Raw genomic sequence first — 71,703 nt, forward strand, 5'->3', positions numbered from 1 at the left:
TCTGGTCAATGAACCAGACTGGGGACATAGGAGGCTGCCTGTTTCACCCAAGAAGACAATGAAATTATTTTGGATTTGACTCTGGGAAATCCCACTTTGGGTCTTCTTAGTCTCATGGTAAAGTGCAGGGTTGGTTCATGTCCACTCATATTGTCCACTAATGGTTGAGCAACAAGAAATAGAATTTTCCTTTAGCTGGAAAGAGATTCTAGCTAACTATACAATTTGTATTTTGGATTTGTATTTTATCTTCTCCTACTAGACTAAGTAGCTTGAGAACAGAATTCTCAGCCTTGCCCTCTGTATTTCCTCACTGTATCCAATAAACATGCCCATAATAGATGTCCAGTAAACAGAGATCTTGGGAGTTGATGAAATACTGAGGCCAGGCTGCCAGGCCACACTGTACTACTGCCCTGTGATGTCGTCCATAAACCCCATCACTTCAATTCAAGGCTGCCTTCTCCCACTGGCAGCCTCCTTCACACACTCATTCCAAAACAGGAACAAGACAGACCACCTGCAGTATGTGAAATTTTATTCTTCATAAAGTGCTTGAAACATGAAGAACAAGCTCTTTATAAACAGGAGTTACAACTAGGAAGACAAAACAGCAAAGCAGAATGGTTCCTGCTTCCTGACCACTCCATGGCAGCTCTTCTCCATCTTGTGGCCAGAACAAAACATCAAACAGAACCCTGGGCTTCAATTCAAACCTTCTTCTAAAGACAACCCTGTCCTGAGCATGTGAGAGGCCCAACATCAAGGATGAGTGGAAGATCAGAACTGGAGTTGGGATCACCTAGCGCCCAGAGGAATACCTAGTAGGGGAGTGACACCTCCACCCCCAATAGACCCCCCAAAAATGACTGAAAATCTGGGCACCTGTGGATACTTTTCTCAGCTATGCTGAATGGGTCTTAAAGATGTCAACCCTGCAGGGGCTTTCCCCCATGTATGGGGTTCCTCTCCATCCTGGCAAAAGACTGACATCACCCACAGAGCACCTCTCCTGTGAGATCTTCTAAGTGAGCCCACAGGCCCTCTCATGAAGAAGAGAGCCCCGGAAGGGCTCCTGCCTCTTCACTGGGCCTAAAGCACCCTCCTTTGGCATCTTCTCACCTCCCACCCTTTGCGAATGCAGGGTGCGCAAGCCACTGAAGGGTCCCTGCAGATGTCGTGGGGGAAGCCTGCTGTGCTTTCCACAAGCAAACCAGGGGCTGAGCCAAAGGGCAGATACTTCATTTCAAAGTGCACTGCAGCCAAGCCAGGCAAGGTACTGGGGCTGAAGGGACAGGCCAGGACAGGCGCTTAAGAGGACAGGTGGGAGGGCAACGAAGGCTTTGCTCTGAGTGCAGGTGTCCCCTAAGGCACAGCATGCTCTCCCACTTCCAGAGCAGCCAACTCTGCTCAGTTGAGTCCTGACAGAATGAGAGGGAGCAGGGCAGCCCCAGGCCTGCTCCCACCAGAAGTTTTTATCCTAAGATTGGCCAAAGGGGTCAAGGGAGATGGGAAAGATGGCAGGAAGGCTGAGGGGGCAGCAGCACTTGGCCACACTCTTAGCTGAGATTAACTCTGGGAGGGGACGAGCACAGAACAGGGCTGCCCCCAGCTCCTCTTCCCCTTCCCAGGACTCTGACAGAGCCACCCCCATGTGCTCAACAAGAGGGGGATGCCACCCAGAGGGAGAGGTCTACACCCAGCGGCTCTTGACCCCACCCACAAAAGGCACATTTTGTTTCCAAAAGTTCAAACCCTGCAGCAGCACAGAGTTTTGGCATCTGGACAGGCAATAAGAACAGATGTGGAGGCTTGATTCTCAAAACAAAAAGCAGCCCAAAGCCCAGACCTGGATGGGTCCACAAATCTGAGGTGGGTGAGAACCTGAAAAGCAAGGAGCTCTCTCCTGACCCAGTACTACCTCCACAGTCAACCATGACACTCAGTGGAAAGGTTCAAAGCAGGGCAAGGAACAGCCTGGAGAGCACACAGCACCACCTCCATCCACACTGCACCCGTGATGCAAGCAGCTCCAAACAGAAATGGACTCAGGACGTGGCAGACTAGACCAGGCCACACAGGCTACCTGCTCTAGGGGACAGGCATGGGGCAGAAGAGTAGGCACACTGGCTGCCCACAACTTACAAACAGGCAACTTGGTCCCTGTCTCAGTCCCAGCAATACTAGGATCCCCTCTTAGGGGCTAAAAGGAAATGAACAGGATGAGGCATTGGCCATGGGAAGGAATGGCTGACCATCCTTGGAGGATAATAAAGCCTGTGCTACAGCAGTCTGGTCCCAGACACATCGAACTGCAGCTCCCTCTGCTCCATCTTGAGGGCTAACTTCCCTATTCCAATTTCTTGGAGCCCCAAAAGCTAAGGGGTATGAAAATAGGCAGGTGGGAAAGACCAAGGGCTCCCAGAGACACATGGTTGTAATGGAACCTAAGGCTCTAATGGGAGTCCCAGGGCTCCCTTCCAGCAGCCCCAGTAGAGGCAGAAGGGGAAGGGAACAGGGAGTGACCAGGAAGACAGGCTGCAGCCTGTCCCAGATGAGGATGTGTTCAGCAGGAGAGAGGGAGGGCGGGCAGGCAGGTGGTCACAACCCATCTGGGTAGCAGGTCCTCGCCAACCCTACGGGGGTGGGGACAAGGGAGGCTACTTGGGGGGCCCAGGGGGAATCTGCAGCAGTGTGGGCGAGGTCTCCATGATCCGCACCAGCAGCCGGTCAATGTAGCTCTCCAGCTCCTGCACATGCTCGTCCCGCTGGCTCAGCTCCCGCTCCCGCTGCAGGAGCAGGCCGATGAGCTCGTCGTGTGTCAGATGGTAGTACTTGGCTGACTGGTCCAGTACAGCAGAGTCCTGAGGCCAGACAGAATGAGAGTGAGCAGAGCAGCCCCTGGCCTACTGCCCACCTACAGCCCAGTCACCCCACCACAGACCCCAGAGCTAACTGCCTCCATGCCAGAGGCGGGCTAACCAACTTCAGGGCTGTGATATGGAGGACCCGGCCTGCTCACTCTCCCATCCTCCCGATGCTCTGGGCCTCTCCACTGCACCACGTTCTGTCAGATTGTCCCTGGCACCTGGGTCTCACCTTCAACCTCTTGGTGTCCACGGTCTGACCAAGCTGGGGCGCTGGAGCCACAGGCTGAATGCCACCAGATGTGACCGTTTTGAGCTTCTCCAGCCCACTGCTCAGAGCTGTGCTCAGACTGGAGCGGGACTGCTTCCTGTCAGAAACGCCCTCTGCAGGGACAGCACTGAGGGGCTTCACGGGGTGGGGACTGCAAAGACAGACAGGAGATGGATTATGGGGGGAGAAGGGTGGCACAGGCAAGGTGGGGCCGCCACCTCTGCAGAGCTCCAGGTCTGCTACACAGTTGAGGTCTCTCGGGCAGTGGTGCCTGCATGCCTCAATCTGCATCCCACCACATGCCACCTCCCCACTTCATTCCCCCATGACCTGATGACCTGGTTCTTTGGCAGAGACAGCAGAGGCCACCCTACAAATTTCTGCACTGAATTGGGAACTTGCCAGGGACACCCACCGCCAGCCATTTTCCCTCCTTCCTCTTCTATACTTTCTCTAGGGGGGTAGCTAACCCTCCCAGTTTCCCCAGGACTGTGGGGATCCCCAGGACATGAGACTTTCAAAGCTAAGACCAGGGAAGACCTGGCAAACTGCAGTACTTGGCCCCCATCATCACACGTGCATCCAGTTAGGCTAGTGAGCACCCCTTGACCTTGTACTTGCTTGCTCACTCTCAGTCATCGCCACTTTCCTCTCACCCAAACCTCTCCAGAGCACGGACACCACATTCTCTATTTAATTTCTTACCTCTTGTTGACTCCTCAGCCCCACCAGCCCAGCACAGGTGAACCTGCTGTCCTGGTGGGCCTGGCATCTCCCCTCCCTGCCTCTCTGGAGTCCACACCTGCCCTTCTCCCTCTTGCCCCACGCCCTTCACCTGGTGTTCTGGCCTGAGAGACTCATCTCAGGCTGAACTACTGTTCTGCCCCTGGCCTCTCTCCTTTCCCCCGACCCAGCCTCCCACTCCCATCTCCAGCCCAGACCTCACTTTCAAGCTCTAGATCAGTGCAAGCAGGCTGGCTCCCTTGCTCCCTCACACCTGCCATTTCCTCTGTGCTCCCAAGCAGAGAGCCTCCCAGGCCCAGTCAAAAACCTGGGCGTCCCTCTGACTTGTCCCCTTCAGCCTCAGCCTTCATCAATCAAGCCCTGCCACCTTCCTCCCTACTCTCAAGCACTCTCCTCCTCTTCAAGTCAGGGCTAGCCACGCCCCTCCTCCAGCCACAGCTAACTCAGGTCCACCAAGCAAATCTCCCACCTCCTGCGGCTCCCCACTCTGCAGCAGGATAACGATCTCACTTTCTGATACTTAGAAACCCTTTAATGGCTCCCATCAAAGTAAGAAAACAATTTGGCCCTGCCCTTTCCTCATGCAATAGAAAGAGTGCTGTCCATGTTAAGGCCTTCACGAAAGCTAGTCCTGTACCTGGAACACTGCCCTTTCCTCCCACTGGTCTATTACTACTCCCGTTTCAAAGCAGCGCAAAACCACCTCCTCCAGGAAGGCTTCCTGATTCCCTCAGGCTAAGATGACCCTCTTCTGGGATCCCGCAGCACTCTGCACTTGCAACAGTTATATACACTATAAGCGTCAGGTCCTCAACTCAGCCAACCTGCCCTTGGGGAACCTCTTACAAATTTATGCTCATTCTACAGAGGCTTTAGGCCATTCAGAAGTAGGAAGTGAAATGGTCCAAAGACCCAGAGAGGCAGCTGTTACTTGGGTTAGTACTACAGATGCAGTCACATGGTATCAGAAGAGTGGCCAAGTGCCCGCAGCAGGGCAGAGTAGGGAAAAGACCAGATTCTTAACTGCCACCTAGGAATCCACACTAGAAACGGGTGGGAAAGCAACTCTAAGGGGGCCACCTCCAGGTGGTGCAGGAATGGATGACCAGTGCAGCAAAAAAGCACCCTGAATGAGTGGGGAGCCAGAGGCCTGGGCTCCAGTCCAACTGCCCCACATCTGAAGGATCTTGGGCCCTGCAGCTCTCATCTGAGAAATGGGGTTAGCTCTAGTTGACCCATCCACTTCACGATGCAAAAGCACAGACGTGAAGCCAACTCTGAAAAGAACAAAACTTTCAAAAAGTGGCAAGTATAATTAAAGGTTGTGCTGGAGGCTGGGGACCAGCTGACAATGCTGTTGTGATCAGGAAGCAAAGAAGCTGCAAGCACCAGCTCCCTTGCCTGCTCCCCCTATCACAGGGGGTCCAGCACTGCCCACAGCTGGAGGAGAAAGATGGGGCATCCAGACTCCCTCCCACCCACTTCTCAAGTTCCAGCAGTTGCCCCCAAGGCTTCCCTTCCTGGGATCTGTCTTCCCCATTGGACTGGGAATTCCTTGGGTCTGACATAGAGCAGATGCTCAGGGAACTCAAGTGACTAATGGGCAATGAGCAAATGAGAGATGGAGCAGGGAGGAGGCCTCCTGGAACAGAGGCCAGTGATGGAGCCCAACCTACTCCCCACACCCCACATTCTGCTTCTCAGAAGCAGCAGCCCCTCTGCTCACCCCTCATTTGCTTATGCCTCCTAGACGCTCATGTTGCCCTGGACTTGGAAGCCAGCTGAGTCACACTCACCAATCCCAATCCTGAGCCTCCAGTGTCCTCATCAGCCCACACCTGCAACCCCAACCACCCAAGGCCCAGTAACTGGAGTCACACAGGCCTCTGCTAACCACTCAGCAGTCCTAGGCACATGGGAACCACCCCTGCAAGGCAGGAAACTGACAAAGGGCAAGCACACACTTTCCCCAACTTTGTTCCTCACTCCCTCCTCATCAGTGCTGTCCCTCAAGTCCCTGGCTTGTGGGGCCACCCTGAATGTATGAGGCCCCATGATGGAGGCAGCTTCAGAGCTGGTACCACAAAGAGCTTATGATTCACAGCCTCCACCATCCTGCCTGGGGTAGAGGACAACCTGGCCTGCCCTTAGCACGGAGGAGGCTGGGTTGTGAACACCTCCACCCACTGCCCTGCTGGGCCCCCTCCCTGTTCCTCCTGTTGGGAGGTGGACACTCACCTGGCACTGGGCTGTAGCTCCTCAGCTGGTCGTGTCTCCAAGGGCAGAAGCACAAGCAGGGAGGCTGGGGTGGCTGCAGCGTGGTCCTCCCCTTCAGGGACAGGGGAGCCTCCAGGGAGGGAGGGCTCAAAGGGACTGGGGGGTGAGGCTGGCTCCCCCAGGGGTGGGGAGGTAGAGGTCAGGGGCCAGGCTCCAGGCAGGGGAGCGCACAGAGGGCCAGGACCCACATGGCGATGACTAGCCCAGGGCGGGAGAGGGGGCGGAGGAAAGGCAGGCTCTGGGGGTGTGGGCAGCTCTTCTGGACCAGAGTGGATGGAAGACTCCCTGGACCCTGGTGGGGATGTAGATGGGAGGCTAGGGGGATCTCGGCTCTCCTGAGACAAGAAGGGGCTCAAGGCATCCTCTGAGGCCCACAGATCAGCCTGCTGGGGGGTGACTGACAAAGGCCCAGGCCTCTCTTTTATTGGCCCTGGGCTCTGGGCTTCAGAGACTTCTCCTCTGTCTGGAGTCCCCAAAATCTGCTGACTCGGCAGTGCCGAGCTTAATGAGTTACAGGGTATGGGGACATGACCCTCAGGGCAGCTGGTGGAGACAGACAGGCAGGCCCCAGACCTAGAGGAGCTGGCATCCTCTACTAGCTCTTCCAGACCTGGCTCACCTAGCAGGGTCCCAGAAGATCTGCTGTCAGACTCCTCTGAGTCAGGTTTCCTGCCCTCCTCCTTGGTATCCATGGGACCAACAATCAATGCATTTGGGGTAGAGTCTTCTCCTCCTGCCCCTGCCCCCAAGTTACTTAATCCCACTGTAGTCTTCTCTTCTTGTTGCTGTTCCTCCTCCTCCTCCTCCTCCTCGTCCACCTGGGAATTTGAGGGTGTGAAGAGGCGTGGTGGCTTGGGAGGCGGTGGGCTGGACCTGAGCTCCTCCTCCTCTGACTCCCACTCAGGTTTAGGCTCTGGCTCCAACTCCAGCTCCAGTTGGGGAGACCCCTTGGTCCCCTTTGGTATGACATTTCTTGGTGACTCTGGTTGCACCCGGGGAGATGGTAACACATCAGACTCTGCTTGCAGGACTGTTGAGGCCACCTCAGTTGCAGGAGAAATAGTAACCACATCCCAAGGCCAGGAGTCATCAACTGTATTTAGCTCTTGGAAAAGCTGATTTTCGCCTCTGGGGGCCTCCTCGTCCTGGCCCTCCGGGGTGTCATCTGAACCTGGTAGCCTCTCCCAAACACTGATCACTTCTGGAGAGCTGAAAAGAGATGTCCCACTGTCTGCTGGACTCTGTCCAGCTCCCGCTTCTGGGTCCGGTAGCTCCCTGTCTGGTGCTGAGGTCAAGGCTCTCAGTTGCGGCTGGGCTGATGCAGAGGGCAGGCCAGCCCCGGCTGACCTGAGGGGCCCTGGGTCAGATGCACTTGTGCTCTGCTGGTCCAGTTCAGAGTCCAAAGGAGCCCTGGGCTCCAGCCACATGCTGCTCCCACCTCTTCCTCCCCCAGGGTCTCCCTGGGGCTCAGCTGCCTTCACTGTCATGGCCCTGGGGCCTAGGGCCTGCAGCCCAGTCACCTCCAGCCCCTCTCCTTCAGGGGCCAGGATCTCGCTCCTGGCCTCCAGATGCAGCCTGCCAGCAGCAAAGATGTTGAAGGTGTCGTCCCACTCAGGCAGGGCTTTCCCAAGGGAGGCCAGGGGGGCGGGGCTGGCCCTCGAGGCACTGGGGAGAGAGGGAGCAGGTGAAGGAGAGTTTAGTGCTATGTCGGCTACGAGCTCCTCGAAGAAGGGGTTGCTCTGCAAGGAGGTGAGGAACGGGTTGGTGACACCCAAGAATCCAGATGGGGTGGCTTCGGGGGTGATGGTGGCGATGGCAGCAGTGGCAGCAGCGGGGGAGGCGGCTGCAAAAAGGTTAGTGCTTAGCATGGGAGCAGCAGTGGGAGCAGGAGTGGGGGGGGCCGGAGCCCAGGGGGAGCAGGGGAAGTGGTGAGGAGCAGCTGGGTCAGGTTCTACCTGAGGAGACACGTCCAGGCTGTGGAGGGAGACAAAACCATGAGCCTCCTGGTTAATGCTGAGACTAGAAAAGGCCCTGCCGAGTACCACACCCCCACCCCTGCCTCAAGACCAGGTGCCACAGCACTACTTGGGCTAGGGGACAGAAGAAAGATCCCAATATGTAACTTTATTAGGCACCACCCAAGGAGAAGGGTGTTGGGACACAGTTAACTTAATCCTCACACAGACCCCCATCTTACAGGCAGGATCCAAACCTAAACCAAGTGTTCTCTCCTCTGTCCCATGCTGAAGAATCTACCCTTTATCAAATTTACACTTAAAAAATGTCTCCAAGTCCCTGGCAGCTCTTTCAGTACTGAGAGCAAAGACACCAGCCAGCTTGGAGTGGAGAGAGAACAGAGCAAGGCCAGCCTGGGAACGTGGCTGAACAGGGCCAGCAACAAGAGAACCAAGCAGGACCTGGAATTTGGGCTCCTGAAACAAACTGGTCTGCACCGATTCCTCACAGAGGAGGTAACCATGGGACTGTCATCGGCCATGACAAGGTGACAATCAAAGAGAACTATCGGCCCCTCTCATTTCTTTGAGGGCAACCTAACCCACCATGGAGGACAGACTCTTGCTGAGGACACCTGCTGTTAGGTATCCACAAGCTTACCCTGCCATGGTGCCCCCTTATGAAGAGTGGGAAAGTGATGGCCGCAGCAACTCTATGTCTCTGGGTCCCCACACAGATCCCCGGCCACCCTGGGGGAGGGGGCAGGATGGAGCAGGGACAGGGCAGGTCCTCTTAGGAAACCCGTTCCTTAACAATAGACTTACAGTTACAAAGACACTGGAGACCACAAGTACCCCCCTCCCCCCCCACAGGCCTTCCAGAAGCACACTGCACTTCAGCCAACCTATGAGCAAAGCCAGTTCCACACTCTAAACTTAGAGCTTTTGCCTCCCCAGGACACAGACTGGAGGCTGGAAAAAATGCAGTAGAAAAGCAGACCAAACACCAGGGTTTCCTGGAGTCTAACAGGAGCTTACAGTTAAGCCCACTGCCACGTCTAGACCTTGGCAGCCTCACTGCTCTAGCAGTCTTACTCCTCATGACTGGGGTCCAGCCCCCTCTCCAAGCTCCCAAGGCCCCACTCCCAGATCTCTGCCTGCCCAGAGGGAAAACTCCACATCCATCTTCTCCACTCAGTTTCTTCAGCAGGAAGTGTGGGTGGTGAGCCCTGAGGAGGCCTCACAGATGGTCCATGAGAAACACAGTTTGGGGGAACAGGGCATCAGTGGAAAGAGGCTGAGACACATGGAGCTTACCAGCATCCAGAAAGGGCAGGCCCACATACAGAATCGGCCAGTTCAACCAGAGACAAAGATGGCTCCCAGAGACAGGAGCAGGGAGGGGAGGTCAGCTCCACAGGCAGGACACAGCTAGGTCCCAGACACCTGGGTTTCTCAAAGGAATTCAGCATCCAGAGATTCTTATGACCCTGTTCTTCCTTACAGTAACTCCCCATCCAAGGCTGGATTTTCAGCCTCATTCCTACCACCTGACAAAGATGGAGGGAGGGGGACAGAAAAACTCCCATCCATTCCCACCCACCACCCCAGGCCCCCAGCACCACTCTTTATCTCTAAACATTGCAAGACACTGAAAGAGGGAGAACACTGGGCTCAGAGTCCCAACCCCAGCAAATGACCCTTCTGTCTTCATTCCAGGCAGGCCCCAGGGCAAGGACACATGCCTGCCTTGAGGGCCAAGGGGAGTGGGAGGCAATGCACCACCAGTGCATGGGGCAGGATCCCCCCTGAGCCTGCACCCCAGCAGCCCCAGCTAGGAAAAGGGCTGGGGAACTCTGGGCCACCTCTCCCCCAGTCCCCTTTGTGATGAGTGGCCAGGAGTATGAGGGCCTCATTAACATTACAGAGAAACAAGCTCAGCTCCACACCCTGCAGCTCCAGCCTGGCCCCCCACTCACCCAGAAAGTCTCACAGGAATCTGCAGGCAGCCAGAACTGCAAGGACAGGAGCACCAGGGAAGGAGCTGAGAGGCCAGACCAGGCTCAGTAGCCTCCGCACCCCCACCGTGGCTCTCCAGAGACACACATGAACCCGTTGGTATGGAATTGTCAAAGGGTTCTCCCTGGAGGACAGGGCTCCAGGCGCAGCAGGCTTCCCAGAGCAAGGGGTGCCTGAGAGCATTCTGTCCATCCTGGTCTCCAAAACATGCTCCCCTTCATCTGTCCTCTCCCTGCTCCACACCAAGGGCACATTCTGAAGGGTCTCGCTTTAAAACATCTCCTCCCTACCAGTCTACCTGGCACAGGTCAGAAGCACATTTCCTTGTATGGTCACCTCCGGAGGCTGTCCTCTGAGACCAGAGAAAAAAATCTCTAAGTCTTGGAACCCACTGCACTGGCCACCCCCAAACAATGGGGGCAAAATATGTGCTGACTTGTCTTCTCATTTAGAGTCAAATGTTGGGGCAAGAAATCAGAAATCCCCTTTAACATGGGGGAATAAAATGTTAGGGCATGCAGGAACTTGGGACTACTGGCTGAACTTGCCACTTAATGTGAATCACCTATTATTCACTTAGGTGAATAGAATGCCTTTTTTTTTTTTTTAATTTTTTTTTTTTTTAGTGTTGGGGCTAGAACCCAGAACCTTAGACCTGCTAAGCAAGCATTCTACCACTGAGCCACACCCCCAGCCCTGCCGCTGACCTAAACACCAAACCTCTACCACCTCTCTAGCTAGGAGCAGGTTTCACTATTAGCCACCTCATCCTTAGGCTGAGATGAATTTGTGTCCTTGTCCCATGCATTAGTCCCAAGGTGGCAAAAGAGGATCTGCACAGGCCTTCCACAAAGCAGTCCCCCAAGGGCCAAACCAGTCTCAAGACACACCCAGCCCCAGCCAATGTGCACTTCAGCCATCCTTCCTCAGACATGGCCTCCTCTGGAGATGTGCCCCAGTGTCCAAGAAACCTGACCAGAAGGCTGAGCACATACTCTCCCATCATCTGTCACAATGAGTAACAGACAGAGCCCTTATAAGTTATAAGTAGGGAGATTACATCATTTCTTCCACACCAAAACACTGTTAATATAGTAACTATGCCAGGAAACTAGACACAAACCGGACAGAAGGCCTGACTGACTCCTAAGTGACTGGGCACACATCACAGTTATTCATTTACACCACCAGGACACAGTCAGAGATACTGTGCCCTTCCAGCAGCCACAGTACATCACAGGCCCACAGGGACCTGTTGTCCCCCACATCTGGGGAGGGGCTGAGGAGAGGCAGGCAGAGGTGCCAAAGGTCACTGTAATGACTCAACTGCCTCTCTGTTGTTCCAAACTTACACCCCGACACTTTGGGAGGGGTATTTGCATTTGATTCCTTTCTGTGCTCAAAGTTCTAGGGTTAACCTGATGGGGAGGGGATGGGGAACAAAAGGAAAATGAGGAATAAGCACAGAAACAATCTACTTTGGCACTGGCAGGTTTAACGTGTGCACTTGAGGATAAGCACACACTAAACTGCTCAGTGCAAATGACTTACAGCAGGGCCAGTGAGCAGTGGTGAGTCCTATGGCCCAGATGGGGGTCAGTCTGAACTACCTAACTCTCACTGTCCCTCCTCCACACAAGCAGGGGACTAGGATAACAGCCCCAGACCAACAGATAGCGTCACCTCAGAAGGGGCTCCTCGGCTCCTCAGCCTCCATTCCTTCTCTACCAATCACTGTGTTCAGCAACAGCACTGCCTGTGGACATTCTGCTTCAGGCCTCTCCGTGGGGCACTGATGCCACGTGGGAGCACTAGAGGGCGCCATTGCCCTTGCTCGAAAGGAACACCCAGCAATCTACAACAGTAGCCTCAAGGGCAGAGGCACCCCAAACCCTAGGTCTATGAACAGGCTCCCCATGTCCCAGCTGCAGATCCTGCAGCTACATTCAGTTATTGCAGTTCTGGGTCTAGCCTACAGCCTGTGGCTGCTGTGAGCTGTCCCACCTCTCCTCAGAAGCCCTAAGCAACCATTCCAAGTCCGAATCAAAAATGTTCCTTACAGGTCAGGCTTCCCCTTCCTGCAGGGCATATGAGGCAGGGTGCTGCTGCTGGGGAAGTTTCTGTCTCTCCAAGCCAGGCACTTAACCAGAACAGTACCTTCCAACCTGCCCAGATGCACCAGCCTCAGGGCCCGCCCTGTAGCTGCTACCTGAAAATGATCCCAAGGAGGACAGGGATCCCTGGGAACCCTCCAGCATGCTGAGACCAAGGCTCAAGATTCCAGTGTGAGCAGAACCTCAGCTTCCTTACATCCATCAGTGACCCAAATTCTCCAGACTCTGAAAGGTCATTAGAAGACATGGGGAAGCTAAAGGAAAATGGAGATTGGAGGTATCCCAGGAGTTAACAACCACCCAATATCACTCACAGTCAGTCTCCAGGAGTCTAAGCCCAAAGCTTGAGTTCTTGCCTACAATCTCACAGAGATGACCCAAGTATCCAACCTGCCCTAAAAAAGGCCCAGACACCCTACAGACAGCAGCACAGAGCCGACAGTCTGTGCCCGTCTGCCCCATGCCCCCAGTTCCTCCCAGCAAATGCCCTGTCCAGATCTCCTGACATTTCCCTGCACCACCAGATACCTCTGGCTGTCACAGGACCACAGGGCTCAGCCTGGGAACTTGACAAAGGCCCACCCCATTCTTCCCAAGCATCCCCTAAGCTACAGATGGCCAGTAGTCCCCAAGGCACTGGTGAGCAGGGGCCAGGTAGAAGGGACAGAACCAGTTGTACTAAGCAGGGGAAGCAAAGGGTAGCATCACCCTGAGACTAATCCAGCCCCAACACCCCTGGCCTGTGACCCTCTAAAGAGGACTGCCAGCTAGCCTGGCCCCAACCCAGGAAGTCCCTGCACCTCACCCCCTCCTCCTCAGGAGACTCAGAATTTCAAAGGGAAAGAGAAAAAGCAAGACTATAGTACTTCTCTCCCCTCTGCTGGAGGACAGGTGTAGGGTCCTCCCTCTCCCTATCTCTTGACTCCACCTCTGGCCCAGTCTTCCCATCTGCCCCTACATCCATCCAGCGGGGAGGGCAGGTTTGCTGAGGGAATGAAACAACTGGTCTTGCCACACTGGCTGTGGCTACCACTGACACTGCCATCTAGGCAGGTCCAGGCCCTTGGGAAGGGGGACACAAGCTTCTGTGACCTACATCTGAAACCCCTCCCTGGGTCCTGCCAGACAATGCAGCAGCCTCCCCTGGCTCAGAGCAAGGAGGCCATAAAGGGGCCAGGGTGGGGGTCAAGGGCTCTGCCCAGGGCCCAAACTGAGGGACTTGGCACAATCAAAAGACAGCAACTGTTATCAGCACTTCTGACAGGGCTATACCTCAGGACCATGAGACACTACAAAGGGCCTGAGCCCCAGAGATCTCCAAGAATTGTGGGGGGTAGGAGTTATAGATTTCAGGGGAGCTACCATGGCCTCTTGCCTTGCTAGGGAAAACTGGGAGTAAGGAGAAGGAAAAGCATCAATTGTTTAACCCTATGTCTTAGTGGGAAGAGATCCCAGAGCCAGCAGGGCAGCTGAAGTCATCTGGCTTTGACAAAGGCAGAGTGTCTGAGGGTGCGGTCCCCTGTCCCCACCTCTCTACCTGCCAAGGCTTCCTCACCTTGAGGCAAGAGGGCAAAAGGTAGAGGTGAGGAAGCCAAGAATCCATTAAAGATGACCCCTCCTTGATTTTCTCCTATTTGCCCCCTCCCTTAGGAACTGGGCATGGTAACTCGGGCAGCGGGGACGCAGACAACCTCCATCCACAGGACCCTCAGGGTACTGTGACCTTGCAACTTACCTGTGTCCGTGTGCACAGAAGGAGCCTTGGCTTAGGGAAGCAGGGTACCCCACTTAACCATGCAAAGCCAGCAGCCTGCCCAAGGGTCACGTTTGATCCCTGCCCCCAGTCCCAGGCAGCAAACACCTCAGCATACTCCCCAAGGAGCAAAGCTAGTCTTGCCAAGAACGTACCTGGGTTTCTGAGTTGGTTCCTTGGCTTCTCTCAGGCCAAACCAGCTACTCTTGGCCTTTTCCTCCCCACTGGATGAGTGGTGGGGGGAGGTCCCCAGGGCAGGACCTCCCTTCTCCCCAACAGAGCTACGGCGTCCCAACTCGCTCCGACTTAGCCCCTGGTGGTGATGGTGGAAGAGGCCCATCCGGGGCTTCCGCTCTTCCTTCCGAGCTCCCTCCTTCTCCACCACAGACTCAGAGGAAGCTACTATGGGTGTAGCGACCTGGACTGGCTTTCCTTCTGGAGGCCGGACCCCTTCCTCCTCTCCAGAATGGCTGGCCCCAGTGGCCAGTACTTTGGTCTGAGTGCCCAAGTCCTCCTGTCCAGGTGCCACCTCTGAGCTGCTGGTGCCACGGCTGCCTCTACCCCAGGAGTCATCCATGGACCGAGGCGCCTCCTCAGAGGACCGGGAAGATACACCATGCAGGGAGCTGGAGGGTGGGAAGGGGCCTGAGATGGAGCTGCGGTGCCGCAAGGTGGCCTGGGGCTCCTCGTTGTAAATGTGGCTCCCATTGACACAGAGAGAAGAGCGGGAGGCAGCATCGAGGTGGCCCTGGAGGTCGAGAAGGGCCCGGGGAGGAGCCACACGCATCTGGCTGGCCTCGTCACTGTAGGTCCTCTTGTGAGACAGCAACTTGGGAGACTGTGTAGAATCCCTTCCTGAAAAGGAGACATACCTGGAGTTAGCAAGGCAGGGGAGCCTCATTTCCCAGTCCCAGGTCTTCCTCACCAGGGGGAGAGCCAGCCCTCCCTTCCCTCCCAGGACATGTGGCCCCAGCTCCCTCACCCTCAGTGGACAGCCAGCTGCTGCGGCTGGGAGAGCGGGTAAGAAGCTCGGCACCAGGGCCCTGGTAGGCCAGGCTCCCGCTAGCCGAGGATAAGGTGCTGTCTGAGCCCAGTGAGGTGTTGGACTGGGTCAGGGACGACTTGCGCAGCTTGTTTCGGAGGAAAAAGCCTTTAGCTTTCCCCATCTTTCCCAGGCTGCCCAGCTCCGGGTCCTCTAGGGCACTGCTTGGGAGGATGGCAGAGGAAGACTCCAGCTCAAACTTCTTCTTGCCCTTCATCTTATCCTTGAGCTTGCTGAAGGGGGACCGTGGCTTGTCCTTCATGGACAGATCAAACATGCTGGCACTCAAGTTGTTGCGAGTGAACTGGATGGTGACTTGGATCTCTCCACGTTCTTTCTCCTTCTTGCCCGCCTTGGAGTGCAGCTTATACCACCTATGAGAAGTGGGGGTGGGCAGAGCTCTGGTCACAGGCTCAGGGCGCCTGGCTCCCCCCAGTGCCAGGCACCTCACAGAGCCTCCCCAAGGGCTCCTGCTCTGACACGTCAGCCTGGGCTTCCAAGTCACACAAGATAAGAAACTGTCCCAACTTTTCCATGGAGAGAACCATGTCCTGAGTGGGGTAAGGTCCTTGGGTGTACTTAAGCAGGGCACCTACCAGCACCTTCCCTCTGCTCAGAGAACCCATGCTGCCCCATCCCCTCTGAAACTTGGAAGCCCAGAGGGGTGAAGCTGGGTCTGGGAAGGACTGCCATATATCCACACCTCTGGGATACATAGACCTATCCACATTTCCCCCGGTTTACATCATCTCTTCTGGCCAGTCCCAGCTAAAGAACTACTCTGAGCCACCAGAAAAGAACAGCTCACTCAGAGGCCCAGGGCCAGGAACACTGGAATGCTAGTACACACACACCCCTCACCCACACACTGACTCACCCTGAGTCTTGCCAGGAACACCTTTTGAGATAGAGGGGCAAATAAGAACAGCAAAAGACCTGAAGCAATGGACCCAGGGAGAGGAGGAACCCTCACTTGCCAAGCCACATGGATGTCACACCTCACTCCCATTCACACCTCACAAGTAGCTCCTGAGGGAGCCAACACAACCCCAATCTACAGCTTGGAAGAGTAGGGCTGTGGTAAAATAGGAAGCAGACAGAGGAGAGGGGAGACTCCAAGCCAGGGAGACACAAAGGGAGACCCCCAACACACCAGATCTTGCTGCAGAGTGAGGGAAGTCTACCCTACCGGGAAAGGTGTGTTGTGCATGGATTGAGAACTTCTTAGAAAGCTAAACATACTCTTGCCATACAAGGAGCAATTGCATTCCTTGGTATTTATCCTACCAAGGTGAAAATCTATGCCCACAGAAAGACTACACATGATGTAATTATAACTAAGTTATAATTACCAAAACATAGAAGCTGCCAAGATGCCCTTCAGTAGGTGAATAAACTGGTACATTCAGATAATGGAATATTATGCAATGAGAAAAAGAAATGAGCTGTTGAGCCATGAAAATAAATGGAATGATTTTTTAAATTTATATTTTACATGGAAGAATTTTAAATGTGTAAGTAAAAGAAGCCAGTTTGAAAAGTCTACATACTTACATGATCCCACTATATGACATTCTGGAAAGGCAAAACTTCAGAGATAATAAAAAAATGAGTGGTTACCAGGGGCTTGAAGACGGGGAGAAAGGGATGAAGAGGCAGAGCACAGGGCTTTTTAGGGCAGTAGAATAATAATGAATGACATTATCAAATGGTGAATACATGTCATTTTACATTTGTCAGACCCCACAGAATGTACACTACACAGAGTGAACCCTGAGGTACACTATAGACTCTAGGTAAAAACAATGTACTGATGTTGACCCATCATTCGTAGCAAACCTACTACACTATGGTAAGACATTAATAAGAGGAAACAATTGGGACAGTGGGGTGTATGGGAAGGAAATAATGGAGGCTGCAGGGGTGTATGAGACTCATATACTTTCTACTAATTTTTTTTGTAAACCTAAAACTGTGTTATAAAAAACTCACTAATTTAAAAACAGAGAAAATAAAAAATAAACTAAGAAATAATACAAGGTATGGAGGAAGGAAGGACTGTATAGAGGGTAAAGAGGGGTGGGAGGGGTGGGGGGAAGGGAAAAAATAACAGAATGAATCAAACAACATTACTCTATGTAAATTTATGATTACACAAATGGTATGCCTTTGTGCCATGTACAAACAGAGAAACAACATGTATCCCATTTGTTTACAATAAAAAAATAAAAAATAAAAAAAATAAAAAAAAAAAAAGAGAAATAATACAAGAAAGTTTTTCTGAACATCAGTGCCAGTACAAATGGTCACCAAGTATGCAGCACAATGAATAAAAATGTACCCATACCCTCTATGTCACTGAGATCCCTTTCTCCTTTCTTTTCTTTTTGATGAGATATCACTATGTGCCCAGGCTGACTCAAACTTGAAATCCTCCTGCCTCAGCCTCCCAAATAGCTGGGAATATAAGTGTGCACCACTGTGCCCAGCTTTCATTATGAGATTTCTGAACACCAGGCATGAAAAGGAGATCCCAAGGGCCTCCTCCAAGGGAAACAGGATCACGTACCAGGAATGAGAAGTGTCCAGTCCTTGCTAGCCACACTATTAGAGTGTGCCTTCAAGTGCCCAACAGAAAGCTTTCCACCTGCCATGAGTTCCAGACCCAGCCCATCAAGCATGAAGGCAAAATAAAGCCTGGCAAAGGTGGTCAGTTTGATCATCAAAGGGCTCGAAGTCCCTTGATGCACACACATTCCTCAGTAGCAGTATGGTGGCTATCCCTCACTGGGATCCACCTACCATACAGTGCCAGCTCCCTGGGATTCTGGGGGACACAGGGGGTTAAGAGGAGAGTCCTTTGTACAAAAAGTCCCTACACATCCAAATATCCAGAATTAAGTCATAGCAAGGACTTGGTAGTACTGGCAATTTTTTTGTTTAATACTTTTTTTTTTTTTTTTAAGGCCGTCCCAAGGGCACTTCCAAATTGCCTCCCTTTAGAAGAGTCATTATGACTCTCACCCTGAGCTACTCTCTGTGCCCTCCTTGGGGAACACTTGATGGCCTCAGCAGAGTGAGTCTGGGCTGCTGGTTTTCCCTCCCAGCTTCTGGGAAGGCCAGGTCAGGCAAGGCAACAGTGGTAGAGCAGGAAGGGTAGAGCTCTCCATGTTCAGAGAGCATGTGCCTCTCATGAGTCCAGATACACAGGGGCAGGAGTGTACACCAAGGCAGCCAGAATGATGGACAGCATGTGGGGACATCTGGGATAGAAGGACAAGTGAAGGGAAAGATCCACCAGTTACATCTGCTTCTTGCCCTATCCTCTCAACCCAATGTCTGCCCTTAGCCAGACCCTTTAAATCTTTAAAGACCACATTCTAGTCACTTTCCCAAAATGTGGAATGGGCCACATTTAGCACAGGAAGATGCTGTGGAGCAAAGGGATGTGGAGCAAAAGAGGTTTATGGACTCCAGCCCCAATTCAACCAAGCCTCCCCTGAGTAACTGGAATCAGCAACACTGACCTCCTTTGCTGCGGCATGAAGGTCAAGGCACTCAGCCCCAGCTGGTCACATTCCACACACACAGCTGAAACAGAGGTTACCTGGGGGGGCGGAGGGGGGTGAGGCTGCAGAGAACTATCACTTCCTACATTGGCTACTTCTGTCCTGTTTGAAATTTTTATAAGGAGCACCTACTATGAGCCACAGACAGGCCACTCTGTTCTCCCTCGCCCAGATGAAGGCAGAGGCATCATCAGCCCAGGCTGAGGCTGGGGCCTCCCCAAGGATCCTCCACCCTACCCTGTGTGGTCACTTCCCCTTTTCCTCCTCTTTCCCTAGGAATTCGGCTTTTCCTTTGGATGCTTTTCAGAAGGGCCACGGAGGCCAGAAAGGCAAAAAGGCTTTCCTCTATTTCTGGGATTGTCCTCAGAACAGAGTGAGGCTGAGAATGGCGAAGGCCTCTTTGGACCCCAGACACTGTGGCTCCTCTGCCTCCCAACTGACTCACCCCTTCCCTCTGCTCACCCCTCCAGGTGGGACTGAAAGGAACCCTGCCAGGCCTCAGGCTCCCAGAGGACTTGGTCAGAGCAAAAGTGTGACCTACTCGGGCTGAGGTGGCAAGGCCATATAGCCAATAGCTCCTAGATGAGGCCCACCCCCCACCACAACCAAAGCTCCTGCTTCCTCCTTTGTAGACTGGAAAGTCACCCAACCCCACCCCCAAACCCTGCCAGGCACTGCAGCACTCAGTCCCCTGGGTATAGGGAGCTACAAACATTGCTGACAGAGACAAGGAGCCCTGTGGGGTGGCTGGAGACAGTCTTTACAGAGTCCCACCCCCAGCAGAGCCACAAGTAAATGAGCTCCAGGCTCCAAGCAGTTCATCCTTGAGGCTCCAGCAGGGAATGCAACCATAGGGTCCTGTGACAGTTCAGTTCTCCTCTTCCAGGAAGCTCTCAGCTGCCACCATCCTGGTCTGATCCAATCCCTCCTCCTTCTGACCTGGCCAGACATTCTGAACCCAACTCACCCAGACTGGGCAGTGCTCTGTCCATGACCATCCACTTCCTGGGCTCCTGGGGTGTTTCTCCCCAGCTGGACTGTGGTCCCAGTGGATATTCACTGAGTACCCCCTGGGGCACACAGCTCCAAAGTAAGGAAACAAAGCAAGACAGAAGCCATGAACTGTCAGGATCCCTCAGCAATTCACTCCTTGCTCTCTCAGAAGCCAGCCTCCAGCAGCTGCTTCCAGGCAGTCCTGCCTTCTCCCTGACAGCCTTCCAGGACTCTGGTTCTTGATCCCTAACTCTGAGCACTGTCTGGCCTTCAAAGCAATTTGATAGTTCCTTTAACAAATACCACCCTCGTCCCCCAGGACTGGCCACAGGGGAGATGGTCCTCTAGGAGAAGAAATAGCCTCTTAGAGTCAGTCCTCTCAGAAAGAGCATGTTCTAGGGACTTGGGAAGGCAAGCCTTAGACAGGCACAGAGTGATACCAGTTTCCTCCAGGGTTCTACCAGAATATCCTTGAGGATAATTGGCATTTTGACATTTCTGTTCCTCCCACGAACCCACTCCCCAGAGCCTTCCCCAGCCTGCCTGGCTGGGCCATTATAGCCCTAGGAACCAAAGGGCCCAAGCTGAGGCCTGACCCACTGCTCCCATTCAGAGCTGAGACCCAGCCAAAATCAATCAGGATTTAACCAAGACCCCAGTATACAACTACTAGAAGATGGTGGCTCACAGGACAGAGCTCTTATCTTTAGAGTTCTACAGAGGGGACCCCCAATCTGTCATGCATCATGCATCACACACAAACATGCCAAAATTTACTAACCTATAAGGTCCAGGTTGGAAATCTATATTTTTAAGAGCAAGGGGTTGGGCAGGGGTTGTGGCTCAGCGGTAGAGCACTCACATAGCATGTGTGAGGCACTAGGTTCAATTCTCAGCACCACATAAAAATAAATAAAGGCCTATCAGCAACTAAAAAATGTCTTTAAAAATAGTCTTAAAAAGAGCAAGAGGCTCCTCAATGCCATGTGGGAACCACAGTGGGATGGTCCCTACCTGCTCTACATCATTTCACAGGTCAGAGATCAACTTTTGGTCTACCTGACTTTATCCTCAAGGATATTCTGGTAGAACCCAGGAGAAATCAGTGTCACTCTGTGGCGGTCTAAGGCTTGCCTTCCCAAGTCCCTAGAACATGCTTTTTTTGAGAGGACTGACCCTAAAAATGCCCATCTCTCCCCAGGAGGAGGCAATTTGACAGAGAAAGATACACATGGGGAGGGCCAGGCATCATTAAGCACCTCTATAAAGAGTGCTATGAGAAACTAGGCCTCATTTCCACAAAACACTTCTGAAATAACATTCTCACCAAGACAGGGGGAAAGATAGTACTTCTACCCTAGTAAAATCCCCCTGCCACCCACTGGGTTGTCAAAGCCCAGGTTCCCCAGCCCTTATAACATACAGCCACAAACCTCCACTGCAGGTACCAAACTGCTCACCTGTATCCACCTACCCCATCTGGGACACCTGACTCTCCAAGACCCAGGCCACATGTGCTCAGTGAACAGCATTTTGATGAAGATGAGGATTAGCTAGGCTTCCCACATGCCTCTGTAGCCAAGACATGATGAGCACCAACAGGAAATGGAAAATAAGAAAATTCCTTGAACCTGAAAATAATGTCTTCAGGAGAGATGCATCAGCACTTCTCAAACTGCAAAAGAACCACTGGGTCTTATGAAAATACAGGTTCTGATGCCCTCAAAGGGGCCTGTGAGGCTCCATTTCTGCCCAGCTCCCAGGAAGGCCCACATTGCTGCTGCCTGTGGACCACACCAAGTGGAGGGACACACACAATGGGTTAGAAAATAACCAGAGCTAATCTTATGGGGTGCTCACTAAGTGCTCAACTATGAACCTCTCTTAACCCACGGTCCAGGATACCCACAGGGTATAGGAACCACTATACCCATTTTGTAGATTAAAAACTAAGTTGCAAGGAGGTTTTTAACTTGCCTAAGGTCATACAGCTAATACTATGATTTGGATATGAGGCTTCCCCTAAACGCTGCTGTGCTGATGCAGGTATAGTCAGAGGAGAAATGATGAGGTTATGACAAATGTAACCTAATCATATCAACCTAGTTTGAATGGACTGACTGAGTGATAACAGGTGGGATACAACTAGGGGATGTAGGTCACTGGAAATAGGCCCTGGAAGGGTTCATCTGCCCTGAGGCCCCTTTTACCTCCCCTCTCTGCCTCCTGGCTTCCATGAGCTGAGAAGCTTTACTCCACTGCACCCTTCAGCCATGGTGTCCCTCCTCACCTTGGGCCCAGAGCAATGGAGTTGGCCATCTATGGACTGAGACCTCCAAATCTGTGAGCCAAAATAAACTTTCCCTCCTCTAAGTTGTTCTTGTCAGATATTTTGGTCACAGCAACAAAAGTTACACAGCTAGTAAGTCAGAATTTGGACACAAAAGATGCCCAACTCCAAGCCCATGTCCTTAAGTTTTAAGGCTTAGCATCACTCACAAAGGTGAATGTAAATACTCCTGCCTATGGGTGCTCTGAGAGATGGACTAGAAAGGGCCTGGATATTCATCACTGACCCCTGAAGAGGCACAGGGATGGGTGTGAGGACCAGACCCTCCACTTCAAAAGTTGGCATGATCCAAGTTTGTCCTATCCCCAACCCCTCAAAACTTTGTCAAGAGCAGGCCAATCTGCCCCAGAAGCCATGAAAGCCCAGAATTTCTGGGAATATGGGCCATATAGGAAAGCCCTTAAAGGGTTCCCTCTTCAATTCAAACTCCTCCCCCAAGCTCGTCTGCCTGACAATGTTCAACAGGCCAGGATGGACTTGGGACTCAGTCCTCAGACTCATCCCCACCCCAGAAGCAGAGGACAAAAGTGGGATGAGGATGGAAAGGTAACAATGGTGCTTGACTGTTACCAAGATTACAGCCCTAGCTATTTATTCCTGTTCATAGGGTTCCCAGGCCCTCAAACCCCGCTCCCCACCCATTTCCCAGGAAACACAGCTGGACTGACAGATGTTACATGGCATAATTAGGGAAGCCTAACACCCGGGGAGAACCAACCTGGCAGCTGCCAAAATCACCCATGCGAGTGCCAGGTGAATCCTGTCAGAGATGGGGGAGGGAGCTATGAGGCACTGCAGCCACTGGCCTGAACACACCTGATGCACCCTGACTTCTTAGTCCAAAATTCTTAGTGCCTCTTTCTAAGCCCTCACCCATCACTTCCAGACCCCAAACCTAGGAACCAGTTTTGTTTCTTTTTGTCCCCCCTCACACCCAAAATCAACTCTGGACTGGTTGGATGCACGTAGCACATGCCTGTGATCCCAGTTACTTGGGAGGCTGAAGCAGGAGGATCACAAGTTCAAGTTCGGCCTCAGAAAATTTAGCAAGATTCCATCTCAAGATAAAATATAAAGATAAAATATCATCTCCAGAACTCAGCCCCTCTCTGCACTATCTCCCTGCAGCCCACCCATGCCAGCCTGCTGGCATTCTAATTCCCTGCGTACTCGCCACCCTGTTGCTCAAGTGTTCCACCCAGAAAACACAGGCAATCAGGGCACCTCACACTGCACCCCTCAGCACTTTCTAGGTCTCCACTCACAGGACTCTCTACATCTCTCATTCCACTCAGACCACAGGGACCCTCTCCTGGAGTCCCTGAGCCCATGAGGTGTGTCCCACTTCGAGGCCACTGCATGTGTTGTTTCTTCTGTCTGAAACGCCGGCCCAGATCTTGCAGTCGCTTCCTCACTCCAGTCAGGTCTCCCTTCAGTGGCCCTCCTCGGCCTTCCCTGATTGCTCAGCTACAACCACAGTTTTATCTTATTTTACTTCTTCACTGTACTTACCACAACCAGACCCCGTGTGTGCACCCATGTACACACCCCCCACTGCAACATGGGTGCATGCACACATCTGTCCTCTCCTGCTCTATAGGCAGGAGCCCTCTGCTTTACTCTGCTTTCCCAGCACTTAACAGGGGACACTTAAATATTTGTTCAATGAACCAACAAATTAAGAACTTACAGGAACTTGTTTGTCCCTGTTCCCAAGTGCTCTCTGGTTGTTCCTTTCATGACAAACCCAGGTTCTCACCCACGAGAGTGAGAACTCCCAAAGAGCACATCCCCCATCCCCGTCCACTATACCCCTAGACAGAAGCCACCAGAGGGAAGGAGCCACAGTTGCCAAGCTCGAGGAGGGTGGGGAGTTTCAAAGGAAGGCCTTCTATAATTGTGAGACTCCTCAGCCCCATCTCCAAGCTAAGATCGCACTAACAGACCTCACTCACTCAGCACTCATGAGCTACACACTATACTAAGCCCTTGACACACCAAATTATATCCTACTTAACTCCCTGAACAACCCTCAGAGGTCAGGATGAGAGGCAGACAGATCCTGAGAATGGCCAGAAGCACGCACTGGGGAGCCAGGTTACCTGGGCTTACACCCCAGTCCATCACTCACCATGAGAGCATGGGCAGGCTAGCTAACCTCTCTGTGCCTCAGTTTCCTCACATATTTATAAATTGGGGGTAAGAGGTGTCCCTTCTCACAAGAACACTGTGAATACTGATGGGATTGTGTGCAGAGCACTCAGACAGGGCCAGCACACAATTATCAGCTTTCATGTTTGTGAGCTTTGGACACTGAGGTTCAAAAAAGTCCACAGGGGTAAGCCACATGCTGTTCAGGAAGCAAGACAGCAATGACTTTACAACAGGCTCTCTGCTCCAGAGCTCTGGACCTTCATCACTGCCTCCCTCTGCAAGTACGGCCATACACAGCCCCAGGACCAACCAAGGAATCCAAAGTCATCTCATGTCTCTAGGGTAGGGGTGTGTGTTACTAATAAAGCTACATCTTTATTTCCCCTAATCTCTAACTGAAATTTAGCCTGTCTACTGAGTTTTTGCAACAGTAACAGTATAGTAGTAGTACCTACAAGGTTGTTACCAATTGTTACTAATTCCATTTTCATGTGGAATTAGTTATTATGGATGTCACAAAATATCTGTGATCACTCTGAATTGTAAAATTATTAGGCCACAACTAGGTCACGTTATTTAAAACAATAATAAAGTACATTTCTTTAGTAAATGATTTAATATATTGATAAATATACTTCAATATCTTTGGTGTATTTTGTGATTTTATTTAGAGACCTTATTCCAAGAGGCCCATATACTTTTCCAGATGCCAAAGGGGACCATGGCACAAAAACAGCTGAGAAGGCCCACCCGAGCGAGCCGGAGGGAGCCAGCTCAGCAAAGGTGAGGTTAGGCACCAGGCTGAGGCTCAAAGCAGAGGCCAGGTGCTGCTTCTATTTCCTACTCAGGAGCATGCAGGGCCTGGTGGCAGCAACCCAGGGTGCTCAGGCAGACCCTCAAATATCCTAATGCTAAAAATGGTGACTCTGGAGAACCCAAAACAGCACAGCACCTGCCAGCTGGGGGAGCAGGAGCTTGTTTTGATGTCGCCCCCGCAATCCACAAACTCCAACTTCCTGGGGCTTGTCCTCATCTAAGCCTCACCTGCTGAGGCCACACCCATCAGGTCTGCAGTTGCTCCTGGTTGCAAATGCTGCTCCTGCCTCTTCAAAGACAGACCTTAACTAAGGTAACAGCCACCTCCGTGCAGGGGACAGGGGTCTATAAAGTTGACAGAGGGAGGAGTCAAACCCCACCCAAAGGCAAAGGAAGCCAAGATGCCCAGGACTGTGTGGCCCTTGTGCTGCCATGAGAACCTTCTTCAAGCAAAGTCAGGGGCTAGTGTGAAGAAGGGAAAACACTGACATGGTTCTGGTCTAGCCCTGCCCTCCAACCGCCTTCCCTAGAGTTAACATAAACAGGAGACTGCAGAGTTCCAGAGTGAGAAGGGACATGTCTCAAAAAGCAGATGTTGGGGAACACACCAAGACACCTGCCTGTAACATGGCCTGCCCCCGAATGCCACTCCTGGCCAGCAGTCAGCCGTTTCAAGCGATGCTATCAGATGAAATCACGTTTTCAAAAGGCCTGCAGCTTTCAGAGACTGGTGCCATGACAGTATCATGAGGCAGGATGGGTTTTTAATTTGAAAGTCATACCAAAATGAAAAATAACAGCCAAGAATCCCAGTCCTGCTGGTCCTGAGCTGTGCCAGCCTGCCATCTACACAGCAGAGTGACCAGAGAGCTGAGGGTGAAAGGTCTTCCTCACAGGGGGATTCCTCCCTAGACAGAGAAGACAGAACTGGAGATTCAAGTGGCAATCATCAGGGACACTAAAACCACAGGGGGAAGGTTGCTGGGGAACATTCGGCAACTGGCTGGATCTAACAGCTAAGATCCAGGACTTACTCTGTGCCTCTGTCAGTGATGCAGAATCACAGCCCACAGCCACAGGAGAGCCAGAAAATAAAGGTGAAGAGCATGATGAGTAATCTATTTCCAACGTGTGACATTCTCAAGGACAAAGGTCCAGTTCCCATGCCAGCCGATGCTGTGAAACAAAGAGGAGGGAACGGGAATAGTGGGGAGACACATGCCGAGGAGACGTACAACCAAAGCACCTCTTTGAAACTTGACTCAACGAACCACCATGAAGAGAGATTTTTGATATCAAGGGAATTTGAAAGTGGACTGGATATTAGATGATTATTAAGGAACTGCTGGTTTTGTGTGATAATGGCTTTATGGTCATTTTTTTAACAAAAGCCTAAATCACTGGAGATGGCTGGAGAGCACACTGAGGCATTCAGAAGGCCTGGCTCACTCTCCTCTTGGTCTTGGTCCCAGTAGAGACCAATAGTGGGCTTACAAGGACCCCTACGGAGCTGGACCGCAGGCCTTTTCTCCTTGTGCTAAGTCTACACCCCACTCCTGATCCCACTCTTTACTCCCTATACCTTATGTTCACCTGTGAGTTCCTCAGCCCCACCTGCCTAATGCCCAGCATAGGCCTAGCCCATGGGATCCTGGCAGCTCAGTCTGACACCAACACCACCACCAGCACCATCCCTCTTAGAGGCCCAGAGAATCTGCCAGTGAAATCCCATCCAACCAGAGGAGGCCTCACCCAGGCCTCCACTCCCACATTCCCCAAGGATATTCCTGGAACAAAACAGAGTGTCCTTGTGACATTCACATCTTGTGGGGAAATAAGACAGTCACATAAAAAAGAAAGAGTGGTCAACTCCACAGTGCACAGGAAAGTTAAAAGGGAGTGGCAAGGTGATTTTGGAAAGGGGTACACAGGACATGCCATTCATACTGGGCCTTGAACAGTAGGTAAGAAAAGGTAAGGAGGGGTTAGGGAGGCATTCCAGGTGGAAGGCACAGAATACGCACGTGCCAGGACTGAACATGCAAATGTGGGCAGAAAGGTGCTTCGGGGCAGATGGAAGTCAGTCTCCAGTATCACACTGTGACTTTACAATGGAACCTGAAGAGCGCTACAGGGTACAACACAAGGTTGGGTCCTGAAGGACTCCACACTGTAGGAAGAGCGAAGGTCACCAGGAAAAGGGCAGGGCAGCCAAGTGAGGCAGGGAGGCCAGCATGGAGCTGGCACAACACAGGGCAGATATGACCCAAGCAACACGGTATACCATAGCAGCAATTTCTGATCATAAATTTTAAAATGGGCACTCTGGTTTTAAAAGGGCAGCATCAACTAACAGTCCACAACAGAGATTTTTTTTAAAAATTCTGATCTAGGTCAGGAGCAATGGGAATGGCAGGAGGGCCAGAAGGCCCCCTTGGATGCCTCTCTTTGGCGCCCCTACAGCTGCCTGTGGCAGACCCACCCCATCCTAGTCTCACTGCTACTGAAATCAGGGACCAATATTTACTTTTTATCTCTCACAACCCAGGACAGGGCCCAAGATACAGCCGAGTGGCAGTATATGCCCAGAGTCCCAGATATGTGGGAGGATGAGGCAGAGGATTGCTTGAGCATAGAAGTTTGAGGTCAGTCTAGACCTGTCTTGAAAAAAGAAAGAAGGTGGGGGCAGGAAACCTCCTAACACCAGATAGATAACTTGCAGGAGTTGGCTTCAGTCTCAGAAATAAGATGGGAAAAAAATTATTTCAAGTGCACTGTGGGAAAACCCTGGTGGACTGGAAGACAGGAGGCCTAGTTCTAGTCTTGGAACTCACTAAGTGGCTTTAAACAAGCCGTTTCACCTCTGCAAAGAGGGGGTGATAACACAGGGAGAAGTGCCAACTAGAACTTTTACATTCAGGGTTAGGGAGACAAATACAAATCCCTTTATCCCAAGTCTCCTCCATTCCCATGCCTTCTCTCTCCTCCAAATCTCCACCCAAGCAGTCTGTCTCACACTCCAGCAGACAGGAGGTGTGGGGGCCTCAGGCCAAACCGTGTCTCCCAACACCCACAACCTAACCCACTCCAACTTGCTATCTACAGTAAAACTGCAAGCCAGACACAATCGCAGGACAGGATATGCCTCTTATCAGGCCCAAAGATGATTCTTATCACCTCTTCTGGCACCACACCAGGCCTGGCACGGACAACCTCAGAAGGAGCCCATACCATCATTCATTAGTTAGCCCTGCCTCTGGGGGTACAGCTTGCCCACTTGCCAGAGCCAGGTCAGCCCCCCTCCCTCCTAAGCATAAACATTTCCTCTAATCCTCATCCTCCTGCTGTAGGCTCCAAAGGTCTGTCGCTGTCAGTTTGCCTCAGAAGGGGCCAGAGGCCTCGTGCTCACCCACATGAGAAAAGACTATAAAAATGCCAGGAGACAAGTCTAACCACCAGTCAGCACCAGAAAGTATGTAAGGCCAACAGAACAATCCAGGGGAAAAGGCACAGGCTGAGGTTGGAAATCTGGCTGCTAATCAAACAAGCCATGTGACCTTGAAAAGGTCATTCCATCTCCTGAGACCCCAGACTCCTATGTCTGTGAAAATGGCGGTCACTCTGCCTGCTGCCCTCAGGGAAGAAGAAAATGAGGTGATGCTGGGAAGCACTGTGAAAAGTAGGCCAAGCCACACATAAAGATTTGGGTTTATTGTCTATCAAAGGCCTTTTACAGGCTGTCATCAGCCCCCTGGGAGCCAGGTGGCCAAGACCAATCAGCAGTGACCCCGTCTAGGAGGAAGGAAAGAACCAGGAAGATGACCTCTCTGAGGTGCTCTTCAGCGGCTGGGGGAGGAAGGAAGGAATTCTCCATAACCCATCCACCTTCCCAGTGGCTCCTAACCTCATATTCTCCTTAAACAGCAGCCCTGTGTCAGAAAGACAGCAAAGTGATGGGGGTCCCCTCCTCCAGGTCTCAGCTAAGACCCTAGGTAGAAACAAACAAACAATATCCCTGTGTGGGAAAGTGAGGCCAACCATTAGCACAGAACTTCGTCTGGGAACGTTGCATTGGGGCACACAAAGAGGGAGGGGGAGAGGAAAGCATACAACGCATCTGCTTACGTATGCGTGAAATAACATTGGAGGATACAGGAGTGCTGGCACTGTCAGCTGCTTCTGAAGAGAGGAACTGGGTAACTCAAGATGGGGGCAAGGTGTACCCTTCTGTACCTTTAGAATCTTGAACCAGTTGAACTACTCAAAAGTAAATAAGTAAAGAAAGCCAGGCTATTTCTGCTTGAGAGAAGCACAGAGAAAACTCAGTTTGGCTCCCCCCTTGCCGCCTCTCGTGGGCCAGCCCCACCACACCACCTCCCCTTTTGGAGGGGCAGTTTCCCTGCCTCCAACACACCATGCCCCAACCAGGCCTCATCTGCCATTCAAGGCCCAGCCTCCCCAACAAAACCCACCCAGATCCCTCAAACCCTGGTGAGCTCCCCCTCCTCCCAACCACATCCTTCTCTCAGATTTTTTATATGCTGCTCTGTAGGCTAATTATCCTCCAGGTTAAGTCTTATTCCAAATAAATTTTTGTCCTTCTAGAGAAAGGGCTAACCATTTTCTTTTCCTGCTTTCTCCCCAGCATTGACCTAGGCACAGTGGTTATAGTAGTTGTCCAGTAATGGCTTTTTAGATGTTGAGCAAAAGAAAAAATATAGGAAATGACTGCATCACTGTAGGAGGAGGGACCAAAGGGCTAGGAGTGTTCAGTCAGGTAAAGCAAGCATGTGACATCCTGGGAAAGGTCAAGAAGTCTTGTATGTGCTGATGCCCCAAGCCCTGGAATGGGGAGCACCCAGGGTGAGGCAGAGATTCCCAGGCTTCACCCCACCCCTCAGAGACACCTGATGGAAGGCAACACCCCCATCCTCTGGGACAGACACAACCCGGCTACAGGGACATACCAAACATGCTTGTCCCAATTAACCCAGGGCTCACCAGGAAGAAACAGGTCTCATTTATGAAGCCCCAAAGCTAACCCCAGACATATGTCAGAGAGGGAAAGAGGCCTCAGCAGGACAGATGCTAAGCACCTGGCCCTGGCAGAGTAGAATCATGGGAAACATGGTGGAAGACAAAGATGGGCAATGCAATCTCATGGTTAGGAGCATATACTCTGAGGCCAGACTGCTTGGGTGCACATTCTGACTCTGCCATGTGCTGTGTGCCTTTAGAAAAGTCACTTGACCTCTCTATGCCAATGTTTCCTTAGCTATTAAGCATAGTGACAGCGCCTACACCTCAAGCACTTGAGGTGAGTTAACAGAAGTTGAGTCCTTAGGATAGGGCCAACACCTAGAAAGAGCTTAATAATGATTCACAAGACCAACAGGGCAACAATAATAATCCACCAAAACAGAGTGCATGATGCTCCAGGTGTGGGGATTCAGAAGGCTGGGATGACAGACGGGCTTTCCAAAGGCCACCCAATAGACAGTCTTCTTCTCAGGAGGCCTCCCTTGACCACAGCCTACCCCTGCGACTCTGTCTACTCTGAGCAACTCCAAGGATATACTTTCATCCCAAAATACTGTTCTTGGATATGGCAATTCCTGAAAATGTAGGGAGATGTCCATGTCCTCCCCTCCTCTGGAACCCCTCCCCTACCAAAGGTCCACTCCTGGCCTTTGCCTAAGTACTCCAAAACTGTCTCTGGAAATGCTTCTGCTCTGCCAGGTCTGCAGAGAGCCCCAAGGTCCCCTCACCTATGCCAGCAGCAAAGGTGCCTATCTCACCAAAATCCCACAAGCATTATCCATAGACAGCTTGTGACCCAAAAGTCATCTCTTCTTCAACCCAAATCCTATAGCTCTGCAGGTTGCTGGGTTTAACAGAATCCACAGAGTTGGCTATGGCGGTGCACAACTGTAATCCCAGCAACTCAGGAGGCTGAGACAGGAGGATCCCAAATTCAAGACCAGCCTCAGTAACTTAGCAAGGCCCTACACAACTCAGCAAAATCCTGTCTCGAAATAAAAAATAAAAGGGTATAGGTGTGTAGTCAGTGGTAATGCACCCTAGGTTAAATCCCCAGGACAAAATGAGAGAGAGAGAGAGAGAGTGAGAGAGAGAGAGAGAGAGAGAGAGAGAGAGAGAGAGAGAGAGAGAGAGAGGGAGGGAGGGAGGGAGGGAGAAAACAAAGCCATACCCTCCACTGCCAAGTAGCTGAGGGCATGCCCTTGCCTATCCTCCTCTAGCCTCAGTTTCCACATGTTCCACAGAGGGGCTTGAGCCAAGCTCCCTCTCAATCCTGAGGGAAGAAACAACCTGAGGCCAGCAGAGAAAGAATAAAGCGACCAGACTGCCAAGAACACAAAGGACCCAAGTTGTGGACACATTTTTACTGCTTGGCTATGGAGAAGAGCTATGGAATTCTGCAGAATTTTTAAAAAGATGACTGACTTCCTCAGAGTCACTGCAGTTTCTGTCATTGTGTTAATCATCTGTCCTGGAGCTGAGTGGGAAGGGCAGGGGAAACATCTGGACAGGGCCAGACCAGCAGTTTAGCAATGAGAAGAGCGTCACATATCAGGGTGGCAACAATAACAAGAGGGACAGGCAGCTGTCACCAAAAAGAGGACAGCTCTCAAGGTTGCCTGGGATGGCGCCTTCTCCCCAGCTGACTACAGGAAGGGGGAGCAGGGCAGAGGCAGCACAGCTGACCACAGGCCCCTGGTCAGGGCTCAGGGCCGGGGCAGATGCAGAGGGAAGAGGAAGCTGCTGTGCCAGCAAGGAGGAGCTGCCCAGACCAACGGAGAAGTCACGCTTCCTACCCCTCCTGACTCCCTAGAAGCTGCTGCTCAAGCAACCCAAATAAAAATGGCCCCAACCAAGAAAGATGGGGCCTGTGCATCCTAATGACTGGCTAGAGTGCAGCCACACCCTTCCCCAGAAGCCCCACAGGGCTCGATTCCAGGCCTGGGGTTGAACCAAAAGCCAAAGCCAGGAAACTGAGCGGCCCCAGCTTCTTCCTGAAGAGCAGAATCACACCTGGACACCAGGGAGGGAAGGCGGTGGGGTCGTGTGTCATCTGCCCACCACAGTTACAGGCAGCCCATCTGGAGGCTAAGGGATGGAAAGAAGCCCTCAAGAACTCCCATCCTTAGGCCCGTGGATGGCATTTCCCCTCAGGTGCTTCCCAGTGCCTTTGAAACTACACTTTTCAAAGAGGTCTCAGAACATCATGACCCCTGGGCTTTCCCTCTCCCCCAAAAAATCCCCAATGGTACAGTCTGGACAAAGGGTTGACAGAGCCTTTCAGCGTTGACAAAGCCTTTCAATTAGCAACCTGTATAGTCACAACAGATTTTTAGTCTTTGTGATGAAAAAAGACAACTGGTGCCAACTCAAATCAAATGCACAGCCTTGGCTTTTCCAAGGGACCAGTCCATAATTATTGACCCAGTAGACCTCCAGATTCTAGGTCTAATGGCTGGGACGATTTTACTCCACATCTGGGTCCAGGGGAAGCAGATCAGGGTCAGTATCTTTGGGAGTATAGGTTCACTGTTGTGGAATGGATTTCCTAAGAGGACCTGCCCTGTACCTGCCAAATGCCCACAGACTAAGGCTCCCAGAGGGTCAAGGACAGGTGTTCCCAACCCACCAGCCTCTAGCAGAGAAGTATCTCTTGGGATTGTCAAACCCAGCAGAACCATGATGGTCCACACACAGTTCTACAGAGAAGATATTCTAATTAAGTATCCTTGTGTACACCATTAAGTTTTATTTTGAGAACTTCTGTTCAATTATTTGGAAAAGTCTAACAAAAACCCTCACCTCAAAGAGTGTCCCACTGACAAAGGACTTTCAGGGACTACTGGGGCACCGAGAACCTCAGCCACCACCAGCAATGAGCCAGGGCTCCAGAGCAACCCAACACTAACAATTTGAAAGTGTCTCTGTGTTATGAACAATACTAAGGTTTTTAGAGGTGGTACCATATTCAATCTGTATAACTATGATTATTATCATGACCTTTTAAGAAATGAGGAAACAGATTAAGTAAGCTGCCCACAAGACAGTCACAGAACTGGGAATAAAACCCTGTCCCCAGGTTTCTCAGCATTGTGCTGTCCTGCCTTCCCTCCAGAAGAGGGGCAGCTCTAGGCAAGGCTGTCAGGGAGGGCTGCGGAGACACAGATTGATCTGAGCCTGACTTAGGACCACAAGCCCAGCCCTAGTTCTAGAGCCTCCAGCAGCAAAGAGAATGGCTAGGTCATTTCATTGGAAACTCATATTCCTGTCATCTACCACAGTGGTCCTGAGGCTTTTCCAGACTCTAAGGTCTTGACTATCTTCCCCATCACACTATAAGCTCTTCCAGAGCAGATGTCTTCCAGACTAGGGCTGCCAGACATTGTTACCAAAACCTTCTTCCACAATTACTGGCATTCACTGACCTCCCTACCATGCCCAGGGACTGCACTAGATGCTTCACTTGAATTCTCATTTCATTTCTCGCATAGACCTCAGAATGAGTCAATTATCCCCATTTCACAGATAAGAAAACTGAGGCACCAAGAATTTACCTGGCTTGCCACAAGGAGACAAGCTTGACACTGGGACCTATTTGATGCAACTACATAGCCATCTCCTCTTAACCATGAGCCTGCCCTTCCCTAGATTCTCAGGGACAAAGGATCTCCCTGAGACCATCACAGCTAAATGTGGATACTATTCTTTTCCACCATTATCCAAAGCTGAGGAAGGTACATTGTGGTCTCCACCTAAGCCCTCTCCCTACTGGGCAATTTGCAAACTCACTGGCATAGCAGCCCATACTAGGGTGCTCCAGGAAATGCCACTAGAAGTAGCCATTAGAGCCAGAGGTAGGGACTGGAGCAGGAGTGGCAGCATTCACCCTGGCTCAATTGGTATGATGTCAGCCCCTAAGTAAGCTACAGAAACAGGCCAATTTCATGAACTTTTTCTTTGCCCACCCTAAGCGCCCCACCCGACTCCTGCCCACTCCAGGCTCTAAAAATAACCCAGGTCAGTGCATCAGAGGAAAGACAGCCAGGTGGGTGTGGTACGATCCTGGTGGAAAAGATGACTTCTATAAAGTCAATTAAGGCTCTCATTCAGATCAAGGGGTGGTAGGTCAAATTCTCCCAGCACTGTTCTTGGCTGAAAACAGGCCCACCTGGACCTGCAGGCTGGGCCAGCTTAGCTAAGATCCAGAGGCCAAGAGGAAAACAAGGACAGGAACTGGAAAAAAAAAAAAAAAAAAATCAAAGAAACTCTCCCATTTTTTTTGTTTGTTTGTTTTGTCCCCCCAACTTCCAACACACATCAGATAAATCATTCACCAGCCTGGTCGAAGTAACTGAGTGGTAGAGGGTAAGAGGTACAGTGGACAGATACCTCCTCTGAAAAAGAAAGGGCCAAGAAGTCCAGGAGAGAGCATTTCACCCCATGCCCACCCACCCTGGGCTTCCTGAGACAGGAAAGAGGGAGAGGACAGAAAGAGGGAGGAAAAAACAAAACAAGGGCCAAGCTATACCACATGATCCCACACCAAGCAATCAAACAGCAAGTCATGAGGGAAGGAAGAGAGAAGGCCAGCGGAGGGGGAGATGGAGTCAGGTCACAGCACTGCCTGGAACCTGTCCCATGCTAACCCACTTCCCACTCCAGGCTGCAGCCAGCTAGGAAGGCCCTTCCCTAGCCACACTTTGAAAAATGTTCAAGGTCAGACTCTTTTCTACTCAAATTCTGCTTTCATTTGGTTCCGCACCATGCTGGAGGCTCATTCCTCTCCTCCAGCAGGCCTCCCTACTTTATCCAGTGGGAGCCATTCCCCTGGGCAAAACTCTGGAAGCAACTTCTCCCCACCTAGGGCACAGCCCTGTTCCCATCCTCTTTCCCTCCCCTCCCAGGTCACTGACAAGTTAACCACTCAGTGATCCACAGCAGGTGGTCAGCCCTGAGGACTGGCTTCCAGATCCTGCCCAAGCACAAAACAGGAAATGGTGCTACAAGACTGAAGCCTTGATCCTAACACGGAGGAGGCTAAATGCTGTCAAAATAAATTATCCCACTGGCCCTTCTCAAGCGAACCACCTGAAAAACGATCTCCTGCTGTGCATTAACCACCACTGCCTCCACCTGGGGCGGGGCAGCAGGCAGATCACTTGAAAGCTGACCTAAGTGTTTCCTTTCTTAAGAGGTCCTCCTGTGCTCAGGCCAGGGACTGTGGACAGTGGGAATGCACGCGTCACCAGACAGTGGAGGGCACCCCAGAACAGGCAAAAGTCAGATGTCCTGAGCAATCTCTAGGTTCAGCTGGGGCCTCTCTTAAACCTCTCCCTGGAAGGTAACACCTCACGTTCCTTCCCCCCCACAGGGCAGAACAGTGTGACTGCAGTTCCCTTCCTCTTCAAGGAAAGGGAGACAGGCCCGAAGGCCTTAAGATTTCCCAGCCCCAAAGCCTCAGGATTCCACTCCTAACTTTCCTTGACAATCTACTTCTAGTCACCACTCTCACTCCCCTGGCCTCCCAGAGCCCACCACCGCCGGTTTGAGAAACGGGGAGAGGACTCTAAAATGCGAAGAACCAACTTGTCTGTCGGTTTACACCTTTGAGCGCGAGGCAAGGGGCTCGGTGCCTCGCTGAGGTTGGGGGTCCTGATGCCCCACCAGCCCCGCCCGGTTAGGCCTTCAACCGTTTCTGCGCCCCCCACTCACTGCGTGTGCTGGGCGCGGCCTGCGCCGAAGACTTCGTCCAGCGCCACCGTAGCCTGGCCCAGAAATTTGTCGACGCCGATGAGCGAGCGGTGCATGGTGGTGAGCACCAGCTCGCAGGCGGCGGCTGAGCCCGTGGCCCAGGGCGCCGGGCCCGCGTCGGCCTCCTGCGCCCGCAGCAGGCCATCCAGGGCACCGGGCGGCAGCTCGAAGGAGCACTCCTCGCGCCATTCCGGGCAGCCCTGCGTCTTCTCCACCACCGACGTGCTGTACTTCTCGCGGCCCACCTGGATCACCGTATACGCGTCGCTGGTGCTGCCAGCGCCCGAGCTTTTGCCACGCAGCCCGCGGGCCCGCAGCACCGTCACCTGGACGTGCGTGGGCAGCCAGCGGGAGGGCCCCACCGCCGGCTCGGCGTCCCGCACCAGGGCCATGGCTGGGGAGGCGGCGGCGGGGGAGCGCTAGCCGAACCCGGCGCAGACAAGGGGACCAAGTGACAAACTTGGCAGCGGCGGAGGGCGGTCCGGAGCCCGCTCGCCGCCGCCCTCACACCGGACCGCCGCAGCTGCGGGCTGGGCCGACCCGCCGCCGCCTCCCCGCCTCCCCAGCCGCCGGCCGCGCTGCTACGTCAGCGCCCCGCCCCCGGCCCCGCCCCGTGGCCCGCGGCCCGCGGCCGCGACCCGCGTGGCGGTGCGGCAGTGCTGCGGGGGCGCGGCTCGCTCCCCGGCCGCCGCAGACCTGCCAGAAGCGGGAGGGGGCGGGGCGGCGCGGCCCGGGGCGGGGCGCGTGGCCTCTGCAGAGGTGGGCGGGGCTCCCGAGTTGGCCCCGCCCAGGCTGGGGGCCCGGGGCGCACCCCGCCTTGCTGAGGCTGAGCGCGACGCCCTCCGGTCTGTATGAAATGCCCGCTCTGCGCCTCCCGGCCAATCCCAAATCTTCCTCCAGATGCCCCTGCCCGGGAATGTCCTTGCCTTGAAGTGGTCCTGGACCGCCCCTCCTAGCATGGCTGTCCCTTGGCGTGGGCTAGTCGGGGTGTTGCGGCTCCTGCTACCTGCTTCAGCTCCCTCCACCGACCCGGGAAAATGCCCTAGTAAAACCAGAGTGAGACCCCCACCCCGCCACGTGACGGCCCGGCATCAGCAACCTGGGAGCCGGCGAGCTGCCGCCTCCAGCCTCTCGGCGCGGGAGGACTGAGGGCAGAGCGCACCCTCCGCGGACACTGCGGCAGAGAGCCCAGTGATGAATAAATGAGTGATCACATCAATATTTAAGGGTTCGCTCGGAGCACTGTGACTTGTCACGGGTTGGGGTTTTAAATAATTACTGTTACCCATTATGAGTGCCTACTATGTGCTGAACCCTGGGTATTACCTGCACAATTGGTTGGTTTTGTTTGTTGTTTTAAGTAATAGATGGACCAATATCTTGTTTTATTTATTTTATTTTTTTTAATGTGCTGATTATCGAACCCGGCGCCTCACACGTGCTGGGCAAGTGCTGTACCACTGAGCTACAACCCCAGCCCCATGGTTTATTATTAATGACAATGGTTAATAATTGTAGTTGTTGAATATCGGCCACTGTTGGCCCGTTTGCCTTATTTGCATTGCCTCATTTTATCCTCAGAACCACCCTGTGTGTATGATTTTTAAATTTTTTTATTTACTTATTTTCCATACAAGGATTGATCCCAGAGGTTCTCTGTCAACTGAGCTACATCCCCAACCCTTTTTTTGTTTCTTTGAGACAGGGTCTCGCTAAATTGCTGAGGCTGGCCTCAAATTTGAGATCCTTCTGCTTCAGCCTCCCTAGTGATTGAGGACTGTAGGCATGTGATACCAGCCTGTCTGTGAGTATGATTTTTATTCCTTGTTTTCCAGAAGATAAAATTGAAGTTTAGGTAAACTTGTCCAAGATTCCTAGCTGTTGGAGGTGGAATATGAATACACACACAAAGCCTTTGTTTTTCATTTCATTTTCAGAGCCTATACTTTTAATATAATCTTTTTCTTTTTCCTTTTCTTTTCTTTTCTTTTATTATTTATTTTATTTATTTATTTATTTATTTTTTGCACCGGGATTTGAACCCAGGGATGCTTCATCACTGCTAGGTCTCCAGCCCTTTTTATTTTTTATTTGGAGATAGGGTTTCCTTGAGTTGCTGAAGACCTTGATAAATTGCTGAGGCTGGTCTTGAACTTGTGATCCTCCTTTTTCAACCTCCCAAACTGTTAGGATTACAAGTGTGCACCACCATGCCTGGCTAGGATCATTTTTAAATAAGCCACGTGCAGTGAAACGACCGGTAATCCCAGCTACTTTGAAGTTTGAGGTAAGAGGATGGAAAGTTTGTGACTGGTCTTGGCAATTTAGCAAAACCCAGTCTCAAAATAAAAGATTAAAAAGACCTGGGGATGTAGCTCAGTAGAAGAGCGCTACTGGGTTCAATCCCCCATGCCACAAAATAATAATAATTTTTAAATAAAATGTAATGCACAGCTTAAAAAATATATCAAATAAGTCCGTAGAGCTTATGACGAAAAGCAAAACCCTCCTGCCTCTCCACTCCTCAGATAAGGAATACTACTTAAAACCATTTGCTTTCAGGCCTGATGGTTACCTCTACATTGTTATATAAAATGCTGATGTAGCTATGTCTGAATTTATCAGGGCCCGTCATTATCTATTGCCTTCCTGCTCTGATAGATAATGATTTTAGCTGGTTCACACCCACTTCCCTCCCACAATCTTGTATAATTATGCTATAATTTTTAGTTCTTTATCAGATACATTCATAATGGAAGCCTTGGGGCTGGGGTTGTGGCTCAGTGGTAGAGCACTTGCCTAGCGTCTGTGAAGCGCTGCGTTCAATCCTCAGCACCGCATAAAAATAAATAAATAAAGTAAAGGTATTGGTCCATCAACAACTTAAAAAAGTTTTTTTAAAGGCAATAGCTAGCAGTATAGCTCAGTGATAGAATGCTTGCCTAGTATAAGCAAGATCCTGGGTTCAATCCTCAGTACCACAAAAACAAGTAGCCAGGTGTGGTGGTGCACAACTATAATCCTGGCACCTTGGGAGACCGAGACAGGAGGATCACCAGTAGGAGGCCAGCCTGGGCAACATAGTGAGACACTGTCTCAGAGTAAGATCAGAAGTGCTGGTGATCTAACTCAGTAGTAGAGCATCCCTGAGTTCAACCCCCAGGACCACCACAAAAGAAAAAAAAAAAAAAAAAAGCAGTGACTATGGTGGCTATGGCAGAAGCCTTTATTTCTTCTTAGAGAGACTCTCCTCAGTACTACTTGGCTTTCCACCCCCAAGCCATGTTCTCCATTAGGAGCATGAATGTGAAAATCAACAGACTCACAGAGGCGACTGGGGGGAAACCACTGGAGCCCAGGTCTTACAGCCTCCCACCATACCTCTTCACTCAGACAACTGGGAGAAGTCCTGGGCACCACCATGCCATGGTTCAGCAACCTAGTATTTGGCAGCTACCTTTGTAGGCAGCCAGATCTGCCTGTGGTTCTGGGGTGTCTGCCACTGAATAGCTATGAGATTCCATGTTTAAGCCAGCTCTCCACCTCTCTCTGTCTCATTTCCTCACCTGGAAATGGGAATAATGATCCTATCTCTAACAGTTTCCAAGATTATTTAAATCTGACATACATATATATGTAAATATATATATAGTTGATAATGTGTTTGATAATTTGTGATGGTCTCCACTTAAGTAAAATCTTTGAATATATATATTATATTTATAGTCAAAGATTTTACTTAAGTGGAGACCATCACAAATGATCCTAAGACATCTAGTTATCAAATACAGCTTTTTTTTTTTTTCCTGTTGTAAGAGTAATTTAGAAAACTGGGCATGGTGGCACATGCCTGTAATTCCAGCTACGAAGAGGATGAGGTAGGATTGCAAGTTTGAGGCCAGCCTGAGCAACTGAGACTTTGCCTCAAAATAAAATTTTAAAAAGGCAATTCAAAAAAAAATGAAGAAAATAGAGAAAATCCAGAAATAAACAGTTAACAATGTTATATTGCTTTTCTGTCTTTACACTGTGTTGTTTTGTATACATTATGGTCCTGAGACAACTAGAAGTGTAGTAGTTAAACCCAGGGGTTTGGGAGTCCTGGTTCTACCATCTACTTTCTATGTTTGATCCCCTTTACCACTGAAGACAACCCCTGAAGGTAGGTGCTGTTGCTACCCTCAGTTTCACAGATGAGGAAACTGAAGCAGAGAGAGCTTGAGTAATTTCCTCCAAGTCACCAACTGGAAATTTTCAGAGACTGGACTTGAAGTCAAGTCTCAGTTACTGTGGCACTCAGTCTGACTTGTTGATCGTCTAAGCACAAACTTCGTAGGAAGCGCTCTCATGCCCATTTTTACCTAAGAAATGGAGGTGCAAAGAGGTTAACAGACTCAACCAAAGTTAGAGTCAGGATGAAGCCTCCACTTTAAGGGTAGATTGCCCAGTGGCTTCGCAAATGAAGTTATCTTTACCAAACTTCAACTAACATAAATTTGGCAATCTTCTTTTAAAGATTCTGCTTCATGTTTTCCGACCGCTCCTGCCTACCCCCTCTTCCTCCTTGGTAGAGTAGCAAGGTTCCAGGAAAGGGGAAAAGAGAACTCAAATGGGCTGCTCCGCCTCCCACTCTCCTTCCTTCTGCCCTGGCCCACGCAGTTTGGCAAGGGCAAGCTTCCTGCTGGCTCAGGACTGGAGCCCTAAGAGGGCAGTGAAGCCAGGCAGAGCTCCCCTCGGGTCATTTGACCCTAGGAGGAAAGGGTGGGACTGCTAGCTGTCTGCAGTTGGTCAAAAAAGAGCAGAAATTCCAGTTAGTGAAGTCTGGGCCACCTATGGCTGTTTCCTCCTGTAGAAGGTGAGACCACCCACCCTGCTCCCTGCAGCTGAGAAATGGCTAATTCTAGGACTAGTGCAGGGAAAACGCAAAATCATTTTGTAATGGTAGAAAGTCAAGAAGTCCTCAGAGGAAAAAAAGGGGTGAGAGGCTGCAAAAAAACACAGGAGTTGAGCACAATGGCTCACTCTTGTAATTCCAGTGGATCAGGAGGCTGAGGTAGGAGGATCGCAAGTTCAAGGCCAGTCTTAGCAAATCAGCAAGACCCTAAGCAACTCAACAAGACCCTGTCTCTAAATAAAATTTTAAAAAGGGCTGGGGATGTGGCTCTGTGGTTAAGCACCCCTGGTTCAATTCCTGGAACCAAACCAAACCAAACAAAAAAAGAACACAGGAGCCAACTGCAAAGAGCTTCCATGGGCAAAGCTGAGACAATTTGAATTACAAAGTATTAAATTATATTCTATAAATATTCATGAGTGATAGTATAGTGATATCAACAAACGATTGAAAGAACAAATAAGGTAAATGAGCGAGAAGAGAATAATCTTCCCTATAGAATTCTAAGTGATATATGTAGGTACTGACCCCACCAAGTGGTGTAATTTAATTCCCCCTCCTTAAAAAATAATAATTTTACAATGGCAAAACCTACAAATACCACTTGTTAATCATCAAGATTAAGGTCAGCCTTGATAAGTGGTGGATAGTATGCACCCCAGACATGACACTTCACCTCTGTTGCTTTTCCAAAAACCCATAGCTGTTTGTTTTTGGTTTGATCTTGGTTTTTGGCTTTTTTGCTTGTTTGGTTTTGAAGTACTGGAGATTGAAGCCATGACCTCACACATGCCAGGAAAGCACTCACCACTGCGTACATCCCCAGACCTGTTTTATTTTGAGACGGGGTCTCACTAAATTGCCCAGATTGGCCTCGAACTTGCAATCCTCCTATTTCATCCTCCTAGTAGCTGGGATTATAGGCATGCTCCACCACATCCAGCTCCCAGAGCTGCTTTCTTTCTCTTCTCTCTTCTCTCTTTTTTTTTTTTTTTTTTTTTTGTATAGGGATTGGATCCAGGGGTGCTTAACCACGGAGCCACATCCCAGTCCTTTTTATTTTGAGATAGGGTCTCACTAAGTTTCTCAGGGCCTTGCTAAATTGCTAAGGCTGGTTTTGAACTTGCCTTCTTGCCTTAGCCTCCTGAGCTGCTAGGATTACAGGTGCCCAGCCCCATAGCCACTTTCTAATCAAGAGAGAAACATTAGATAAGTCCAAATTAAGGGACATCCTTCAAGATACCTAACCAGTACCTTTCAAAAATGTCACAGTCACCATACACATCCCAGATAAGAGGAAACTTGAGGGGACCCGAGCCGAGTGTGCTGTCCTCTAATACATCTTGCAATCGCAGTTCCTAAATGCTGCTTGTTAGTTTACTTTGGTGTTTTGTTGTTGTTGTTTTGTAGTACTTGGGGTCAAATCCAGGGCCTTACACGTGCTAGACAAACACTGAGCTACCTCCCTAGCCCTTTTAATTTTTTATTTTGAGGCAAGGTATTGCTAAATTATCTGAGCTGGCCTGGAACTTGTTATCCTCTTGACTCAGGCTTCAAAGTCACTGAAATTACAGTGGCTGTTTATTTGTAAACTAGTGCACACCTGTGATCCAACAACTAGGGAGGCTGATGCAGGAGGATCACAAGTTTGAGACCAGCCTAAGCAACTTAGCAAGACCCTATCTCAAAATAAAAAATAAAATAAAAAGGACAGGGGATGTGGCTCAGTGGTCAGGCAACCGAGTTCAATTTCTAGTACCAAAAAGAAAAAAGAAAAGACAGATGAAATGAATTTTTATTCTATCTTGACAAAATATTACAAAATCATTGTTATATGGAGACATGATCAAATGAAGCTAAAGTAGGAAAAAATATTACAAAAGTATGTGAGGAAGTTAATTTTTAACAATTTTATTATTTTCTGGATTTACGGATTTTTTTGGTACTTATCAGTTTAAATATTTTTGGGGGGAGTGGGGGATAGTTTTAAATGTACAGAAAGTTGCAAAGATAGTCCGAAGAGTGTGTTCGTGTGTGTGTGTATCCTTCATTAAGCTTCCTTCATGTTAATATTTGATTGGTATGGTATTTTTTTTTCTTTTTTGGTCCAAATTAAGAAATCAGCATTTGATACAATACCACAGATGTCACCAGTTTCTCCATATTTTTTTCCTGTTCCAAAATCTAATACAAGGATCCCACATTGCATGTAGTCATCACATCTCCTTAGTTTCCTCACAACTGTGTTGTCGACTTTATTTTTTATTCATTAAGTGATTCGTTTGTTGTATATAGTTTTCCAAATTTGTGTTATATTTAACAATGACAGAAACCAAAAGTATCACAAAGGTTTCTCATTGCTATTAGAACAAGCGCAGTCTTGTTAGCTTGGCCAGCCAGAGCCTGGCCTGGCCTGGTGCTGGTCTACTTCTGTAGCCTCTCAAGCCAGCTTAGGCAAGCTGGCTCCCTTTCAGCCTCTCGTGTTTACTTTGCTCCCTTCTGCCACAGGGCCTTTGCAACTGCTGTGCCCATCCATCTGTGTATTCTTCCCTCCTCTTGGCTAAGGTAACTCCTAGTCCTTTGTTGATAGCATTTCATCATCCTTTTCCAAGTCCAATGTCCCTTCCACTGTCTAACTTTTCCTGATCTCCATAGCTGGACAGTGAAAAAGATTTTGCTTGACCAAACTTTAGTCAGGTTCCCGAACCTTCTCCTAGACCCATCTATGTGTTTCTTTTGTAAAGTCTAGTTTTAGCATGAACTCTGTTGAGTCAGTTTAGTAAGAACCACCCCCTGCCCTGATATCTGATCACCCTTGACATTTGTTCAGGTTTCTCATCCTCCAGTATCCCCTAAGTGATGTCTCATCATTCTAGACTATCTTCAGCAAAAATCAGCGAGGTTAGTTGAGACATAATTCCCCCTTTGCCCTCTGATTTCCTCCTAGTGATTTTCCATCATGGCTACCTAACTCGCTCCTTGGCTATGAATTCTCATTTGTCCATCCTGCACATGTATTTGAACCCAATATTTCTCCCCCACAGTGACATTCCACTGCAATGGTCCCTGCATCTATTGCAATAGTCCTGAGTGAAGTTTTCCTTACCGTGCTTTAACAAGAATCATTGAATGATTTTTCTGTAACAGCAAAATCTCCTTACCACAGACTCTTATGGCTGACCACAGGGACAGTGCAATAACCACTGGAATGGGTGGTTATTGTTTTTATGTCTCCCTCCTTAATCCACCATAAACTCCATGACAGCAGGAACTACATCTGCCTGGTTGACCTTTGGGTCTTCAGCTGCCATCACAGTGCTGGCACATAGCAGATGCTCAATAAATATCTGTAGATGTAAGAAAGTAGTAAAAATCTTAAAACATGCCCAGTGGGAGAGAAAGGAGAGAAGAGGTGGTTATCACAGTTTTTATAGTTTATTCATTTTCCATGGAGGCAGAGATAGAAACTCAGTAGATACAGGTCATGTGCCAAGTTGCCATTAGAATTTTCCTCAGGGGCAGATCCTGGTAAAACAGAAGACGACACTTTTCTACCTGCTGGCCATCTGTATAGGTCTGGCTAGCCGTATTTGAGATGAGATATTGGAGAACCTGAATTGCTGTTCAGAGTGAGAATTTCAAGTTTCTTGCAACCATCCAGCAGTCTCGAAGCAGGAGCAGTTAGGGCAGATCTGAGGGCACAGAGGAGGCAGCAAAGTTGCAAAAGGCAGGTGTGTTTCAGTCTTCCTCTGCATTATTAATTTCTAATTTTAGTGCATATGGTCTTATGATATTGATGCTCTGAAATTTATTACGACTCCTTTCATGGTCAGTTTAAATGCTCCTCTAAAATAAATAAATAAATAAAGGCTCCTCTAGTGCTTAAATAGGATGTATGCTCTCTGTTATGCATGGAGTTCTGTTATATCTACAGCTCAAAATTATCAATTGTATTGCTTAGATCTTCAGTACCTCTTTCTTTTTTCCATTTACTCTCTTATTTTCTAAAAGGAGTGAACTTGGAGGAGTTGCACAGGTTTGGGTATGTTTATTTTAAAATTAAAAAATGAAGATTAGTGATTCTTTGTTTTGCTTTGTTTTGTTTCCTTTTGAACTAGGTCTTGCTATGTTGGCCAGGCTGGCCTCAAACTCATGACCTTCCTACTACAGCCTCCGCAGTGACTGGAATTATAGGCATGCACTACTACACCTAGTTTAAGAATTTTTTTAATATACATTTTTCAAATTGTTAGAGGGTGGGAGAAAAAACAAAGAAATCACAGACCAGAAAGCAAATGATAGAAAACAAGGAAGACAGTAAGGGCAAATTCAAAGGCAATTCAAATTATAAATTTGAAATTACAAATGACAATGAGACTAAACCTGTCAGTAATAACTGGGTAGCCAGGTAAGGCCAGTTTCAGCAACTTAGTGAGATCCTCAGCAATTTAGCAAGATCCTGTCTCAAAATAAAAACTAGAAAGGGCTGTGGAGATAGATTAGTGGTAAAAGCACCCCTGGGTTCCATCCTCAGTACTACAACAGAAAAAAAAAAAAAATGAGAAAGAGAAGAAGGAGAAATAATAACTGAGTGGTTGAAACTCATCAACTAAAATACTTTCAGATATGGTTTTAAATGCAAACATTTTATTGATTAAAGATGCCTAGCAAGGTACAGTAGCACATGCCTATAATTCCAACAATTTGGGAGGCTGAGGCAGGAGGCTCACAATCAAGACTAGCCTCAGCAACTTAGCAAGACCTTCAGCAGTTTAGTGAGACCCTGTCTCACAATAAAAAAATAAAAAGAGCCAGGGTTGTAGCTGAGTGGTAGGTTCAATCCCCAGTACTGCAAAATAAATAAATAAAGAAGAAGAATCAAAAAGCTGTGGATATAGCTCAGTGGTAAAGTGGTAAAGCACAGACTGTGGATTGAACAATCCCTGCTACCATAATAAATAAATAAATTAGTTAATTAATTAAATTAAATTAATAAGATTTAAAATATGCCTAAAATGAAATTGCTTAAGGGGCTTGAAAGTAAAAGAAATAAAAATCTCAAAGGTTTTTAAAATAACTTGACAGTGGACTGGGGTTGTAGTTCAGTGGTAAAGTGCTAGCCTAGTATGTGTGAGGTACTGGGTTCAAGTCTCAGCACCACATATAAATAAATAAATAAATAAATGTCTGTTGACAACTAAAAAAAAATTTTTAAATAAATAAATAACTTGATAAGCTGATTCCAAAGCATTTTCAAAAGGATAGAGTTGGAGAGTAACAAATATTTGTTGAGTGCCTAATAGGTGCAGGCTTGTGTTATGAAGCTGCAGGAATTAGAACAGTGTAAGGGGAAGCCAGAAATACACAAAGGGAGTCAGGAGGAACAGAATAAAAAGTCTAGAAACAGTCTTATATGAGCATAAATAAGAATTTATCAATGATAAAGATGGTATTTCAAACAAGCAGGAAAAAGACAATTTTCCTTTCCCTTTGTAAAAAGTAATCTTAACAGAACTAGCAATGTACCTCAGTAATGAAGCCCTTGCCAGCACTGTAAATAATAGTTATAGTAATTTTTACTAATAATAGTAAGAAATACTAAGTATAAAGTCCCAACCCATAAAAAAAGATGCCAGATAGAATGAAAATCTAAACATAGAAAACCCCTGAAGCAATAGGATAAGGTATAGAAGTCTATTTTTTTATATTTGGGGATTTGTCTCAACTGCTCGGTGAAATTGAATAAACAGTAACAGGTGAAATACAAAGGACAATTAAGCATATAAAAAATGCTAGTTTAAAATTCCAATTAATCACCAAGGAGGTCCTGTGGGAGGGAAGGTAAGGACACCCTGGGCATGAGCATAAATTGGCACAATTTGTTTTTCTTTTTCTTTTTTTTTGGTACTGGGAATTTAACCCAAAGGCACTTAATCACTGAGCTACATCCCCAAACCTTTTTATTTTTTATTTTTTAATTTTGAGACAGGGCCTCACTAAGTGGTTTAGGGTCTCTCTAAATTGCTGAGGTTGGTCTCAAACTTGCAATCCTCCTTCTTCAGGCTCCTGAGTCACTGAGATTACAGGAGTGTGCCACCGTGCCAGCTTCTAATGGCACAACTTTTTAAAGAAATGAACTCGGGGCTGGGGATATAGCTCAGTTGGTAGAGTGCTCGCCTCGCAAGCACAAGGCCCTGGGTTTGATCCCTAGTACCCCCCCCCAAAAAAAAAGAAATGAACTCAACAATATCTATGAAGAATCTAAAATGGATATTCCCTTTAATCTAGCAATTCCATTTCTGGGAATTTACCCTCTGGAACTACCACACAAGCGTTCAAAGAACTTTGAATAAGGATGTTGATTTCTGCATGATTTAAAACAGCAAAACACTTGCGGCAGAACCTAAATGTCCATTAACAGAGATAAGAAGAAATGATGCCCCAGAGAAAAGGCCATGAGCCCAGCAGGTGGCTGAGGAAGAGAAACTGTCACTGTGGCTTCTCAGCCTCCCAGCTGGGCTCTCCATCAGACCCTGTGCTCAGGAAAACTTTCCTCCCCGGAGAACACTGTCCGCAGTGGGCCAAGTTACTCTGACCTCAGGGACAAGATAAGTTATGGCCCCCAACCATCAGGATATCTTTTATTATTATTATTATTATTATTATTATTATTATTATTATTATTATTATAGTTGTAGATGGTCAGAATGCCTTTATTTTATTTATTTTTTATGTGGTGTTAAGCCTCGAACCCAGTGGCTCATGCATGCTAGGTGAGCACTCTGTCACTGAGCCACAACCCCAGCCCCTAAGGGTTTCTTAATGTTGCTACACTTCATCTTTGGTGACTGACTTTTATTTTGGGAAAAATAGAAAGCCTTAAGGCTTGGGCCTCTTGGTAAGGCAAATTGTAAAGATATAGCCAATGTTCCCTTTTAAACTAAAATTATTTAAAACAAGAAGCTCTGCATGTTTTCAATTTTGGGGATGGAGGGAGAGGGCATCTTTGTTAATGGTCCCTTTTCATTCATTTCCTAATTCCACAAAGGTGGGACAGACAGATACAGCCTCTCACACTGCTCCCCAGGAGAGCAGAAACTCTCAGGGTGTCAGAGAGTCAGATGCAAAACTATAAATAAGAAACTACAAGTATCAGTCAGTGCTGTGACCCGAGCGCCTAGGATCATGGGATCCTGTGCTCTAGAGGACTTTATCTCAGTCAGGAGGTGGGGGAGGGTTTCCCTGAGGAAATTACATTAAGCAAAACAGAGAAAGATGAGAGGCTGAAAGGAATCGATCAGGAAGCGTTGGCCTGGAGAGGGAAGGGCTCACTCAAAGGCCAGATACAGGGCAGAGCTGGGATCATCTGCTTAGACATAAAGAAAAGGCTGGTGTTAGCTGAGCATGGTGGCACATGCCCGTAAGCCTAGCTACTGGAAAGGCTGAGGCAGGAGGATTGCAAGATAGAGGCCAGTCTGGGCAACATTGCAAGACCCTGTCTCAAAAAATTAAAAAGGGCTGGAATGTGTGGCTCAGTGGTAAAGTGCTTATCTGGCATTTGTGAAGTCCTGGGTGGGTTCTTTCCCCATTACGGTGGCTACAGGGAGGAGAAAAAAGAAGAAAAGGCTGGTGTGGCCTGAGCAGAGATGAGGATAGCAGAAGCGGCAGGAGCCATACTTCCAGGGCCTTGGGGGCCACTTTCAGGATTGAGATTTTCTATTTAGGGTAATTCACAATTATTTAAGGATTAGGAAAAACTTATTTTTAAAAAATATGATTCAGACCTGGCAGTCTCTCCATTTTTGCTCTGGGCAAGTGTTTGGGTATGTCCTGAGTTACCCACAGGAAATTGGGAAGAGAGCCAGGAAGCTGCTGAAGGACTCCAAGCAAACCTCTTCAGGCCTGGTGCAGTGGTACATGCCTGCAATTCCAGTGACCAAATCCAAGGCTCATCTCAGGAATTTAGCAAGACACTATCTCAAAATAAAAATAATATTTTAAAAAGGGCTGGGTAATAAGGTGGGTGGCAGGTGGGGGGGGTGGTAAGAGAAGAATGGAGGAACTTTAGATTATATAGAGGGAAAGGAGAGGGGGGATGAAAGATAGTGGACCGAGACAGACATGTACCCTATGGACATGTATGATTACACAAATGGTGTGAATCTACACTGTGTACAACCTTGGAAAGGAAAAGTTGTACCCCATTTGTGTACAATGACTCAAAATGCAGTCTGTAAAAATAAAAAATTTTTTAAAAAGGGCTGGATAATAGCTCGATGGTAGAGCTCTTCTGGTTCAATCCTCAGTATGGAGGGAAAATTCTCCTCTTCGGAATAGAGACCTCCTGGGTCTTCCACTGGCAAAGCCAGAGCACAAGCTGCTAATCCAGACTAACCAGTCCAGGCCTGGAGGTGCGAGGTGAGCATTATGGTACTCTCAGATGGGGGTGGAAGTGCAGCCAGGTGGTAAGTTTTGGAAAGCTGTCAGTTCTTCTGCAGGAGGACAGGTTAGTGTGGACAGACTAATCTTAGAATCCTGACCTGAGACAGGCACCGCAGGAGGCCAGAGCCAGGTAGAGAAAGTTATTGGAGTGTCCAGCAGAGGACATAATGGATAGGGACATAATGAACAGGGGTTGGCCTCTGAGGGCTAGAACATTCTTTTCTTTCTTTCTTCCTTCCTTCCTTTCTTTCTATTTATTTATTTATTTATCTATTTTGGTGGTGGTACTGGGGATTGAACCCAGAGCCTCACACATGCTAGGCAAGTGCTCTACCACTGAGCTATACCCTCAGCCCTTTTTATATATTTATTTTATTTTGAGACATGGTCTCGCTAAGTTGCTGAAGCTGCCCTCAAACTTATGATCCTCCTGCCTCAGCCTCCTGAATGCCTGGGATTACACCACTGCACCCAGCTCAATGCTAGAACTTCCTAACATGAACTTTTTTTTCTTGTTTTACTTTTTCATTTTTACCATGTTTATTTTATAGCATGACTTCTTAGTTCTTGTTAATGTTGACACAATTGTTGCATGTGTGTTAAGAGTAGGAAGAACAGAAAATGAGAGAATAGGCAAAAGATGCAGGAAATGGAAAGACAGGGAAAGATGAGGTTGAACCCTCTCAACCAACAAAGTTCAAAGCTCACAACATGAAGTGTTTTCTCCGCACAGAAATAAACTGGGCTAACATGAACTTTTAAGATTTCTTTTCTGTGCATTGTAATTTACCCTAAGACTTCAGGTAAGTCTGATCACCTTTGACCTGGGCTGAAGTGAGTACTTAAACAGGTGTGTGTTCATGTCCCAAACACAGAGAGCAGCTTTCCCCCTCATGTGTTGCTGAGACCACCAAGATGCTAACAACATCTTTCAGGAAAGGGTGGTGGTTCTGCAACTCCACGAAGTGATGCATCAGTACATAGCAAGTGGAAAACACAGCAAGATATGCACACCAAAGATTCCTTAACCCTCAAATGCTCTAGAAAGGCCAAAGACTTGACAGAGAAAATATGTCCCTTTGGGAATATGGGCATGGGCTTAGCCAGAAGATGTGTAGGATGGAATAATCAGGCATCCTCAGAAGAAACCCCTCTGACCCACTTTAGGAACTCTCAAAAAGCAGACAGTTGGGCTGGGGTTGTAGCTCAGGGGTAGAGCACTTGTCTAGGACATGTGAGGCCCTGAGTTTGATCCTCAGCACCACATAAAAATAAATAAAATAAAAAGTATTGCATCCATGTACAACTAAAAAAAAAAAAAAGCAGATAGTTAGAATCTGTGCTGGTAAGGAAATGTCACATCCGTTCAAAGTGACTGGGTCATGTTCTCAGAAAGCAGATGCAATACGGCTGCTGAAAGCTCCCAGTGCCCAGCCTAAAGGAGGGTTGCAAAACCTGCAGGAGCCAGGCAGGCATCATAGAGGACCAAACTAGTCCTGGGAGAGAGAAAAGGATGATGGGGCATTGCTGCTCAATTCCAGGCAACTGCCATGTTAATGGGGAAGATCTGTGCTTCCTGATTTTCCAGTTAAATGATGATAAGACCATAAATCCAGATTTTAACATGAAATTTTAGAATCTTTATGTTTTTGTAACTGATTCAAAAATTATAAAATATAAATATGTTTGGGGTTGGTTATTAGCTTCCTATTGTTACTACAACAAATCTTCACTCAGTGGCTTAAAACAGTGCAAATTTATTCTCTCACTGTTCTCATGGCCAAAAGTCCCAGATCCATTTTATTGTCAAGGTATCAGCAGGGCTGGTTCCTTTGGGGCTCTGGGGGAAGCCCAGATCCTTCCTTTCCCAGCTGCTGAAGGCCATCTGCATTCCTTGGCTGGTGGCCCTTTCCTCCAGCCTCCCACTTCCATCTTCCCATCTCTTACTTTTGTAATCAAATCTCCCTCTGCCTTCCTCTTATAAAGGCCCTGGTGATTACATTTAGGGGCCACTCACCAGGATAATCCTGAATAATCTTTCCATCTCATTTAATCACACCTGCAGATTCTTTTTGCCAATTAAGATTACTTTCACAGAGCCCAGCCCAGTGGTACACACGTGTAATTCCAGGTATTTAGGAGGCTGAAGCAGGAGGATCACAAGTTCAAGGACAGCCTGGGCAACTTAGCAAGACTCTATCTCAAAAGAAAAAAAGAAAAAAGAAAAGAAAGGACTGGGATGTAGCTCAGTGGTAGAGCACCTTTGAATTCAATTCCTAGTAACATCACTCCACAAAAAAAAAAAAAAAAAAAAAAAAGATTATATTCACAGTTGCAGAGGTTAGGATCTAAATATCATTGAGGACCATTAGTGAGCTTGCCACAGGTATAGAGTTGGACACGCTCTTCAATTTGAACATGCAGCTAAAGGCAAGGGTGTGGTGAAAGAGGTATACATGAATGTTCAGATAGAAGTGTGGATAGTTAGAACATATCAAAGAAAGAACACCATCTCTATCATTAGGATCCTGTTAGCATGACAGATTTCCCCCCAACTGAAATAATAAAATAAATCCCAAACATCCCAATATTCTGGGGCATAAGTCTGTGATTCTTTTTTTTTTCAATAGCTGTATTGAGGTTTAATATGTATACAACATAAATTGCACCCATTGCAAGTATCAATTACTTAAAATTTATAGAGTTGTGCAGCTGTCACTACTACCAAGATTTAGAACATGTCCATCACCCCAAAGTTTCCTGGAGTTCATTTGCAGTCGATTTCCACCCCCAGATGCAGTCCAGGCAACCACTGATCTTTCTCTCTGTAGAGATCTGCCATTTATGTACACTTTGTATAAATGGTATCATATAATATGTAGCCTTTGTATCTGGCTTTCACTTAGTATAATGTTTTTGAGGTCCATCTATGTCTTAGTATATATTAGTCACCATTCTTTTTTATTGCTGAGTTGTGTTCCGTGGTGTGAACATATCACATTTTGTTTATCCACTAATCTGTTGATGGACATTTTAATTATTTCTTAGTGGGGACTATTATGAATAATGTTGCTATGAATATTCATGTACTAGTCTTTGTGTAGACATATATATTTTCATTTTTCTTGGATAGACACCTAGGAATGGAATTGCTGGGTTGAATGGGTTGAATGTTAAGTTTATTTTTAACTTTGTGTGTGTGTGTGTGTGTGTGTGTGTGTGTGTGTGTGTGTGTGTTGCTGGGGATCAATCCCAGGGTCTTGTGCATGCTAGGCAAGCACTCTTCCACTGAGCTACATTCACAGCCTTATTTTTAACTTTTAAAGAAACTGCCAAGCTATTGGGCAAAGTGGTTGTTCCATTTTATGTTCTCATCAGGAAGTAAGAGGGATTTGATTTCTTCACATCCTTGCCAACCTGTATTCAATACATTTTCCCCATTGAATTACCTTGGCACCTTTGCCAAAAATAAATTGACCTTATATGTGAGGGTTTATTTCTGAACTCTTGCTTCTATTCCCTTGGCCTATGCCAATACCACATTGTCTTGCTTAGTATAGCTTTGTAGTAAGTGGGGGGGTTTTTTTGTTTTGTTTTGTTTTCCTTTGGTACTGGGGATTGAACCACAGAGCCACATCCCCACCCCTTTTTATTTTTTGTTTTGAGACAGGGTCTTGCTAAATTGCTTAAGGCCTTACTAAGTTGCTGAGGCTGGCTTTGAACCTGTGATCCTCCTGTGTCAGCCTACTGAGTCTCTGGGATGACAAGCTTGTGCCACCACACCCAACTCACAGTAAATTTTGAAGTCAGATGGTGTAAACCCTCCAGTTTTGTTTTTTTCCAAGATTGTTTTGGCTATGCTGGATCCTTTGCATTTCCACATTAATTTTAGAATAAGCTAGTCAATTTATGCCAAAAAGGCAACCAGCATTTTGATAGGAATTTATTTATTTATTATAATAATTTAAAAGGAAAACAAAACTGGTTTTCTATACTCAATAACACCAAATGTGCGGGAGTGTTACTCACACCAAGTAATTCCCCACTTCTCTGCAAGCTCCACCTTGGCACCAAAGGATTCTGTTTGACTCTGACGCTAGCCGCCCTGAGTTTGTAACTGACCCCACAGGTTAAGGACTCTGTCCCACATGACTGCCTTCCACTTCAAATGCCAGGTCACACACTTCTGTGTGACTTGGCTACAAATCAGAGGTTCATACTAACCCCTCTTCAAGTTGGGTAATTTGTTATAATGACACACAAAATTCAAGGAAATACTTAGCTTACAGCTACTGGTTTATTATGAAGGATACAATTCGGGAACAGCCATATGAAAGGGATGCATAGAGCAAGGTATGGGACTGGAGGGATAGAGCTTCCATGGCCTCTCTGGGCACACCACCCTTCTACTCCTTGATGTGAAGCTCTCCAAAGCCCATCTTTTAGGGCTTTGATGGAGGTTCCATTATGTAGGCCTGATGGACTACATCCTTGGCCTTCGGTGATTGAACTCAATATCCAGCCCTTCTTCCCCCCACCATAGGTCAGGGAAGTGGGGTCGAAAGTTCCAACCCTCCAATCACCTGGTTAGTTCTTCCAGCAACCAGCCCACATTCTCCAAGAGGATCCTCCCTTTCCATCAACTTCTCATCTCATTTATTCTGTTCTTTATTTTATTTTTCTTTTGTTATTTTGAGACAGGGTCTTGCTAAGTTACTGAGTCTGACCTCCAACTGATGGGGATTTAGGATAAAGAGAGAAACACTGAATCTCAAGGGAAACACCACAAACCATTGATGCAGAAGCACAGGTGTAAATCTTGAGCAACACGCTCTTGGCCCACGCCCTTATAAAATGAGGGAAATGCGAGGGCAGGGAGAACAGGCGTGAAACTGTGCAGCTCCACCCTGGCTCCACGTCCAGCCCTTCTGTAAACATCAGACCCCCAGCCCAAGGTGGGGCTCCTCACTCTGAAGACAGCCTGCATTCTCCTTTGAATGTGTATCTACCTTCCTAAATAAACCTCTGTCTACACCTTTGTCTGGCTCATACTGAAATTCTTTCCTGGCACATATGCCAAGAACTCCGCTGGTCCCGAGTTGAGTTCCCCTCTCCTCTGGGCATCCTCAGGCCCTTCTCTGGAGACACGTCTTCTCTTGTGATCAACTGGCATTCCTTCTACCTCAGCATCCGAGTTGCTGGGATTACAAGTGTGGTCCACCGCACCCAGCCAAATTCTTTATTTCAACTCTTCTTTTTCATTTGGTTCAATACTTTCATTTTGTTCTTTTAGCTATTTTCTCATTCTGGGGCTACCCTGCTAATATCTTACTGTTCTAATCTCTTTTTTTTTTTTTTTTTTTTTTTTTTGTGGTGCTGGGGATTGAACCCAGGGCCTTGTGTTTACAAGGCAAGCACACTACCAACTGAGCTATATCCCCAGCCCACTCTAATCTCTTTTGTATATTTACAGAGTTGATTTGAAATTCTTGGCTCATCCATACTAATGCTCCCTCTGCTTCTGGTGTTAAATGTTGTACATTTTATTTTTCTTTTGGTTTAGTTTCACCCTTGGAGTGTCCCATTATTTTAGCTTAATTCCCTGGGGCTATTGACTCCTCTGCCCTGTAATGCCCTTTGGGGAAGCCCAGAAGCCCACTCTTAGTGTCCGCCAACCCATTCGGTTCAAGGAGTACAGCGGCTCTCAGAGCTGGAGGGGAGCTCCCCAGCCTCCAGACACCATAGTCAGCATCCTTCTTGATCTGACCTGGCCCAGAAACTTCTGTGATCTCAGCCTCCCTTTCCATTCTGTGACTGGAAGGAAGGTGTGTCTGCTGGGGATTTGAAAAGGAAAGTGTGGAGGACTTGAGAGATTGCTCCAAAACAGTTGCTCAACTCCCTGCCGCAGAGCTCTTGTGCTAAGTTCTTGCCCACGACATTGTCCCAGAGTCTGAGCCACCAGGGCCTCTGCTGTGAGGGGCGAGCAGTGACAGTCCAATGCAAAGGGGCAGATGAGGCTGGACTAGAAATCAGTCACTTTTCTCTTCTTTATCCTTATAAGTCCCCTGTGCTTCAGGCTGCAATCCAACACACACACACACACACACACACACACACACACTCCTCATACACACACATACCAGTTCTCAACAGTCTATCAGCATCCCTGTCAGTGGTTTCTCCTCTATTGTTATTTCCTGGATTTCATGTCTCCCTCTATCATTTCTCCCATATTAGTCCAAGCAAATTCCATCTTGGCAAGAACCGGAATAGCCAAGAGATGCCTATTAGTCAACCTAAGGAAGAAGGAGCCTGTAAATGAAAATTTAGTTCTGGTTTATGCATTCATTTCTTATCAGACTGACCAGCATGAATAAGTCCTGATGAGACTGCTCACTTTGGGGACCCCACGACATACAAGTGTTTGGTTCTGCAAACCCAAGGCCCATGAGGTCTCCAAGGTCAAGTACCACTCCCTACCCTTACTGTCCGAATCCCTCTGCTCTAATTTCCTGGTCATTTTCACACCCTGGGATAATGGGAGGAGTAAAGAATATTTATTGGAAAATTGACAGGGTCTGAACAACTGTTGAATAACAAATCTTACTATAATGATCCCTTTCTGTTTGGGCAAAATAGATATGGTGTCACGAGATCCTTACAGGCTTGAGAACAAAGCCCTGCTGAAGCTCTATGAGTGTCTATGCATTAGAGATTTTCCATGTCATTGCACATAGGATTCATCTCTTCTTTTGTATATTTATTTAAGAGACAGGATCTCACTATATTGCCTATGTTGGCCTTGAACTCCTGGGTTCAAGCATCCTCCTGCCTCAGACTCCTGAGTAGCTGGGACTATAGGTTGTACCACCAAGCCCCTCCCAACTCTTCCTGATTTAAACTGTCCCACATTGTACTGATGCTCCATCATTCATTAAACTCCCACCCTATTGATGGACATTCAGGTTGTGTCCACATTTTAATTCTATAAGGTGTTCTGCAGGCTCCCACTTCTGGGAGCATGATCTACAAAATAACCAGAGGCTGCATGAAGCATAATACTATCCTGAGATCACTGGAAACAAGAAAATTCTGGAAAGAGAAAAGCAAATAAAAACAAAGCAATAACCTTGAGCTGATACCAGAATGGTATTTAATAGGAACTTACTAGTAAGCTTTGCCCTGAAAAGAATGCCTACAAGAACCTTTCAATCAATCTATGAGACCTGCTGAAGACCTGAACCCAAGACTCTTGCATCAAGGTGGGGACGCAAGAAGGGAACAAAGAGGTGGGTTCCAGGCCCTTGGTGCCACAGTGTCCCCCAGAAACCAACAGACCCTCTCAAAGAGAACCACATGAGGTGAGGGGCAGCAGGAACTCTAAACAATGGGTGCATATTCTCAAGAGGGGACTTACCTGCTCTGTAGTAAAAATGCCTATGTATGAAATATCTAAGGAAAAAATAAATGAAATCACAAAAGTAAACAAGAAAGAAGTGATCATCTAAAAAACCAAAATAAAATTAGATAAAATAGATCATCTACAAAATATACTAGAATTGTTGAAGTTAGCTGAGCACTGTGGTGCACACCTGGAATCCCAGAGACTTGGGAGACTGAAGCAGGAGAATTGCAAGTTTGAGGTCAGCCTCAGTAACTTAACAAGACCCTCAGCAACTTAGCAAAAACTTGTCTCAAAATAAAATGACATAATAAAACATAGGACTAGGGATATGTGTCAGTGGTAAAGTGCCCCTGGGTTCAATTCCATCAATCCCCAATTAAAAAAAAGAATTAAAACAATTTAGTGGAGAGGGAATAATTAGAAAATATTTATGTCTTCATGTGATGCAATCAAAACTACATAGCCCAAGTACAGGAACTCATATCTGATCAAGCCTGCAGAGTTCTCATTTACAGCAACACAGGGAAGAGAAAAACAGGTTAAATGGAACCACAAGGAAGGTGAGCGACAAAACCAGAAATTGGGGCATTGCACAAGACAACTGATCTAGTTTTTTCAACATATCACTGTCACAAGGACAAAAAATGGGGAAAAGGAAAGGTTGCTCTAGATTAAGAGAAATTTAAAAGACAAAATTACTAAGTGTAATATGTGGGCCCTAATGCAAACATAGCAATTAAAAAAGGATATTTTTGAGACAACTGGGGAAATTTGAATATGGCCTAGTATTAGAGAATATGGGACCAATTATTGCTAATTATTGTGATAACAATGTTATATCTGTATAAGAAAATGTCCACATATCTGAGAATTGCATTAAGTCTAGAATTGGTTTTGAAATACTTCAGTAACAGCAAAAACAACACACACACACACACACACACACACATGAAATAGATGAAGCAAGTTGAATAAAATTTTGATAATTATTAAATCCGAATACTAGGTATATGGGAATTCATTAAACTGTTCTCCTCACTTTGGAGTATGCCTGAATTTTTCACTAAATAACTATTTTGAAATTTCTAGAGAATATACTGTATCTAAATGTTTACAAAATCTACCAAGTCTTACCATTAGAGAGAACTTCATAAAAATTTTATGAACAATTTTATGCAAATCTTACCTATTTATTTCTCATAGTTATAATTAATACTGTAGAATAACCAGAGACAGTGGTACTTGCCTGTAATCCCAGCTGCTCAGGGGGTTGAGGCAGGAGGATGGCAAGTTTAAAGTCAGCTTCAGCAATTTAGCAAGGCCCTAAGCAACTTACTGAGACATTGTCTCAAAATAAAAAATTAAAAAATTAAAAAGGCTGGGGAATGTGACTTAGTGGTAAAGCACCCCTGAGCTCAATACTCAGTACCAAACAAACAAACAAAAAACTGTAGAATACTATGTAAGAGTCTCCAAGTGTGATTACTTTGAGATCCTTGCAATAACCTTGTGAAGTAAATATTACAGCCATCTGGTTAAAAAGAAAAAAAGAAAAAAACACTGCATGTTGTTACGTTCTTATACATGGATACTACTAAAAAATTTCACCTAACTTTTCTTGTTGTTTTAACATTCCAATACAAGACTCATTTCTGAAAATATTAATTGTTTTGCTGCTAATTTTCCAACTTAGGAGATTTTTGTTTCCTGACTATAAACGTAATACACTGCAAAACTTGTATGACCTATAAAATATAGAAGAGGGAGAAAATCACACTTAATCAGAACGCCTAGATACAGCAATGCAGATCCCTGTAATATATTTCCTTTCACTCTTTTAAACACATGGTCTTATTTATTTATTTTTTTATTATTTAAACAAATGGGATACATGTTGTTTCTCTATTTGTACATGGAGTCAAGGCATACCATTTGTGTAATCATAAATTTACATAGGGCAATGTTGTTTGAGTCATTCTGTTATTTTTTTTCCTTCCCCCCCACCCCTCCCACCCCTCCCACCCCTCTTTTCCCTCTATACAGTCCTTCCTTCCTCCATTCTTACCACCCTCCTTATCCCTAACCCTAACCCTAATGCTAACCCCTCCTACCCCCCATTATATGTCCTCATCCACTTATCAGCGAGATCATTCGTCCTTTAGTTTTTTGAGATTGGCTTATCTCACTTAGCATGATATTCTCCAATTTCATCCATTTGCCTGCAAATGCCATAATTTTATCATTCTTCATGATGGAGTAATATTCCATTGTATATATATGCCACAGTTTCTTTATCCATTCATCAACTGAAGGGCGTCTAGGTTGGTTCCACAATCTGGCTATGGTGAATTGAGCAGTTATGAACATTGATGTGGCTGTATCTCTGTAGTATGCTGATTTTAAGTCCTTTAGGTATAGGCCGAGGAGTGGGATAGCTGGGTCAAATGGTGGGTCCATTCCAAGCTTTCTGAGGAATCTCCAGACTGCTTTCCAGAGTGGCTGCACTAATTTGCAACCCCACCAGCAATGTATGAGTGTACCTTTTCCCCCACATCCTTGCCAACACTATTGTTGCTTGTGTTCTTGATAATTGCCATTCTAATTGGGGTGAGATGAAATCTTAGGGTAGTTTTGATTTGCACTTCTCTTATTACTAGAGATGTTCAACATTTTTTCATGTATCTGTTGATTGCTTGTACATCTTCTTCTGTGAAGTGTCTGTTCATTTCCTTAGCCCATTTGTTGATTGGATTATTTGTATTCTTGGTGTAGAGTTTTTTGAGTTCTTTATAGATTCTGGAAATTAGTGCTCTATCTGAAGTATGAGTGGCAAAGATATTCTCCTACTCTGTAGGCTCTCTGTTCACATTACTGATAGTTTCCTTTGCTGAGAGAAAGCTTTTTAGTTTGAATCTATCCCAGTTATTGATTCTTGCTTTTATTTCTTGTGCGATGGGAGTCCTGTTAAGGAAGTCTGATCCTAAGCCAACAAGTTGAAGGTTTGGGCCTACTTTTTCTTCTATAAGATGCAGGGTCTCTGGTCTGATTCTGAGATCCTTGATCCATTTGAGTTGAGTTTTGTGCAGGGTGAGAGATAGGGATTTAATTTCATTCTGTTGTATATGGTTTTCCAGTTTTCCCAGCACCATTGGTTGAAGAGGCTATCTTTTCTCCATTGCATATTTTTGGCACCTTTGTCTAGTATGAGAAAATTGTATTTATTTGGGTTTGTGTCCATGTCCTCTATTCTGTACCATTGATCTACCTGTCTATTTTGGTACCAATACCATGCCGTTTTTGTTATTATTGCTTTGTAATAGAGTTGAAGATCTGGTATTGCGATACCCCCTGCTTCGCTCTTTCTACTGAGGATTGCTTTAGCTATTCTGGGTTTTTCATTCTTCCAGATGAATTTCATAATTGCTTGCTCTATTTCTGTAAGGTACATCACTGGGATTTTAATTGGAATTGCATTGAATCTGTATAGCACTTTAGGTAGTATGGCCATTTTGACAATATTAATTCTGCCTATCCAAGAACATGGGAGATCTTTCCATCTTCTAAGGTGTTCTTTAATTTCTTTCTTTAGTGTTCTGAAGTTCTCATTGTAGAGGTCTTTCACCTCTTTTACGAGATTGATTCCCAAGTACTTTATTTTTTTCAATGCTATTGTGAATGGGGTAGTTTTCCTAATTTCTCTTTCTGAAGATTCATCACTTATGTATAAAAATGCATTGGATTTATGAGCATTGATCTTGTAACCTGCTACTTTACTGAATTCACTTATGAGTTCTAAGAGTTTTCTGGTGGAATTTCCAGGTTCCTCTAAATATATAATCATGTCATCAGTGAACAGGGATAGTTTGAGTTCTTCTTTTCCAGTTTGTATCCCTTTAATTTCTTTGGTTTGTCTAATTGCTCTGGCTAGAGTCTCAAGAACAATGTTGAATAGAAGTGGTGAAAGAGGGCATCCCTGCCTTGTTCCAGTTTTTAGGGGGAATGCTTTCAGTTTTTCACCATCTAGAATGATATTGGCCATGGGCTTAGCGTAGATGGCCTTTACAATGTTAAGGAATGGTCCCACTACCCCAATTTTCTCTAGTGTTTTGAGCATGAAGGGATGCTGTATTTTATCGAATGCTTTTTCTGCATCTATTGAAATAATCATGTGATTCTTAACTTTTAGTCTGTTGATATGGTGAATGACATTTATTGATTTCCGGATGTTGAACCAACCTTGCATCCCTGGGATAAAACCCACTTGATGGTGGTGCACTATCTTTTTAATATATTTTTGTATGCGATTTGCTAAAATTTTGTTGAGAATTTTTGCATCGATGTTCATTAAGGATATTGGTCTGAAATTTTCTTTCCTCGATGTATCTCTATCTGGTTTAGGTATCAGGGTGATATTGGCTTCATAGAATGAGTTTGGGAGGGTTCCCTCCTCTTCTATTTTATGGAATACTTTGAGGAGTATTGGAATGAGCTCTTCTTTAAAGGTTTTGTAGAACTTCGCTGAGAACCCATCTGGTCCTGGACTTTTCTTTGTTGATAGGTTTTTGATGACCTCTTCTATTTCATTGCTTGAAATTGATTTATTTAAGTTGTGTATGTCCTCCTCATTCAGTTTAGGTAATTCATATTTCTCTAGAAACTTGTTGATGTCTTTGAGGTTTTCTGTTTTGTTGGAGTCTAGATTTTCAAAATAACTTCTAATTACGTTTTGTATTTCACTCGTGTCTGTTGTGATATTTCCTTGTTCATTCCGAATTTTAGTAATTTGAGTTTTCTCCCTCTTTCTCTTTGTTAGTATGGCTAAGAGTTTATCAATTTTGTTTATTTTTTCAAAGAACCAACTATTTATTTTATTAATTTTTCCGATTGTTTCTTTTGTTTCAATTTCATTGATTTTGGCTCTGATTTTAACTATTTCCTGTCTTCTACTACTTTTGGTGTTGGTCTGCTCTTCTTTTTCTAGGGCTTTGAGCTGTAGTGTTAAGTCGTTTATTTGTTGATTTCTACTTCTTTTGTTGAATGCACCCCATGAAATAAATCTTCCTCTCAGTACTGCTTTCATAGTGTCCCAGAGATTTTGATATGATGTGTCTTGGTTCTCGTTTACTTCTAAGAATTTTTTTATTTCCCTCCTGATGTCTTCTGTTATCCATTCATCATATAATAGCGTATTATTTAATCTCCAGGTATTGGAGAAGTTTCTGTTTTTTATTCTGTCATTTATTTCTAATTTCAATCCATTATGATCTGATAGAGTACAAGGTAGTATCTCTATCTTCTTGTATTTGCTAACAGTAGCTTTGTGGCATAAAACATGGTCTATTTTAGAGAAGGATCCATGTGCTGCTGAGAAGAAAGTGTATTCGTTCTTTGTTGGATGGTAAATTCTATATAAGTCGGTTAAGTCTAAATTGTTGATTGTGTTATTAAGATCTATGGTTTCTTTATTCAATTTTTGTTTGGACGATCTATCCAGCGGTGAGAGAAGTGTGTTAAAATCACCTAGTATTATTGTGTTGTGGTCTATTTTATTTCTGGAATTGAGAAGGATTTGTTTGACGTACATGGATGAGCCAATGTTTGGGGCATAGATATTTATGATTGTTATGTCTTGCTGATTTATGCTTCCCTTAAGCAGTATGTAATGTCCTTCTTTATCCCTTCTGACTAGTTTTGGCTTGAAGTCCACATTATCTGAAATGAGGATGAACACTCCAGCTTTTTTGCTGTGTCTGTGTGCCTGGTATGTTTTTTCCCATCCTTTCACCTTTAGTCTATGGGTATCTCTTTCTATGAGATGAGTCTCTTGAAGGCAGCATATTGTTGGATTTTTCTTTTTAATCCAATCTGCCAGTCTATGTCTTTTGATTGATGAGTTCAGGCCATTAACATTCAGGGTTATTATTGTGAAATGATTTGTATTCCCAGTCATTTGACTCATTTTTGTTTTTTGACATGATTTGGTTTCTCCTTTATTTGGCTATTCCTTTAGGCTAGTTCCTCCCGTTGCTGATTTGCATCATTGTTTTTCATCTCTTCCTCATGGAATATTTTGCTGAGAATGTTCTGTAATGTTGGCTTTCTTTTTGTGTAAATTCCTTTAGCCTTTATTTATCACGGAAGGATCTTATTTCATCGTCAAATCTGAAAGTAAGTTTTGCTGGGTATAAGATTCTTGGTTGGCATCCATTTTCTTTCAGGGCTTGGTAAATGTTGTTCCAGGCCCTTCTAGCTTTTAGGGTCTGGATTGAAAAATCTGCTGATATTCTTATTGGTTTCCCCCTGAATGTAATTTGATTCTTTTCTCTCGTGGCCTTTAAAATTCTGTCTTTATTTTGTATGTTAGGTATTTTCATAATAATGTGCCTTGGTGTGGGTCTGTTGTAATTTTGTATATTTGGAGTCCTATAAGCCTCTTGTACTTGGTTTTCCATTTCATTCTTCAGATTTAGGAAATTTTCTGATATTATTTCATTGAATAGATTGTTCATTCCTTTGGTTTGTTTCTCTAAGCCTTCCTCAATCCCAATAATTCTTAAATTTGGCCTTTTCATGATATCCCATAGTTCTTGTAGATTCTGTTCATGATTTCTTACCATCTTCTCTGTTTGGTCAACTTTGTTTTCAGGATTAAATATTTTTCCTTCAATATCTGAGGTTCTGTCTTCCAGGTGTTCTATCCTATTGGTTATGCTTTCTATGGAGTTTTTAACTTGGTTTATTGTTTCCTTCATTTCAAGGATTTCTGTTTGGTTTTTCTTTCAGTATCTCTAACTCTTTATTGAAATGATCTCTTGCTTCCTGTATTTGCTCTTTTAACTATTGATTGGTGCGATCATTTAATGCCTGCATTTGCTCTTTCATCTCCTCATTTGCTTCCCTGATTGTTTTAATTATGTACATTCTGAACTCTCTTTCTGACATTTCTTCTGCTGTGCTGTCATTGGGTTTTATTGATATAGTATCTAGGTTTGTTTGGGACATTTTATTCCCTTCTTTTCTCATATTGGTCAGATATCAGTGGGACTCTGAGATATTGCAGATTTCCTCTTTGGCTTATAGTGTCCCTGTAGATTTCCAGTGTATCACCTTCCTGCCTTCAGTAGCCTGAAGTCTTGGAGGAACTTGATAATGCAGTGCTTCCGAAGAAAGCAGCCCCTAGCCCGCTACTGGTTCCAGGGCTTGGAGCTGGCTCTGTGTGGAAAGGCTCTCACTGGGGGGCCTGCTCAGAGAGGCTGGCCGTGTGGGAGGAGCCCACCGCCAGAGTGTGCAGGGCTGCCTGGGGAAGACTCTAGCTGCCCTGCCCTACTCTAATAAGCCGCCCGAATCCAGGCCTGCTGCCCGGGCCGAGCTTCACCAGGTGGTGGAGACTCACCCCATGGCTCTATTTTAGTCCAAGTCTCTCAATGCCTCCCCTTCTTGAATCCTGGGTTCTGGAGCGACTGGAGATGCAGTCACCCTCTAGTCCACCATCTTGGATCGCACATGGTCTTATTAAATGCTGATAAATACAAAAGAATATTCATTGCATATTTGTAAAATATAAAAGAAAAAAACAAAGCAAACATCTGTGGATCCACCACCCACTTAGTCACCAGAATTTGTGAAATCTCTGCCATGCCTCCCAGATCTCAGCCCCCTTTGTCTATGGTGCCATTAAGGCATTTGGGGGTGTTGTTCTTTTTTGGGTGCTGGGGATGGAACCCAGGGCCTCACACATTCAGGCAAGCACTCGACCACTGAGCTACATCCCTATTCCATTGAGGTGTTTTGAATTTTGTGGGGTTTTTTTGTTTGTTTGTGTATTGGGAATGGAACTCCAAGGCACTCTATTACTGAGTTACATCCCCAGTCCTTTAAAAAAATTTGTTTTGTTGTTGTTTTTGTTTGAGACAGGGTCTCACTAAGTTGATAGCCTCAAACTTGTGACCTTCCTGCCTCAGCCTTCCAAGTACCTGGGATTACAGGCCTATGGCACCATGTCCAGACCCTTCTCCTTCTTCCTTTCCCCTCTTGCACTCCTCTCCCCTCCCCTATCTCTTCTCCCTCTTCTGCTCTCCCTCCTTTGTACTAGAGATTGAACCCAGGACTTCCAACATGCCTATGCAAGGGCTCTACCACTGACCTACTTCTGCTTGTTTTTACATTTCTAAACTTTTCTTGATAGTTTTACCACAAATAAAATGGACAATTTCATATGGTTCAAACTGCCAGGCATGATGGCATACATCTCTAATCCCAGTTACTCAGGAGACTGAGGCAGGAGGATTGCAAGTTTGAGTCCAGCTTGGGCAATTCAGTATGACCCTGCCTCAAAATAAAAAATAATGGAGCTCAGTGGTAGAGCACCCTTGTGTTCAGTACCCACTACCGCAAAAAACAAACAAACAAACAAAAGTGAACAAATGAATAGTCATACTGTTCAAGCTGGGACCAATTCCTAAACAATATGTAGTTTTGTTTAGTTTTGACACTTATATAAATTATACTGCATATATTTTCCACTTTGCTTTTTCACAGTCCTGAGGTCATTCATGTTGAGTTGTAGAGCTGTTCTGCATTTTTCACTACTCCTGTGTCCCAAGGACCACCATCTTACTCATTTTTCTTACCTATTCTATTGCCAATGCATCCCATTTTTATTTCTTTGTTTATTTCATTTTATTTTATTGGTACCAGGGATTGAACACAGGAACATTTAACCACTGAGGCACAATCCCAGCCCTCTTTTACATTTTATTTTGAGACAGGGTCTCTCCTGGCAAAGTTACTGAGGCTGGATTTGAACTTGCAATCCTCCTACCTCAGCCTCCCAAGTTGCTGGGTTACAGGCATGCACCACCTTGCCCAGCTTTTTGTGTACTTTGTATAGTCAACCTTAGGTACGTGTGGGGAATTGGTGCTGGGACCTCTACAGATAACCAAATCCCAGGATGCTCCCATCCCTTGTATGGCATGGTATTTGCATATAACCTACTCATATCTTCCTGTATAGTTTAAATCATCTCTAGGGTACTTAAAATACTTAATAAAACATAAACATTATGTTATGTTGTTTTGTTAGGAGAATGACAAGAAAAAGACTATACATGTTTAGTTCAGATGCAAAAAATAAAATTGGGGGAGGGATATTGAACCCAAGGGTGCTCTATCATGGAGCTACATTCCAAGCCCTTTTATTTTTTTATCTTGAGACATGGTCTCACTAAATTGCCCAGTCTGGTCTCCAACTTGCAACCCTCCTGCCCGAACTGCCTGAGTACCTGGAATTATAGGCATGTGCCACTTGTCCCAGTCAGATGCAAAATTTTTTTCCCTAGTACACTGAATTCCTCATTGGTTGGACCTGAAGATACTGAACTCAACAATACAGAGGACAACTGTATATAATTGAGATGATAGTATATATCATTGGTACCTTGGTTTTTCCACCTGAAATTATTTGACAATTTCATACATTATTTTTAAGATGTTTAAAATACCATGTAGATGACTTCATAATATTCATTATATATATAGTAATTTAATTAAGCATTCATCTAGTTTAAAAAATTCAATTTTCCTCCAATTTTTCATCGATAATACCACAATAAAAAAGTGTTTTATTTGGCACATTGAACCACTGATTATATAGAGCTGAAGATACATACTAAAGAAAGAGTTGAAAAAATTACTTAAAACATAGCAAGTGAGGGACTGGGGTTGTGACTCAATGATACAGCGCTTGCCTAGCATGTGTGAGGCACTGGGTTCGATTCTCAGCACTGCATATAAATAAATGAATAACAATAAAGGTCTATCAACATCTAAAAAATATTTTTAAAATAGCAAAGAGAGACAAAGGGATGAAAAATGTAAACTGGTTTAAGAATTATAGAGTATAAAATCCCAGCAACTTGGGAGGCTGAGGCAGGAGGATCACAAGTTCAAAGCCAGCTTCAGCAACTTAGCAAGGCTCTAAGCAATTTAGCAAGATCCTGTCTCAAAATAAAAGACAAAAAGGGTTTGGTTAAGCACCCCTGGGTTCAATCCTGGTACAAAAAAAAGAAGAAGAAGAATTATACAGTATAGAAAGAAAAGTCATTTTGTTTTCTAGTTAAAATCCCACAAGGGTATCATAGAAAGAATGTAGAAAAGCAATATAAGATTAAGGAAGAATAGTCCAGAACTGATAAAATATATGAATCCTCACATATAGGTTACACAAAACAATATCAGGATAAATAAAAAGAAATCCTCATGTAGATTTTTGAAAGGAAAATAAGAATACTAAAGAACAGAGCTGTTGAAGACACCCAGTGATTAAAAATAAATTTATGCCTGCAGTGGTGGTATATACCTTAATCCCAGTCATAGAGAGGAGGAGGCAGGAGGGTTACAAATTAGAGGCCAAACTTAGCAACTTAGTGTGTTTCTGTATCAAAATAAAAAATAAAATGAAAAGGACTGGGGTGCAGCTCAGTGGTAAAGCACCCCTGGATTCAATCCCCATTATAATAAAAAAAAAAGTTTAAGGAACTTGAAATCTTCAAGTAGAATTGGAAATATAGACTTATGCCTTCCTTTCTTTCTAAATAATATGTATTTTTCGGGTCTGTCCTCTGAAGAAATGACAATCAATAAGTACCCTTAGTAATCAGTTTTGCTCTCTAAACACAATTTCTCACTAAAAGCAACCAGGGCTCCCTAGATGAATGGCTGGAGCCAGTTCTGGGCAATAATGTAGAAGATGAGCCCAAGAGATCTTACTGAGTCATAAAGTAAGGAAACTGTCAACTATGACTAGGGTCACACTAAAAGGACTTAGGAGCCAACTTGAAGGGATGTTGCTTAAACATGGGATGATTTCAGCATCAAAAATAATCATAAATAATAACAACTGCACCTTATTGAAGTACACGAAATAATTCAATTCCATAATTTTATACACACACACACACACACACACACACACACCCATGAGTCACCGTTACAGGATGTCAACTGTATTTCAATCTGGCAGTTAATAAAGATTTCTATTAGATAAATTCCAGTTAATAATTGGAAAAAGAACCATTCAATTAGAAGGAGACCACCATTTTGCAACCCCCAATTAAGTAATGGATGAGATCAGCATCAAAGCACATCACCTACCAAACAAAAGGCACTTCCTGACCTGATACAGCAGGAAGTGCACACATTTATGCTAAAAAATAAAATCAAAACCCCAAAACCAAAAACAGAAAACCTAAATTTAATTAAGGCTGTAGATAGAACTACCAATTTCTGGGCAATACAGTTCTAGAGGAATAAGAGGGATGACACCATGAGGAAGCAATCAGACACATTCTAGTTGAGGGAAATTCTTCAGGAAACGGCCAGTTCCTATCCACAAATATTATCAAAGGCGATGATGTAGGACTGTGGTAGATGACAAGAAAAAAGATCAGTTGCACAGTGTGGGCTTGATATGCTGAGTTAAACAAACTTTAAAAAGGCCATTTTTGGAACAATTAGAGGAATTGTACCTGCATGAGGAACTGGATGATAATGAAACCTTAAAATTAGCTACGTGCAGTGGTGCTGGCCTGTAATCCCGGTGACTCGGGAAGCTGAGGCAGAAGGTTTGAAAATTCAAGGTCAGCCTCAGTAATTTAGCAAAGCCCTGAGCAACTTAGCGAGAACCTTTTAAATGAAATTTAAAAGGAGTTGGGATGTGGTTCAGTGGTTAAACACCCCTGGGTTCAATTCCCTGAAGGAAGGAAGGAACGAAGGAAAGAATGAAGGAAGGTGAGTGAGTGAAAGAAAAAGAAAGAAGTTAAAATTAAGCCAGGCATAGTGGGGCACTACTGTAATCCCAGCAACTCAGGAAGCTAAAACAGAAGGATCACAAATTCAAGGCCAACCTGGGTGTTTTAGCAAGACCCTATCTCAAAGTAAAATACAAAGGTCTAGGGATGTAGCTTAGTGATAGACCATTAACCTAGCATGTATAAAGCCCTGGTTTCAATCCCCAGTACTGCAAAAAATAAAAATTAAAAATTAAATTAAAGCAGAAGGTCCTAATCTAGAAGAGGTATACCTGATCCATGTGCATCTGGAATTTGTTTTCTATGTTCCAGCAAAAACAAAACATGTTTGCAGGAGGGGAGGCAGAAAAATTATTGATAAGTATTGAAGGTGGGTGTTGGAAATGTAAATATTCATTATACTCTTCCCTCTACTTTTGGGTATATTTGGATTTTTCCATAATAAAATTTGTTACTGTTGCCAAGCATGGCGGCAATCATCTGCAATCCCAGCAACTCAACTCTAAAGACTGAGGCAGGAGATCACAAATCTGAGGCTCGCCTGGATAACCCTGGCTAATTTAGGGAGACCAGGTCTCAAAATAGAAAAGGGCTGGGAGTTCGGTGTGTTCAGTGGGTTTGGTTCCCAGTACCACAAAAAATAAAAATGTGTTGTTGTTCTGGGGTGGTACTGGGAATTGAGCCCAAGGGAGCCCTACCACTGAACTCCAAACCCAGTCCTTTTTAATTTTTTGAAACAGGGTATCCCTAAATTGCCCAGGCTGCCCTTGAACTTGTGGTCTTTCTGCTTCCGCTTCTCCAGATCACTGTGATTACAGGTGTACACCACTGTGCCTGGCAATAAAAGTTTTTTTTTTTTTATTTTTGTTTTTAAATGCAATCAAAAAGGAAAGTCATATCACCTACAAAGAACTATTGAACTGAAAGATTTTTCAACAGCAAGAGTAAACAGAATGTCATAGAATAATATACTCAAAGGATGAAAAGAAAATAACTGTCATGCTAGAATTATATATTCAGCAAAAACAACTTTGAAGAATAAGGTGGATTAAGGTCATATCTAGATAAACAAAAACTAAGTTCAACACCAATAAACCTGTACTAAAAAACTGTCTTCAGGTAGACAGAAAATGATCCTGGGAGGAAAGTTAGAGATTCAACAAGAAATGAGAAGAAAGAAATAGGTGAATATGTAGGTAAACAAATGTTAATAAAACAACTATATTTTTTGACCTTGTTTGTCTTCTTTTGTTTGTGATGCTGGGGATGGATCCCAGGGCCTCAAGCACACTAAGCAAATATTCTGCCACTGAGCCACATCCCCAACCCAACATTCACACTTTTAAATAATTTATTTCGCGTACAGAGAAGAACTGTTGATTTGTATATGATGATATTTCATGTGGCTACTTAATCCTCTTGTTATCTATGAGAATTTTCAGTTTACTCTCTTTTCTAGTTATACAATATCAGTAACTGGACATAATGTTTTGGTCTCTTCTGTAATGTATACTTTCTTTCTGTTTTCTTGTCCTAGTAGGTTGAATAACAGTCATGATAGTGGACATGTGTGTTGGTCATTAATTTTATGGGGATGCTTTCAATATTTCACGATTAAGTATGCTATTGGCTTCTGGTGGTTTCCTTTGTCATGTTAAAGGGCTTTCCTCCCCTGATATTAGCTCGCTAAAGTTTAATAAATTCTAATAAAAGTTGAGGTCTAATAAAAGCTGGTTCAGTATTGCTCCAGAGCCAGGTGATGTGGTGCATGCCTGTAATCCCAGTGACTCTGAGGCTAGAGGATCTGAAGAAGACCAGCTTTGGCAACTTGGCAAGAACCTGTCTCAAAATTAAAGGGCTGTGAATATAGCTCAGCAGCATGGAGCACCCCTGGATACACACATACACACACACACAGACACCACACACACATGCTCATCTACAGAGTCCCACCCAAAGATGTGTTATCTGGTTTCCAAATAGAAATCAGGAAGACATTTCAATTACTAGTCTACCAAAAGGACACACTTTCTAAGACTCTCTTTTACTCTTACTCCCAATTCTCTTGCACCCTGAAACTATTCTGGGGAACCTCACTCTCAAATACCAAAATCTTCTTAAGTTCTAGTGCAATGACCTGCACCCCTGTCCCCAAGGATTTTTCTTTCTCTAGTATATCAGCCCCCTTGCCTGTTTTTACAGTATGAATGAACTTCCCTGGCTGAGGGTCCGGACTTCCCTACAGCCTTTTGGTTTTATCTGTTGTTTTTCTGTTCTCTGAACCGTACATCATAAAATATCCCAAGACTAGGTAAGCTGCGTCCCCCGCCCCCTTGCTATCTTTTATTTTGAGACAATTTCTCGCTAAGTTGCCCAGGCTGACCTCAAATTTAAGATCCTCTTGTCTCAGCCCCGCAAGTAGCTGGGATTACAGGCGTGCACCACTGCAACCAGTTCCATCACATTATAAATCCTGATTCCCAGGTCCAACCCGGCTTTCCCAGCTTTTGTGCAGCAGGCGCGCACACATATGCGCACGCGTCCATAAATGGAGCAGCGACGAATTGAGTGCGTCCTCTGCTGGTGATTTACAGAACTACAATTCCTTCTGGCGGTTACACTCCTGGTATTACAGCTGGAACAGGACTTCAGTCTCTCCACAGAGTAAGGTCGTTTTGCCTCTACCAGCAAGGCCATCCCCAGGGTGATCTTTGAGAAACGAGGAAGTTGACCATCCCTACTTTCCCAGTCCTTGGCCATCCTTACAACCCCTACTGTTTGATGAGGTGCATGCCCCAACCGAACTCTGCGTTGTTAAATATTTATTGAATTCTCCTAAGTGCATGGCACTGTGTAGAGTCTGAGGAAAAGGGAGGCATTTATTCCAAGTTGCTCCAGAAATAAAATGGGAAGAACAGATCTGAGAGTCTAGAGGCAAGAACTAATGATTCTATGTAGGACAAGCTAAGTGCCTTGTGATATCCAAGTGAGAAGCCCATTAGGTGGCTGCTCCACAGACTAGCTCTCAGAAGAGACACAGGGAGCTGATGGGACCTGTTGGGTGCCCTCAACATACAGACATCACCTGAAGCCATGGGGGCAAGTGAGCTCTCCAGAAAGAGGGTGTGGAGTAAGGAGAAAATAGGACCCAGGAGAGTGAAGCTTCAAGATTATCAGCTTTGAAGTGGGGCAAAGGGAAGGAAGAGTCTGCCAAAGAGTCCCCTAGGAGCAGACAGACAGGCAGGATATGGAAGCCCAGACTGCTTCACGAAGAAGGAAGGGGCAACAGCAGTGAAGTCCTTGAGGAATAAGGGACATGAGAAGTGTCTGTTGAACTTAGCCACAAGGAGTCTGGGGGAGTACTTGCCAAACAGATAGAACACAAGAGGTGGACCATGCACAGCATTTACGAAAGGTGGACTGAACCGGGCATGGTGGGG

General features: G+C 46.5%; 1 protein-coding gene across 3 annotated transcripts; it reads right to left on the reverse strand.

The window, feature by feature from the left end:
* Positions 1–521: 521 nt before the first annotated feature.
* RAB11FIP5 (RAB11 family interacting protein 5) lies at positions 522–36,396 on the reverse strand. Of its 3 annotated transcripts, none has more exons than XM_079111424.1 (6): positions 35,677–36,396; positions 14,983–15,416; positions 14,156–14,855; positions 6,121–8,133; positions 3,100–3,289; positions 522–2,864 (listed from the first exon to the last, which is right to left on the reverse strand). In XM_079111424.1, the coding sequence occupies exons 1-6, from the start codon at positions 36,105–36,107 to the stop codon at positions 2,661–2,663; spliced, it is 3,972 nt and encodes a 1,323-aa protein (XP_078967550.1). In that variant the 5' UTR covers positions 36,108–36,396; the 3' UTR covers positions 522–2,660. The 3 variants fall into 3 exon arrangements, with proteins under 3 accessions (XP_078967550.1, XP_078967551.1, XP_078967552.1); XM_079111425.1 differs by having other exon boundaries at positions 6,121–7,824; positions 35,677–36,392; XM_079111426.1 differs by lacking the exon at positions 6,121–8,133 and having other exon boundaries at positions 35,677–36,376.
* Positions 36,397–71,703: the final 35,307 nt, after the last annotated feature.

Source organism: Sciurus vulgaris (assembly GCF_902686455.1).
Source record: "Sciurus vulgaris genome assembly, chromosome: 14".
Taxonomy (NCBI): Eukaryota; Metazoa; Chordata; class Mammalia; order Rodentia; family Sciuridae; genus Sciurus; species Sciurus vulgaris.

Excerpts from the sequence above, each read along its gene's own strand:
- RAB11FIP5 (XM_079111424.1), bottom strand. The coding sequence starts at position 36,107 with ATGGCCCTGGTGCGGGACGCCGAGCCGGCGGTGGGGCCCTCCCGCTGG. Across the intron at positions 8,134-14,155 it reads GAACCAACTCAGAAACCCAG|CCTGGACGTGTCTCCTCAGG; the intron begins GTACGTTCTTGG and ends CTCCCTCCACAG. Across the intron at positions 2,865-3,099 it reads TGGACACCAAGAGGTTGAAG|GACTCTGCTGTACTGGACCA; the intron begins GTGAGACCCAGG and ends GTCTGGCCTCAG.